Below are 70,964 nucleotides of genomic sequence, written 5' to 3'. Positions count from 1 at the left end.
ATTATGCTGAGAAAAGGTCACAAAATGACATCCCAATATTTTCATCAGCATTTCATGGCTGTCAGTTCCAGCATCCACAACTCACGATCTGACAGGTTGAAGACGCTGTATTGCAGCTGAAGGCCCGGCCCTGTGAGTGACACCTCAGATGTCATGAAGACAGTGGTTGTCGTAGAGAGCAGGAAGAGACGTTCGCTGTAGGGCTGCAGAGCCCTGGTGCCGCACAGTCTGAGAAAGGAGAGGGAGGGTGAAAGTGAAGGGACGTGTCCCTGAAGGCATCACCTCTCCACTTGTACAAGAAACTATTGATCTGTTTCTTCCTGATTAAATAAAGAAAGTAAGGGATTTGTGAGTTTAAAAAACATTTAAAAAAATGTAAATTGCCTATACTGGAATTAAAATGCTTTCAAACATTAGGGGATTTGGTTGGCTTGTGTGGCACAACACTGCCCCCTGTTGTTCAGTAGGGAACAAAATCTTCTCAGGGTCTAAATACTTTTTACTGAGGCTAAGAAGAAGCAGAACTCAGCACCTGTGCATTACACAGAAAGACAAAATCCTTTACACATGACTATTTGCTAAAAAGGGAACTATTTGAAAGCACAACCCGTTATATCAGTTATGATGAGGATTTGTGTTATGTTGGGCTATCTCAAATGTTCTTTTTGTGTGTGTAAACATGTATAATAAGTTCCAGAATAGGCACTAACGTTGCTTTACTGGGCTGAAAAAGGTCTTTGTGGCACAGCTTACTTGCGATTCTGGATGATCCACTGTCCCTGGGTACAGGCCTGGTTGTAGCTGGCTCTGCTTAGCTCATAGCCCTCAAATGTCAAACACAAGCCCATCCCTGCACTGGGCATCTGAAATCACACACAGGACAGTAAATTTATCCATCAAGTTAATTTCTTGACAGGTTCACAGTATTATTTATTAATACGAGTTACCTTTAGTGATTCAAAGTTTGACGTGGATCATTTGATGATAAATAAAATAATCAATCAACGTGTGGATCAATAAAAGATGCACGGCTGAAGGAGAGGCTTACAGTAAAGCTCCAGGTACAGTTGGTGTCAGGAGGGTAGTAGCTGGGATAGAAGGGTGTCTTTAGTGTCCCTTGGACCCCTGATACTGCCTCCAGCTGTATAGTGGAATTACAGTCTAAGAATGATGAAGACACAAAGCAAGAAAGATTGTTCAGTCCACAATATAATCATTTAATGTCAATATATACAGAAAAGAAGAGGGGGAATCATGAATATAGCAGGATCCACACAAGATTGATTTCTACCATGTCTTTCAGAACACAACTTGATTGATTCTTGATTGATTGGTTTTGTAAGACCAAGATAGATTGCCATAAAAATACATGAGGATATTGATATTTGCTGCCCAGAGACTAGATCCCACTCACTCTGGTCATTCCTGTAGCTCTTGCACAACTAACCGGTCAATAATTTCATTTATAGTGTGACATATCTAAACATCTACTGGACAGAATACCAAAACGTTTTCCAGATGATGTAACATAATCACTTGGGTGATGACCTGAAATTTTCTAGTGCCACCAGAAAGTTGACATCGCATGTTAGGATGCTGACTTTTAGTCAAATTATTGTATGATACATTTTTTACCAGAGAGAAGTGCAAAACATTCAGGTAGGCTTACCCTGGTGTTCCCAAGCCTGCACAGACAAAGAAAAGGATTCCTTGTAATTGTATAGACCCTGTTTCCAAACCACTGTCATCCAATCTCCTGATGACAGGACACGGACCACGTGCTCATGTCTGCTGCAGCCATACACACTGGTAGGAAGCAAGGAAAGTTGCACAGAGCCCATAAATGATAGTGATAATAACGTGTTAGTATGAGTTTATATTTTGGACATCTATAACAGGAACTATAGAGGCCTAGATATGTGTAGATCATCCTATTTTAAAAGTCAGGCCAAATATTGATTTCATTTTGTAGTTTTTAAATATTCCTGTCACTTTACATTAATGCCTCACAGTGCTGTGTATCAGTCTAAATATACTTATATTGTTAGGAGAGACTCACGATGTGATGAGATGATTATCAGCAGGGGTGAGCGAGTTGTACACCAGCAGTCTGTCACTGCACTCTGGAAGCAGCCACTCCATATGGAGCTCAAGCTGGGAGCCTGGGGTGGTCTGGAGGTGCCACAGACAGGAGGAACGCTGTGTGTTAGGGCCACGGAGCAGAACGGGGCTGCTGGACACCACCTTCTGATAGCGGTAGCAGTCTTGGGGCAAAAAAGGTAAGAATTAAAGTCAGAACTGAGTCTGTACTTTTGCGCACAGATGATGGGATTTGTAAATGTTAAACTTCAATGGCTTTTGTTTCTATGGTTTAACTTAAGCTGATAGGGATTGATGACATTACACTAAATATAAAGTTTTACTTTGACTTTAGATATGGAGCTATTACGTTAAAAGGAATTGTCTAAAAAGAAATAATTAAAAGATCAAACTAAACTAGAACAATATGCCATATAAAAGTATAACACAAGAGAAAATCAGTTTATAGAGTTTTTGGTGTCTGTGCTAATAAAGCTGCTAACATTAGCATTCGAGCTAGCTAGCATAAAACCTAGAAAATGTTTTGCACTATTTATCTTCCAAAGCACTAGTTAACAGTTTACATTAACATTTACATTCCATTAACATTACTAGAGATTTGGACAGAAAATATCTTATATCTTAGCCATCTGAATCAGAACATTTACTTTTGCAAGTTAAATATTTTGTTAGCATATTTAAATAATTCAGTTGTTAGTTAGTATCCAAGTTCCATTGTTTTTATCTTGTTATTATTATGCCCCTTTCAAAACATTTTAAAGTCATTTCAAAATTAAACATATAGACTACCTGTACTATGATGTAGTTAAACTATGATGTATTAAATGTTGCCAATTAAATAATGATGCATAATCATTAATAGAGGTGGAGTTCAAATGTCAAAATAAGGCTTTAAAATGTTTTGCCTTTCACCCCAAAATCACATTTGTTCAGTGAATTAAGTATACAGTATAATAAATTAAATTATACTGAGAAGCATGCTCAACATAAAATCCTGTTTGCCTTTGTTCCCATGAGTTACTTTATTTCTTGTCAAATGTACAGTGGACTGTGCTACTTGTAATTAAAGTTCCGGTACATGAATTAATTAATACAAAACAAAAAATTATAAACAAACTGAAATAAAATCTGATACCAAATGAGGCTTTCAAAAGTTTTACAACTTTGGGGTCAGTTTCTGTAGGGAGCAGAACAAAAAGAAACAGAAATTAAATTAAATGTACATTAAATTTCAATTTAAATCTTCCTTTAGCTGTTTTTCTGCCCATGTTCTTCCTCTCACCACTGACAGATAGTGTAGGGAGATGGAAAAGGTATCCATCAAAGCTGGCTGTCTCTTCCACCTTTGACCTGCTGTACCCCTTCAGGCCCTCCACCAGGCTCCTTCTGACCTTCTCCAGCGTGACTCCCTCGGCATGGCTGCTGGGTATGTTCAGCAGTATCCAGAAGTGAGCCACAACACTTCCTTCCCTGCAGAGACAAAAAGACAACCAAGACTCGATGAAAGACCAGTCAAAAGTTTGGACACACCTTCTAATTTCATGGTTTTTCTTTATTTTCACGTCTATTCACATTGTACATTCTCACTGAAAGCATCAAAATTATGAATGAGCATATGAAATTATGTAGGAAACAAAAACGTGTGAAATAACTCAAAACACCTTTTATATTTTAGATTGCTTTGTACACTCTTGGCATTCTCTCAATGAACTTCATGAGGTCGTCACCTGAAATAGTTTTCCAATAGTCTTAAACAGTCTTATCCAAAACCATTGCGTTTGGGTTTAGTTTATGTGATTGAGGAGAACAGGCCATCTGGTGCAACACTTTATCACTCTGCTCCTTGGTCAAATAGCCCTTACACAGCCTGGAGGTGTGTTTGGGGTCACTGTCCTGTTGAAAACGAAATTATGGTCAAAATAAAGGTAAACTGGATGGGATGTAATGTCGCTGCAGGCTGCTGTGGTCGCCATTCTGGCTCAGTGTGCCTTCAATTTTGAATAAATCCCCAACAGTGTCAGACAAAGAAGGCAAGAAATTCCACAAATGAACACTGACAAGGCACACCTGTGACATGAAAACCATTTCAGGTGACTACATCATGAAGCGCATTGAGAGAGGGCCAAGGGTTTGCAGCACTGTCAACAAAGCAAAGAGTGGCTACTTTCAGGAATCTAAAATATAAAACCTATTTAGATATATTTACCAACTTTTTTTCTACATAATTCCATATATCTTGCTTCATATGTGATGTCTTCAGCATGTATCTACAAAGGTAGAAAGTAGTAAAAATAAAGAAAAACCATTAAATGAGAAGATGTGTCCAAACTTTTGACTTCTAGTGTTTTACTGTCTTTACTGATTGAAAGTATTTGGTGCCTATGGCTTCATGTTGTCATAAGTATGCTTGTTTGTGCAGGTATTTGGTGAAATACCAAAAATGACAGTTTCTTAAATAGTCACAGTGTTTCACTTGTTTGGGCCCAAAAGCAACTTCCCAGCTAAAATCTGCAAATTTACAGTATAAATAAAAAGAAAAAAGAAATGAAAAATAAAACAACAACATCTGAACAAGGTGAATTCTGAGCTGTACAATCAGTCTATAGTCTGTAGTTTATCATTTTAAGGTTGCCATGTCGAGCTTTTTGTATACAGTCTATAGAAACACGCATGACTGCAATACAGTTGGTACTTTTACCTCATGATCTTGGGTTGATTATAATCGATCATGGCTCAAGAGTTGGGAGTTCGCCTTGTAATCGGAAGGTTGCCGGTTTGAGCCCCAGCTCAGACAGTCTCGGTCGTTGTGTCCTTGGGCAAGACACTTCACCTATCGCCTACTGGTGTTGGCCAGAAGGGCCGATGGCGCGATATGGCAGCCTCGCTTCTGTCAGTCTGCCCCAGGGCAGCTGTGGCTACAACTGTAGCTTGCCTTCACCAGTGTATGAATGGGTGGATGACTGGGTGTGTAAAGCGCTTTGGGGTCCCTAGGACTAGTAAAAGTGCTATACAAATACAGACCATTTACCATAATATACCTAAAACTGTTGGTAAGATAAAGTTGATCATCTTCAGTTTTTGTCAGTTCAGAAAGCGGTAGATTCTGAACTTGTTGAAACACATCAGTATTGTAGCAGTTAGCATAAAACACCAACCACTATAAAGAAACAACTGGTGGCTGCTCCCTTATTCAAAACAGAGTAAAAGCTTACTGTATGTTAAAGCCACAAAGATATTTTTCAGAGGTTAGTTTTAAGAAAAAATGTGGAGAACAGTGTAGATTTTGAATTTTACTCAAAGCTTAACAGTAGAAAATATCCTCTCGTTGACAAAAACTTGAACTGAACTTGGAGTCATGATGGCACAATATTCACTACTTATCAACCTAGTTCAAGGCTCAATTTGTATTTTAGAATCACTGCTGGCACCTAGTCTACCACTAAACTACAATACTGCCCCATTCCTGTTGTTATGACTCTGACTTATGACTATGTGAAGAAAAAATGTAATGTACATACCCAAAGGCAAACACAGTGGTGCAGTTGAAGTATCGAGAAAGAATCGAACCTTTCATAATATTCTCTACCTGAAAGAAAGCAAAACACTATCAGCTGTTCACATTAAATCATTCAGGTGCAGGATGGTAGTATTCCTGTCAGTACACATGCACTATATGTACTTTATACTGCCAAACATAGCCTCCTGAATGCTAATTTATAATGTATTATTTTTGCTGTGCTGTGTGGTTCTGACTAATCTGACTACAGTCTGCTCTTCTTCTGTTCTGGTCTATGGCTTATTAGTGTAATGTACTTTAATGATAACAACTGTTTGTTGTCCAGAATTATTTCATCTACAGTACCTAAACAAACTTGCTAAGCGTTATTTATTTCAGTCCCTTTTTTGTTATTGTTTACTTGTTAAGATTACATTGTGAAAATTAGTGGAAAAACAGAAAGCCTTTGAAACTGACAGGATCACCTATGAAGTGACCTAAATTTTTAGGACATCTGCATCAGAGGAATTCATGGTCCCTGCTCACCATCCTCTCGACGCCCTTGGCTTCTTTCTTGAAAACAGGACTGTTGTGAGAGGACAGATCAGTAGAGAAGTTCCTGTTGAGGATGGATAAGTAGGCAGTGTACTGCTGCTGGACACGAGCCTCTAACACCCAAACCTTGTATTCTGTTACAGAAATGTGGACCAACACAGCATAAATAGACTAGAAATGAAATTACAGAAATTAAAGACATCAAAGAGTAACTGTGATGCTATCATAATACATAATAACAGTATCATAACAGTGATCCAATGTTCTTCATCTGTCGTATGATAATGAGCCATGGGACAGCTCATTTGTGCTAAGAATAGGCATGAAAGGCAAGATAAAAGGAAACTGGAAAATATTTGCTCACTGTATTTCAGTATACGTGTGTGGTACCATTATAAATATAGCATCTCAAACTGACTCTGATTTGCTTTCCCTAGCTGTCTGTGAGTTTCTGCTTCTTTACCACATCCTTGTCAACCTAATTCAAGCCTTACATTTACATTTTAGAATCACAGCTGGTACCTGCTTGACCACTAAACTACAACACAGATAGGACAATATCAACTCTTATTATTTTACACACTAACTCTAAGTTCCATCCATCCATTCGCTTCTGCTTATCCTTTTCAGGGTCACGGGGCTATCATATCCCAGCTCTCATTGGGCGAGAGGTGGGTTACACCCTGGTGGGGTACACCCTGGACATGTCCCCCTTAGTTGCAGGGCTAACACACAGAGACAGACAGCCATTCGCACCCACATTCACACCTATAGGCAATTTAGATCAGTCTATTAACCCAGAGGGGACCCACGCAAACATGGGGAGAACATGCAAACTCAACACAGGCCTGATGGTGGAATTGAACTCAGGACCTGTGTGGCAATAGTGCTAAGCACCATGCCACCGTGCTGCCTAACTAGGTTTGTTTGTAAAATTTCATGATTAGATGTCACTAAATTACAGCTTGTGGTCAACTGAATTCTGTTGCCTTGCTCCTTCCGATAAAAATGCATGACCCTGGCTTCTGTAGTCATTGCAGGACCAACATGTTTTAGTCAGCTGAGAGACAACTAAAATATTACATTTAGATAGTACTCCATAACGGCTGCATGGTCAATAGCGTATGTCAGAAAAATATTATTTGGTATTTAATGTTTGGCAATTGGAAGAGTTGGCCTTGGTTCAGGATGTGATTCCTGTTGGCGTGTTGCAAATTTGATCTGGTTGCAAAGCATTTAAATGTTTCTCCAGTTCCATCATATCCTGAAGTACATATCCTTTGCCAAAACAGCAATTCTACAGGGATCCAAACGTATGGTGTTCTGGTTTGGGTCTTTAAATTATATCCCGATAAGCAGTACAGTTACGGAGCCAGCTTCTCATGCACATGATGACTACTATCCTCAAATAATCCTCATGACTTGACAGTTATTTGAAACTGAGCATGTTGCAAAAGATCATAGGTAAACATGCAAACCACATTTTGTAGATGCTGTATACATGTGGCCACTCACACAGCATTGTCATTGTCAGGAGCACAACTTGAGACTTAAACTTAAAATACTTAAAATATTAACAAAATGAGAGACAATGTTTTGCTCACCCAGGAAATACCAAGCCAAAATTCCTGCTGCAGCTATAATGATGACAATGAGGATGATGAGGAAGGCAAGGACACACTTGCAGGACCGAGACTTCCTAGTGGGCGGAGCCACAGCTTGTGTAGCAGCTCCCACCTGAAAACAAAAGCTTAACATGATCTACAAAGAATCTGACAGAGACAGTCCCAACGCTGTGGCATCCTTTGTTTTAAATAAAAGTCTTTAACTTTGTACGAGATGTTAAATTCCCAATCGAAAGGCCAAATCTACCCGAGAACTTCAGGAGAAGATTACACAAATAGCTCAGAAGCTTCAATAAATGCTTCAGGATCAACATGTTTTCTATATACACCTTTGGGATGTTGCATCTTCAAAAAATAAAAATGAAATGACTGAGCCTCACACAGGCTTATTTCTGCTGCTTGTATCCGTGATCTCGTTCTTTCCATCTTAAAATCAAGCTTATGACCGTAGGTGAAGATAAGGACGCAGCTCAGAGAGTAAATTGAGATCTTTGCTTTTACACTCAGCTCTGTCTTCACTTCAAACTGGGAGTTTAAGATCTTCTGAACCAGGGCCTCTGTCAGATGTCTCCAGCTCAGCTCCTCTCCTCACCTGAAAGTCCAGACCATACAGCTGCAGATCCTCAAGCTGTTTATTGAGGTCAGTATCTCTCAACCCAAGACACTAACTCAGGCTCCCTCCCCAGTGTCCCGAGAGGTGACATTTCATGTCCCACTCATCAGCCACTGATAGCTCTGACCACCGTCCGACAAACAATAATGTCATGAAAGCATATTTTAATAAAGGGCTTTGCAAATATAGCTATTAACTTTTCGACAGTCCCGCCGGGCACACGACCTGGCCACCCGTGTATCCGGCAGGGAAAGTACCTCCAGGACACTCAGGCCCACCCGAGCCCAGGCTTCTCGTTGAGAAGAGGGTGTCAATTGCATTCAGGGAACAGATGATGATCAAATTCATTATTGATGAGATAGCAGAGTAAAGTTACAGCAAATGGAAAGTGCTCTGTACAAAACCTGGAGCTGTACTCAACTACAATACTTTAGACTTTTTTTTCAAAAGGCATCAACAGCACAGACACAGTGGATATCATTCACAGAACAATGTTTTCAACCAGGATGTAAACATTTTTATTTCTGCTGTTAGGTTGTTATAATTGGACATTTTCACATGTTTTAAATGAGACAAAATGTTCACACTTCAAATGTTTTGTTAAATTCAATTGTTTATTTGATTGGTTGATCGTAGTTTTTCATGGGTAAGATGTTATAATACCCTGGTTCACTCAGTGACTACTCCGTCTCCTAAAAATCTTCTTTAATTCAGTTCAATTCAATCCAACAGTATTTACATACAAATGAATTGAATTGAACTGAACTAAAGAAAAAACCCAACAATCCCCTATGAGCAAGCAATTGGCGACAGTGGGGAGGAAAAACTACCTTTCAAAAGGTAGAAACCTCCGGCAGAACCAGGCTCAGGGAGGGGCGGCCATCTGCCGCGACCGGTTGGGGGGGTGGAGCCGATGACAAAATTATACACAACTAAATATTAAAGCAAATATGCTTTAAAATGGGTGTTTTGGCACTGGAAGTGACTGATAATATTTAGTTGTATATTACTGTCATTTTATAGGAGACGGAGTGGAAGTCACTTAAGTGAATAGTCTCGAAAACCAGTTGCGCTTCTTTTTCTTTTTTGGTTTTTCTTCTGGCACTTGGTCATCTCGGGCCGCTGGACTTTCTGGTTTGGTAGCGCTGGTCTCCTCTTTTTCTGCCTGATTCTCCTGGAGTGTGTCGTTTTGGGCTGGAGAATTTTCAGGATTGGCAACGTTGGACTGGTCTTCTTGCTTTTTTATTGTCTCTTGCAGAGACAGCAAAAACTCCTGAAGTGTGATCTTTTCTTCCTCTGCTTGCCCGAGTTGGTTGCAGATTGTTGTGTTCTCCAGGTTTTGCTCCACGATTTCTTGGTGGGAAGCTTTGGTTTTCTCCAGCTCTTCTTTTAAATTTTGCACCTTCAAATCATTTTTTTCACAAAGAGCCTCACTGGTGCTGAGTTTGTCTTTCAGCTCAGCGAGCTCACAGTTGGCTCTTTGTTCCTGATTGTTGCGCTTTGCAACTTCCTCTTCAAGATTCTTTTGAGTTTTGAGGAGCTGCTCACGGAGTTGTTCGATCTCTTCTTGCTGTTTTTTGCACTGGACCTCCAACTCAGCTTCTCGAACAGTTTTTACGTCTGTAGAGTCTGTGTGTGGAGCTTCTGCAGTTTGTGTTGAAGCGTCCACACTCAGCTCTGCAGCTGTGACAGCTGTGTTGCTGTCTTCAACAGGAGCCTCACTTACCTCAGGGGTGAAGTTCTCCTCGGGTGTCTTTCTACGAGCCTCTTCCAGCTGTTTTTGGAGCTCAAGGATGGTTTTTTGAGCGTTTTGTCTGCAGCACTGTAGCTGCAGACGAACCCAATCATTCTGAGTTTTAGCTGCAGCAGCTTTGTGGTTTGCAGCTGTCATTTTATAAAGATTGGTTTTGCACATGTGCTGAGCCTCCTGCAGGTTGAATCTCAGCGCACCCAGTTCATCAGTCTCATTGTATGGACGACTGCCATCATTTGGTGTTAAGTGAGGCTGTGGCTGAGGTGGCCCATCGTTGGTGTTATGGTCAGGATGGGGCTGATGTGGCACAGGCCCTCGTTTTGGCAAAAAGTGTGGATTTTGCCAGTGTTGCCCAGGCCCATTATTGGGTTTAAAGTGGGCATTGGGCTGATGTTGCACAGGCCCTCGTTTTGGCAAAAACCATGGATTTTGCCAGTGCTGCCCAGGCCCATTATTGGGTTTAAAGTGGGCATTGGGCTGATGTTGCACAGGCCCTCGTTTTGGCAAAAACCATGGATTTTGCCAGTGCTGCCCAGGCCCATTATTGGGTTTAAAGTGGGCATTGGGCTGATGTTGCACAGGCCCTTGTTTTGGCAAAAACTGTGGATTTTGCCAGTGTTGCCCAGGCCCATTATTGGGTTTAAAGTGGGCATTGGGCTGATGTTGCACAGGCCCTCGATTGGGTCCAGGGTTTCTGGCTCTGGGGTTTGGGTTTGTATTTTTCTGCATCTTCTTCTTGTTTGCACCCTTTGGTTTGGCAGCATCAGGTGGAGTCCCCTCATTTGGTGCCTTGTTTTTCCCTCTTGGGTTTGGGTTTTGCTGCTTAGGGCTAACAGCGGCCGATGAGGTCCCTTCCTGGGGATCAATGTTTTGCTGCATATGTTGCATTTTTCTTGTCTTTTGTCGAACAATGTCGAATGATATTTTTTCTATTCGATCTGGGTTTGGGTTTGTGTTTTGTTGCATACACTTAACGTGTCAAATCTTTGTCTAAAAGTTGGCTCGTGGTGTGTTCCTATACAGTTGCACAGTTCTGAGACTTAATGACTTTTGAGAGAATGTTATTGCTCAATTTCCCTTTGATCCTTTGATCTGGAGTGTGATGTCAGGGAGTGCAAATGGAGTGTGATGTCATCCACTTAGAATTCAAAATGTGATGTCATCAACTTAGCAGAGAGTCTTGTTTTTCTTTGAAATAGAATTCTACCAAACTTAAATAAAAATGAAAAGGTAGTGAATCATTTAGTTTCACTAGTGAATCATTTAGTTAACATTTAGTTAAGTTATGTTTGGGAAGTAGGTATCAATTTGTTTAAAATGTTATTATATTTATTAGATATCTGCAAATCCCAATCAAACACACCTGATTGTTACAAAGCATATTGACACAGTTTATGGAAACATGTATGTAGGACATGTAGGACAAAGGACATAGATCAGAGTGCATTGCTGCAGTTTTAATGTTTCAGTATTACTGACCCCATTGCTTAGAGAAGCATGTGTGATCCCCTGGTCACAGGATACGGACTTCTTTGACCCGTGGCCAAGTGCCATTGCATCACACCACATTTCTTGGTCCTTGAGAAATCATCTTGACATCCACGAGGGTTCGCTGAGTTCTGAATTTCCAACCAAAAGTCTTTTACCAGCCATCTTTGGTAATCACAGAGCTGCACATGTTGCTCTGACAGACAAAGAGCAGTCCCATTTCTGTTTGCAAGTCCAAAGGTTCAAAAAAAGACAGTCAATATTTCCCAAACCTCATTTGGCTTCAGCGTGTCACTCAGAGTTAGCTGACTTACCTCTATGCATCAGCAAAGCAAGAACTGATGGTTCGATATAACTGGGAGGAGTAAAAGTGAGTCAGGTACACAACCTGGTATCACAAATCATCACCAAGCAACAGCAGTGCACCCAGGCAACTGCCTGCACAGGTAGGACTGCAGGGAATAATAAGTTATTTACAGTCTCTATTCTCCAGAGTTAGTTTTCCCTGCAAACAAGAGTCTACTACACACAGAGGTATGAGTGTCTTTATCTCAGGGACTAAGGAGTTTCTCACTCCACACTGATTTAAATTTTGCCTCTGCAAATCAATTCATTATCAGGAGCACATTTTTTTGAAAATGTTCATGTAAAATCTTTTCTTCGGTTTACATTAAACTTTAAAAATAAAAGGCCCACAAGTTATTTACACTTGTCATTTATTTTATTGTGAAGTTCATCACAGTAAACAACACGTTTTACGACTGACATGACGGTCTATATACAGGGAAACCAAGATCAGAACAATGATGGAAACTATTAGACTATTTGTCATTGACATACTTCCATTCCATTACAGACGTATACATATATATATATATTTTTAAAAGTAAAATTATTTTTATAAAACAAATGCAAGCTCTTATATAGGTCAGTTATGCTATTAATGATCGGTTACATCTAGACATTTCATCTTCAAATATCCTGGTTATGGTTAATATGTGATTATCATGATACCCTCTAAATTACATCAGTTCACACACTCAGCTATCTGGAACTTATTCCTTTACCAACATTTGTTTCAGTACAATAAGCTACATGCCATTTAGATGATCTCACTAAAACCACAATATAAACGCAAACACTTTTGTTATTATAACCACATTATTATTAATTTGAGTTTAGTTTCTCATTAGATAATGCATTTTGTTTTTAACAGTAACAGTTTAAGTGCAAAGTTCAGATATATGAAAAATTATTTTGTTTAAATATAAAAGATAAAGGAAAATACATTTTCCTGAGAACTTATCCGGTCGTTAAGTCTGACGTCACTAGCCGTGTCTGGGCCTAAACTCCGCTGCAGGAGTTGAGCTAGTTGAGCCTGCTGTCTGTTCTCAGCCCTCCTCCTGTTTCACTGGCATATATCCATCACCAGAGGGCTCCACCGACCTGCCTGTTGACATCAGAGCAAACCCCTGTGTCATGTGACCTGGCTGGAGCTGCAACGCTGGACTCAGACGTGGCCCAGGCAAGTTCAGAGGCAGTTGTGGAAAAGAGAGCAGGGAGCATGGTAAAGCACTGGAAGGATGAGGTGGAAACAGGAAGCATGTAGATTCAGTGGACTTATCAGAATCCTCCATGCCCTCATCCTGACTCAGCTGCTCCTCTCCCCCACTGCTAACACCTGAATCCAAGCTGGGAAGCTCCGGGCTGTCAGCCTGCTGTTTCTCCACTCGCTCATAATCAGAACAAACCTGAATAAACTTGCCAAACACACCCCCGCTGCTTCCAAACAGCCTCTGAAAATCTGCCTTTTGTTTATTCCCTCCCTCCTTCTCTTCCTCAGCCTCAGGTTCCTCATCATGGCTATCAGTCATATTGATGCTATCTGCCTCCATGCTCTCTTCACTGACCTCTTCACAACTGCACATGCCTGAATCTAGACTCTGGAGCCTAAATCGATCATTGTCGAGCCTCTCAGTTTTCTCGTAGTCTGAAATCACCTGCACTGGCTCACTGTTACTGCTGCCTTTGAGCAGCAACATTAACGTCTCCTTTTCTTTCTCTCTCGCTTCATCGCTTTCCTGTTCTGCGCTTTTTCCTTCGCCCTGAGCACCAACCGGGCCATAAGGCGTGTCAGCCGCACAGGGCTTCAGATTCCCAGCAGTGAGTGAGGAAATAGGAGGAGGGCTACAAAGCTCAGAGTAACTTGGGTTAGTGAAGGTGGAGCTGGTGGAGTCATAGCTGCCTTTGTTCAACACCATCTTCTCATCTGGCTCGTAGGCCACAGCAGCATCAACAGTTGAGGTTAATTCTACAGTGATCATTTCCACTGATTTCAAGAAGGAGTGAAAGTATTCACTGGGGAACCCACTCTGGAGGAGAGAAAGTCACAGAACAGAAGAGATTAGAAAGATTTGAAATATATAAAATATTCACTTTAATGGAATCAGTTAAATAGGAAAGCATCAGGTGTTTGGGGTGCTTCACTCAAACTTTAGTGAATTTGAATTGCTTGGATCATAAAGGTCATAAGTCTGTGGCTGGATCAGTGAGTCACTTTGTCTGTCTGGTTCCACCTCCCACAGAGTTCACATCTATCTGCAATGCTCTGTCTTTTTATGGTACATGTTGTGTTGGTCTGCTTTTAAAGCTACATTAGCTTATTTTGTTTTGCTTTTAGACTCATTAAACTCTCTGTAGCTCCCTGCTACTTTACAGAGTTTTTTTAAATGAAGATTTTTAGACATGAAAATTAGACCTTGATGCAGTCTACCTCTGTGGTTATACAGTGAGTCTTGTTCCCAGCAGGCAACAGGTTAACAGAGAAAATATTGTGAGGTGACTGTTGTTGTTAAATGGTGCTGCATGAATAAAACTGTACTGAACGAAAATTTAATCATTGTATAATAGACTTTCCCATGAACTTATCCAGCATCTGATATTACTGTGATGAAGCACTCTACTCTTAACCCTACCCTAAAGAAGAGTCACTATTGCACTAAAACTATTGGCTAAAACACAGCTTTGAATATCTGGTAATAATTTAATTTACTCCAAACAAATTCACCACAGTATTTCATAAATGTTATGTTTACTGCCCTGAAGTGGCCACAGTATTATCTAATGCATGGAATAATAACATGTTATAACAGAGGAAATATCTGCGGTTCATATGCTTACCTGGATTTCTCGCAGGAAGGATTTTCCTGGGTCTGGTATGGGTGGACCTTTGAATTTCTTTACTATGTAAACCCTAAAAAATTAAAGATCAATCAGAGTTGTCAGAAAATAACTACATCAAATGAGAAGAAATGATAATAATATTATTTGCTATAGAAACTTGTGTCTGTGTGCACGTACCGGGTGGTTTTGTGAGTGCTTAAGAGCAGGCCTGCCAGCAACACCACCACACCGACTATCGTTACAGGAACAACAAACGTATTACCTGAAAAATACGGGACAGAACAGGTCACAGTGGCTCAGAAACATGAGAAAACTGGGTCATACAGCCAAGTCCATGAGACACAGACAAGTTTTCTCCTGCAGGCCGATACAGTGAATTTAAATAGAGATCAAGATGTGACTGTGATTTATTAATCAAGAGACTAAGGATAAATTTTGCATGAAGTGCATGGAATACAAAAATACAGACATTTTCACTTATGCCCTCGATTTAATTATTATTACTAATCCATGAGTGCAAATCTTTTGTATGTGACTGTCTGAAGTCAGAAACCTTCAAAATGCCATTTCTTCCCTTTACTGCAGCCTCCTTCAGTTGCTGTTTGTTTCTGGATCTTTCTTCTTTTGTCTTCACTAAGTGAAAAGTACGCTATGTTGGGCTGGGGTCATGTGACCGTTTTGTCCTTTTATGAACATCTCTGTTCCTTTTGCTGCATGTTTCGGGTCATTACAGGCCCATCCTGTGAGTTTGTAATATTTGACTGAATCAGAAAAGAAAGTATTGTTGTTGCTGTAGCTGCTCTGTAAGCATTCATCAGTAAAGACCAGCTAACTATTTCCATCAGCAGCTTCATGCCAGTGCCATGAAGCTGCTGAGTTGTTGATATGACAACCCTTTAATTGTTGTAGGACCTGTATGATAAGTCTCTTTTGGTTTTTAGCCCATTCAAGGCTTTGCACTGGTGCCCCATATGGACTGCATATTTTATGTTCCCATGAAAAACTACCGAATGGAAACTAAACACTTTGATCAACTCAAGGAAACAGTCCAGATGTGGACATTGATGTTTTGAATCTGAGAATTAATGTAGTTGTAATATTGGTAGTATGTGTTATTGTTGTCTGCCGTTTATCTTCTTCTTTGGTAGCTAACGAGTGTTTGTTGTAGACAGACCACTCCTAGATCAGTCCTATTGACTTTGAATTGAGAGCCAGCCCTCTCTCTCTCTCTCCCCTCTCCCTTAGTGGCTGAGTGGCAGTTACCACTCCTTCACTTTTCCCTTGTATGTTGAAGGTTGTGAGTTAAATTACAGCATCAGACATTTTTCACAATGACTTCTTCCCCTCTATGTTGTGTATTACACACCAACACACTTCAAACTTTAACCCTTTAAGACCTACCATAGAACCAAGTCCGCCAGAGCTTATATTATATTTTTACATGCTGTAGAGCCATTTTTGGGAGCATTTCAAGTTGCTACACATCAATACAACCATTATAGCCCAAATTTTAATAATATGTATGCATTAAGTGCATAGTAATTACATAAATTGCAACAAAGTGCAATAAACTACAAAAAAATTGAAAATCGTTTTTTTTTTTTTTACATATATTTCTAGGTAGAGAAATTTAAGAGGCTTATCTCTCAAAACTGTAAATACAAAAAAGTTGCACAAAATAGTTTCCCACCACAGGAAATTTATTTTGAGTGCCTTCATAGTTTTGAAATACACCAATTTTTATATACTGCAGGAAAAACAAAAATAAATATTATAGTGCAAATTTGCAAAAAAACAGCATCAAAATAAACTATTTCCAGCGTTTCAATTTGACTTCTAATTATCCCAGAAACGACACAGAAAGTCATAAAGTCAAACATAACTTTTAAAAACACCACTATAGGCTTACAAGGCACTGATGGTAAAAAACTACATTTCTGCGAAAATGACGTCACTTCCGGTTTCAGGCAAGTCATGGCGGACATGCGATAGTTCGTGCTGACGTCTATTCCAACATAGGAAGTGTTATGAACAGCTGATCGGTTTGGCAAAGCCTGTTTCTGGAATATTATGTTTTTGTTGCTGCAAGTGCTTTTTATGCAATTTTTGCAAAGCAATATGTGGAAGGAAGCCGGGACCTAGGACAAGCTGATGGCATACCATGCAAGTACAACTCCTCTGGTTTCATATGCAAAAAAAATGATTGCGCTAGCTTACGTGGTTGCAGTGCTACCGGGATTTAAAAATAGTTAGGGAAAACGGAGCGTGCCCGCTCCGACCGGCTTTAAAGGGTTCAACCTTTTCACATATACATAATTATTCCATACTGCAGTAATCATGCTCAGCATGAATGAATTGGAAAGGTTTTGACATTGGTATGTTATGTTAAACAAAACATGTTGAGATAAATGTACCTGATGGTGGTTTTATTTTCCCTACTGGTGACTCCCATGATGCAGTGGGGCTCCAGTCACTCCAGGCTCCCTCGCGTTGCTGAAAAATAGATCGCACACGAACTCGTGCCTCGTATCTCTCGCCTTGTATCAGCAAATCTGGCTTCAGCTCTGCCTTGCACTCCTGCTCGCACTGAATGTCAGGTTTTTGCACAGCGGGATCCTGACACAGAAACCAGTGCGGGGTTCACAATCTCAACTTAAACTTGTTCACATTGTGTCATAAAATCTAAACTTACACTCCATGACTGATCCTGCTTCTTCCACTGCAATTCACTTCTGTATGAACTGATCCTTTCATGTTCAGGGACTTGGGACAACCAGGAAACAGACGTGAAGTTGACTTTTGGCTCTGCAGGAGGATTCACCTTTACTGCAAGATCACACACACAGTTGTTTTAATTCACCATGAATAGCTCGCACTGTAAATCACAAAGAGCCAGTATTTATACTGTAGATTACACTCACTGTGACAGGATGGCTTGAAAGAAGTGATTAAACTCTTCATTTGGTTGCAGCTCAGATTAAGGGACAACACATGGAAAGACTGAAACTGAAAAACAATGTAAAAATATTTACTGTTTATGACAGCAGTAAATTAATTTTATTCATAAAAAATAAATTAAATGAAAACTTAATTTATTTATATAAGTTTCTGTTTGGCAAACTTCAATTTTTACTTTAAATTCAAAATCGGAGTCACAAATATCCAATCAGATAATAGACTTGGTATAAACAGAGAGCAGCATAAAGAGAAGAGATGAAGCTTCTTTTAGACAGAGGATGACCTGAGTGCATCAGGTAGCAGGTAAAATGAAATATTAGCCTTTTGATTTTGTCAAACTATTGTGAAGGATGCAATGACTGCCATGAGGCCATCTGCAGAATATTAGCGCTGACCCATAATTCAACTAAAATATAGGACATAATTGTATCCCAGGGTGTTGAAAACAACTAGATTTTTCCACACACTCACAGTGTATGTATCTTTAAAGATCAGGGAGCACTTCTTTAGGGCTGGTCTGGAGACATCAACAGACCTTAGGTCACAGGAAGCGCTGTAAGAACTGAGAAAAACAGTATTAATCTCTTTTTGGTGCACATGATGACAGGTGTGATTTATGTATTCTGAGTATTATGTGTTGAGGATTTCTCTTTGTGATTGAGCTCCTTACATGTAGCTGGATTTATATTGAGCATGTATGGTGCATGCAGTGTCATCAGACACGTATCTGCTGTTCCACAAACAGGTGATGTTTCTATTGTAGTCTGTGTAGCAAGTGAGATCTGTGAGAATTAAAACTGGAGAGATTAAATGAAAATGAGTAAATATGTCAAACAACAGATCTTAAAATCAGTTAAACATGAATAAAGAGGAATAAAGACTAACTCTCTGGAAGCCTGGGACACTCATCACTTCTGCAGAGCAGCAGCACAGGCAGCAGAATAAACAGGGAAAGGCTTTTCTTATTTCTCTCCATTAAGTCGACAGTTGTCTTTCTTAGAGGCTGCTGGTATGGTGACTCGTGACTGTGACTGGAAGACTTGAAGGACTGTAGTTGCTTTAGGTATTGACTGACTGCTTTCTGATTCTTGTCATCCTGCAAAGGTAAACACATAAAATAAAATGTTACCATGTTAGCAACATGATTAGAGACGACACAGTTTTATTTCTCCAAACAGTCAATACATATATAATACAAAGTGCTGTTCAGCAACTGTTATTGTGGTTTGGAGACATCTACATAAAATGAAATTGAAATGAAATCATAATTTAAATGAAGCGCTTCAAAAATTAATGTTTCCATTGGTGTTGAATTTGTGGTCTTTTCTTTCAGACATGCATCTCTACCACAACCTCACAGACTGTTGGCTGCTCGGTTTGTGTTCACTTGGTTTGATCTGCTCCACCATGTCAAATCAAATAAAACTGATACATAAATAACAACAACCTGATCTCATGGATGTTTTCTTACACAAAAGAAATTTGCACTTAATCTTAAACTGAACAACATTCAGTAAAACATTTTTAATGTTGTAATTGTAATAATACAATTATTTTATAAAAATAATAATAGCTGTATATTAAAGCACAGACGCTGTCCATTAAAAGACTTCAGTCAGTGACACTTACCTGCTGGCTGAGCTGCAACTGATCTGCTTCCAACTGCTGACTTAATTTCACCTGATATCCTGTCAAAGAGCATCACATGAGGGTGTTACTTTGTTTACGTATCAAATGTAACCAACTAAACTGACAAGACAAAAAAGGCAGGTGAATTCTGTGAGGTCACTGCCAGAACTACAGCCACAAATCTAGATCATCTCTCGATCACAACCCACAGAGCTCTTCTGACGAACATTTGAGAGTTTCACTTGAAGCCTTGTAACCCTTTAGTTTCATCTAATTCTTCAACTTATAAATGGTTGTATATAACAGTACCTTCAGTGCTCCTGTCTGTATAACTCTGAGCTGATAACTTCAAACATGCAGTATCAGGTGGAAACTGGCTGTTCTGGGTTGTTGCTTCAGTTTTTCATCTTCCTTGACTTTAGTACAGCCTGTCAATTCCCCCACCCTGTTGTATTTCTGACCACACACACACACACACACACACACACACACACACACACACACACACACACACACACACACACACACACACTGCACTATTTCTAAGTATTAGCAGTAGCTCCCTTTGCATGTGGACCACACTGACATTTAAACTGTGTGTTTGTGTGGATTTGTGCTTTTTGTGGTTTTGCAGCCAAGAGCAAGCTGACCCACAAACACCCACATCCTCACCTAATGTGTTCACATTATGCATTAACTGACTTTAAGCATTTTATCTTTGCAAGAACACATTTCAAACAAACTTTTCTTTTCATAGTGCTCAATACAAACATATTAAGTTTAAACAGCATAGTACTGAAGTCGGTTTAGATTCTCATTCACATAATCAATATCACGTCACATTAGATACTCCAGCTTTGCCCCAAACATAGAGCCAGACTCATAAAGAAGATCTTCAGATCACATCTTCTATAGAACAAAAACTGTGGATCTTTCTGAGAACTCAAATGTTCCATTAATCTGACAGGTTCACTTCCTGCTCAAAGCTTTTCAAGTTGATATAAAAGGTGTGAAAGAGGAAATTATGCTGACTGATCCTCTTAAAATGAGCTTTCAAAGCTTTCAGTTGTGTGCTGCAACTCACAAAAATGTTTCAAAGCAGTTCATGGTTTCTGTAACAGGTGCACTTCCTTCCTGATCTACTGTTATAAATATCGAACTTTCATGCAAACTGGGAGGCTCTGTAGTGAGCGCTCATGGGTGCTCAAGGTGACAACGTGGCATTCAGTACTTTAACAAGATAAAAGCTCTGAAACTGTACAGAATAAGAAAAAAACAAGAGATAAAAAACAGAAGAGACCCAATCAAGCCAAGATAAATTTCATGAAGGAAGAAACTTATTGTGGTACATTATGTTGTGAGTCTGATTATATTTGCTTTGTTATCTGGTCTATGCACATGCAAATGTTCTGACCACCTGATCTGCTCCTCAGTGTTGGTAGAGAAGCTGAACTTTTACTCTGCCAAATCTACCCAATGGTTGAAACATGTCACATAGTGTTTGATGTGAAGCAGCTCTTTGTTTATTCCTGTACTGAAATCCTCTGCATTCAAACCTTTCAGACAGATTCCAATTTTTTCATAGAACTTAAACACAAAAAGTTCATCATGGGGTTTCACGAGGTTCTGTGCTGACACTCATCTTTATTCATGCTTAACTTCAACAATATCACTAAAGTACTGCATATGCATTTTCATTGCTGTGATGTCAGAGCCCAGCTATAGTTATCTTTGAGGCCAGACAAAATGTTCATTTAGTCCAATTTAAGCGTGTCTTAAAGTCAGTAGCGGTTTTAGATACGGGCGACACGGGCGGTTGCCCAGGGCGGCATCGTGGTGGGGGGCGGCATCACGGGCATCGGCAAAAAAAAATGCTCGTACTCGTGCTGCCCCGACGTCATGCCAGCGCATACTGGGAATGGCATAAGCACCGATCGGTTTTCTATCGCCCATTTGCTGGGAGCAAGGGCGCCCTTCGTTTGCGAGGTGCACCTGCTGCTTGCGGCGCAGAGAGGAGAGGGCGGGGATTTTCTGACCGGCTGTAGCAGCATCTAATAACCAACTCGCAAAGTTAAACAAAATAAAAACAAACCAACAAACACGAAAACACCAGACATTATAATACAGACTTATAATTTGCACCGATGTTTTTTCGAAATTCTGTACACGAAAAGTGAGCCTTCGGTGCGCCTGCTCGCTGCTGAAGTCAAAGTAAACTTTATTGTCATCTCCGCTACAGTCCAGTAGAGAGACGAGACGACGAGGCTCCAGTTACAATAGTGCAAGTAAACAAACAATAAATATAAGAAGAGTAAGAAAATAAATATACACTTTAGGACTCGGGGTAAAGGGATCAATAACAATTTAAAATTTACAGTTTGATGATTTAAAGTCTCACACACAAGCCGTCGAAAGGGGAGGGGGTCCAGTTGCTTCTGTTAGGGATAAGAGAAATATTTTTAATGTGTGTCTGCTCATTATATTGTTTTATGTACTTTAATAAAGGCTTGTAGAACAAGGCCACTTTTAACTCACAAACTAAGTGCTCAGCCAGACTGAAAAACAGGAAGTTTTAGTGCACAGGCATATTAATAGATAAGACACTGAAATGAGGAACTTGCCATATAAGCAATGTTTGAGACTGTGTGAGGTGTAAAGTACCAAAATAACACCTATATGAGCCACAGTTTATGATTCTAATGTTAGAGAGCTCTTGCAACTGGCGTTTGAGCTGTGCAGAGGTCTCTCTCTTCCGGAAGATGAATGAATAAAAGAAATATCCATATTTTAACACACTATGAGTCGGTTTTCTCTGTTCTGTCATGGGGACAAAAGAATCGGGGTTTAATACTTCCAAATAGAGCACATTTGATTTATAATGTTGTAAATCCAAGTCCATTATGTATTCATGATTTGAATCCTGGGTTGTTTGAAACCTCAGAAATGCACCCTAGACAAAGTGAATCTGTGAACTAAGGTGTAGGTGTGTTAGATTATGTTGTGGTGATCCTCGGGTTGGGGGATGGGTGTTCATACTGGAGTGCAAAATTAAAACCAATGGAAGATGGACAAGAAAAGTTCAAAGCCATCAGGTCCTCAGTTTAGAAAAAAGAGAAAAGAAGAGGAGGAGAAACGAGCAAAAGATGCAGGTAAGCAGATGTGTGATTGGATAATGGCCGGTCATCCTGAAACAATCAGAATCAGAATACTTTATTAATCACTAAGGAAATTATGTGGATTACAGCTGCTCCAAGAAGAAATGGTAAAAATAGCAACAGTAACAGACTAAACTCCAAACAATACATTATGTTACAGATTTTAATATTAATTAGTCACTGTCAATTGTTGATTTGTCCTGTTCTCAATGTATGACGAATTATGATGGCTGTTTGGCAGCCGTTTGCATACTCTCTTTCTCTTCATGTGTGTGTGTGTATACAACAGTTTTATGTTAATGTACAATCCTTAATATGTTTTGTTTGTGTGTGTGTGTGTGTGGGGGGGGGGGGGGGGGTGCCAGAGGGAGTGTTCGCCCAGGGCGCCAAACAGGCTAGGACCGCCACTGCTTAAAGTCATAATTGTCTAAATATTTCAGACAATACTGAGCTTCTTGAATCGATACTATGTAAAGACAATAGATCAATATAAATCTAGATTTATATAGCTCTAAATTTAGTATAACCTCTGCCTCAAGTACTCTCATTGTGATTACCCTCGGACAATCTTATTTATTTTTAATATCCTCAGATCAAGTCTTTGGCACTGCCATCTTCCACTTCACGTTCCTTCCGCTCTCCTTTCTTTCTCCTCCCATGCATTTCTGTGATCCCATCTGTGATCATTGTGTGGCTTCTCTTTCCTGTAGTCTGGCCTCTTCCTCACTCTGTACCTGTTTGTAAGTGTCTCCAGCTCCAGAAACATGTTTCTGATTACTGTCACACCAACCTTCCCACTGTTTGTTGTTTGTGGTTTCTCACTGCTTGTCTTTTCATTCTTTAGTCTACATCAGATGATTGATGCAGATGAGTTGGCCAGGTAAGTGTGTGACCTTTAAAGTGCCTGCAGATTACTAATAACATGGTGCATTAAGTATAAATGCAAGAAAACCACAGCTGAAGCAAATTTCATTAGCCCAGCAGTGTCATGATGATTGACCATGACATTTTTAAAAAATTGTATCTTTGTGTTCTAACTGGTTCTTATCATTTTCACAGAGCTGTGAAGCATATGTTCTCTTTATTTATATCGTCTTCTGACTTTTGGACTTCCCCTAACGCATTACAAGAAAAAAGTGAGAAAGATGACACTCTCTTATCGCTTTCTTTTTGCCTCACTGAGTCAGAAGCAAGATAACCACAAATACACACTAAAGGCTCAAACCACATCCTAACCCCCTTCTCTTCACAGAAAACAATTTTCTTTCCACTGATAAAAAAACACACAAAACGTCATTCACTACCCAGAAAGTCTGCTTTCCCTTCCTTCCTTTCTTATTAGGTGTTTTTTCTTTACACGAGTGGTTGAAAGGCATCTGAGGCCACAGCTTCAAACAGGTGGTAAAGGATCTAGAGAGAGTTAGTGAATCAGTAAGTGCAGATGATTAGTACGGAGGAAATGGCTGATCACATTGTTAAACACAATCCTGGACAATGAGAGGATGTCTGAGGTCATTTTCAAGTATGACAGTGTTGTCTAAAGCAGTAGCAACTACAGAAGGATAAAGCTGATGATCCATACCATGAAGTTATGGGAAAGAGCTTATCAGTGAGGAGCAGTGAGCCTCCTGCTGAAAAACAGCTCAACAGATGTCAGACAGAGGACTGCAAGTCAGTAGAAGCAAAACAGAATAAATGCATGTGAATGAGAGAGAGACATGTGCAAGGAGTGGAGATAGTGAAGGTGGATGAGTTTAAATATTTGGGATCAGGCAGGGTGGAGACAAGTGTCAGGAAGGATTTGTGACAGACGTATAACTAGAGTGAAAGGCAAGCTTTACAAGTTGGTTTGTATGGTTTATGTGTGTATGTAAATGGTAAATGGCCTGTATTTATATAGCGCTTTACTAGTCCCTAAGGACCCCAAAGCACTTTACATATCCAGTCATCCACCCATTCACACACACATTCACACACTGGTGATGGCAAGCTACATTGTAGCCACAGCCACCCAGAGGCGCACTGACAGAGGCGAGGCTGCCGGACACTGGCGCCACCGGGCCCTCTGACCACCACCAGTAGGCAACGGGTGAAGTGTCTTGCCCAAGGACACAACGACCGAGACTGTCCAAGCCGGGGCTCGAACCGGCAACCTTCCGATTACAAGGCGAACTCCCCAACTCTTGAGCCACAATCGCCCCGTGTGTTTGGAGATGTGTTTGGAGATGGTAGCACTAACAAGTAGCAGAGTTGAAGATCTTAAGGTTTCACTGTGAGTGACCAGAATAATGAGACTCGACATGAGAACATCAGAGGGACAGCTCAGCTTAAGCAGTTTGAAGACAAAGGCTGAGATGGTTTGCACATGTGCAGAGGAGGGATATTTGAGAGTAGATGTTAAAGATGGAGCTGCAAGGCAGAAAAACAAGAAGATAGGAAGAAAAGAGTCCTAACATCCAGACAGTCTGGATGCTCGGGGCAGGGTGAAATGGAGGCCAATGATCCACTGTGATCATTTCTAAACCAAGCAGCTGAAAGAAGGAGAAGACGACTCTAGGAGAAACCAAGATGGACCAGAAGGATGACGAGACAAACGTATGCAGAAGGGAAGATACAGCTCATGAGCTCAGGGCCACTGTGAAGATGCCACTGCTGATAGATATAGCAAGGACAAATTCTGAAGTGTACAGGTTTATACTCTCAGCTCAGAATCAGCCAAATGCTGCAGAATTGGCTGGCCAGCACTTCATAATGCAAATAGATAATGGATGTAAAAGCATAACAACCCAAGAGTTTCTCAAATAAAGAAAGGATATTCTCCAAGGACTGCATACAGCATGCTTTTAAGTTACTGAAGATAAAACTGACGACAAAGAGACCCACAAACAGTAAAGGCCTAGCAGAGCATCTCAGTGGAGGACACACAGCATTGGGTGATGTATAGAAATGTCTTTAATACCAGATAATAAACAGATACAAAACTTTTGCTTTGATTTTTGAAATAAAGCTGAAAGTCTGCACTCCAAGCACATATTGATTGTGTGATGTGCAGAGGTGAAATTATAATCAATACTTTTGATAATGAGCTGTAATTCATTATTATCAAGTAGTCTTAACAACTTCCTAAAACACCAACAGTGAAGGAGAGAGGATATTTTCCCCATATTGGTTCTTTTATTGCCTCCCTGTTAAATCTAGAATATAATTTAAATTCTCCTCACATACAAAGTCATTAATAATCAGGCCCCAGCTTATCTTTAAGACCTCTGTTTCATCCCAATAGAGCAGTTTGCTCTTAGACTGCCTGCCTATTAAACTAAAATATAATAAAATAAAAATAAGTGACATTAAGAACCTACCAGTCCGGGTGTGTTCAGTGTTCTGTCATTTCCATGTCTGTAAGATAATTCAGGCTTTACCTTTGCCCTATATAACACTTCTTTATATCTTTCGTATCTAGTGTGACATTTGAAAGAGAGTTCAAAGAAAAGAAGAAGCTACGCACATTGGTTGTTTTTTTTTTACTGATGGCAGTAACTTAGTGATATGGTTGGTCACATATTTTGACATTTCATATCTGAGAATGAAACAGCCACTATGAGTATGTGAGTTTTTCAATCCCCTTTGTACTCTTTATCAAGTTACTTAACATGTGAGCCACCAACGGCAGGTACAACAGCACCTTGTAGACTTGTTAAAGTGAAACTCTTTATGTGTTAAAAATGTTTCATGGTTACTATGACTGTGAAATAAGTGAAGTGAAAGTAGTACGATTTCAAAAGCAGTGCTTAAACAGTTTAAACAGCCACACAAACCTTAATTTCATGTCTTTGTTTTTTCTTGACTTTTCAAACTTAAATAATAAGTTCTGTTTTATTAAGGCTATTTTTAAAGAGTCCTTGGGAAATATGTCTTCTTGCTGGGAGAAGCTTGAGATCTCATTACTAATTTCTACTAAAAATTACTATTGGATTAGATACTTATTTGCAACAGTGTCAGTACCAACACACCTGCTGACACACAACTTTACACAGCAGTGCTACAGACAGGCAGACGTCGCCTCCCCTCACTAATAGCTGAAGTAGAGGATGTTTACACTGAACAACACTTTGGGAGGAGTGATGCAACAACTACTTTTACAAGTGTTAACCTGGCTGGCACATACGTTACTGTCAGTTGTTTTATTATTAGCAATTAGCAGGGGCGATCGTGGCTCAAGAGTTGGCAGTTTGTCTTGTCATCAGAAGGTTGCCGGTTCGAGCACCGGCTCCGACAGTCTCGGTCGTTGTGTCCTTGAGCAAGACACATCACCCGTTGCCTACTGATTACCTACTGGTGGTGGTCAGAGGGCCCGGTGGCGCCAGTGTCCGGCAGCCTCGCCTCTGTCAGTGCACCCTAGGGCAGCTGTGGCTGCAATGTAGCTTGCCATCACCAGTGGGTGAATGACTGAATGTACTGTAAAGCGCTTTGGGGTCATTAGGGACTAAGTAAAGCACTATACAAATACAGGCCATTTACCATTTTACCATTTTACCCAGTGGGTCACCAGGAAACTTTAGAGGGATGCGTAAGGGGGTGCATCTGGGACTATATCTTTGCCAAATCAAGCACAAGAATCCATCTACTGAGGAAACCCTATGGAAATAAGGGTAGCAGCGTAAAATAACATTATGTGAAGGCACATTGGCCATCTGTTCAGCCATTATTAAGGTAGTGGCTAGTGGCTTTAGCTAATAATAGTAATAAGGATAATGTGGGAACTAGGCACCAAATGCAGTCTTGCCCGTATTTTGCCTTTGATGTCAAGTATCAAAGATTTTCTTGGTTGACTTTGATGATTTTTATTGACTTTGACATTCGTGTCATGACGTGACAGTATCGTGGTTTCTCACAAGATGTCATGATTACATTGCTGACGAGCCGTCTACTATAGTGAATTCGATACAGTCACCAGCTGCTAGGGAGGAATGTGTAATCCCCACAGGGCTGGACTGGTAATCTGTCATACCGTCATACCATCATTTTTCTAGTGGGGTGACGGGTCAATTGAAGGGCCCTAGAAGTTCTAATTCTTGTTAACAGAACTGAATGTTGCAGTTGCTTTTCACACTGTTGATGGCGACTGTATGCTATTTTCTTTGTACCAGGTAGGCGCTGTTAAGTACAAGTTTTAGTTGATGCTGTTGTATAAAAAAATGATGAAGAATGATTTAGTTTTATAAGAGAAAAGCTCTTTTTATATGTTATTGTTGTTGTTGGTTAGGAAAAAGGAGATATAATGTCTCTCATCTCTTAGTTACCATAGGGAGAAACATAAATAAATAATACTGCCACTTTATGATCACAGGTTTGGTTTCAGCTTGAACTTTTAAAGAAAGACTTTATCGATGTTGTGGTGGAAAAATATATATTAGTCTTTTGTTAAGTGTTATGTTTGGGAAAAAAAGGAAAATACTCCCAAGCTGGTGAACTGAATGTTGCAGTTGCTTTTCACACTGTTGATGACGACTGTGTGCTGTTTTCTTTGTACCAGTTGCCAGAATAAAGAGGGAGCCCAGAGTACGGGCAAGTCGTCACAGTGCCGTCCTTTCTACATGGACATATCACACCACATGCACCATAGACTCACAGAACAGCAACAGCTACACTTGCTTCTGCGTTTGCTGCTGTGAATGAAGGATAATGAAAGAACCTGGCATCTTGGTGCAAGAAGGGATGAGATGAGATTAGATTAGATGAGATTAGATTAGATTAGATTAGATGACACTTCATTAATCCCTCGGGTGGGTTCCTCCAGGAAATTCAGTTTCCAGTAGCACAGCACCGACAGAAGCTGCATGTTACAGAGTTGGAATACCAAATAAAAGGGAATGAGAGTAACGGTATGAGCATAAATATACACATATATAAATACAGAATATATAATAGGGATAAATAGGAATACCAGTGGATTGCACATTTGAGTGAGTCTATTGCAAATTGATTATTGCACAGTCGAATATAAAAAATATTACAAATATTGCACAGTAAAAAAAAGCACTACAGCTCAGTTGTTCCCGCCCTCCTTTGTCCCCCTGTTTCCCCTCCAACAAGGAGTTAAAGAGTTTGATGGTGTGTGGGACAAAGACGTTTCTTGACTTTGGGAGAAGCACCCTGTCACCTAATAGGCTCCTCTGGTTATTTATGGCCATGTGCAGAGGATGCCCAGCAGTTTCTTTAATGTCATCTTCTCTGTGTCAGACGTGACGTCCTTCAGCCTGACGTACTGTGGTCTATCAGTGAGGTAGTCGGAGATCCAAGCATCCAGGCAGGGGTCCACCTGCATCCTGTTCAGTTTCTCCTGGAGCAGAGAAAGCCAGATTGTAGTAAAGGCACTGGAAAAGTTAAGAAACAGGATCCTGTCCGTGCCTTTTCCCTTGTCCAGATGTGGGTGGACTCTGTGTAGGAGGTACAGGATGGCATCCTCCACTCTGACATCCGCCTTGTAGGCGAACTGTAGTGGATCCTGGGAATGTTGTACCTGTGGTTGGAGGAGGTTGAGGAAGAGCCGTTCTAGAGTCTTCATAAGATGTGACGTCAGTGCCACCGGTCGGAAGTCATTCAGCTCTCATTGGGCCGGTTCTTTTTGGGGACCGGGGTGATGCAGGAGGTCTTCCAGAGGGCAGGTACTCTCCCCAGTGGCAGGCTGAGGCTGAAGATTTGTTGTAGCGGCTCCCCGAGTTCAGCAGCACACGCCTTCAGTATCCTCGACTGGATTTAGCGGAGATAAGACGACTGGATGGATCGACATAACAGATCGTATGTCAGGTGGCGAAAAAACTGCTAGGAAGTTTCCCGGGATGGCCATCAGCATTCGGTCTCTCGGAAGTGCTGCCATGACGTTCAGTGTGTTTCTTGGATTGGGGAGGAAAACAACAAATGCAGAGCTAAGTAGTTCTTCGTCTAATGCGTCGACAGACGAAAGGGTGATTGTAAACGACTGGAAAGGTGAGTAAAATTATGTTACTCCTGAGTGATAAGCTGTGTTAAGGTATTCGCCGAGAACGGACCCTGTTTGCACGTAAACGAGAATGAACAGCTTGAACTGGGGGAAAATATATAAAAAAGAACCGGAAGGAGCATGTTTGGAGGTGTGGTCCTACTCCTGAAATTCCGATACTTTATCTCCAATAAAGCTGTGGAGGAATTTTGACTTTAAATGGTAAATGGCCTGCATTTGTATGGTGCTTTACTTAGTCCCTAAGGACCCCAAAGCGCTTTACACTACATTCAGTCATTCACGCATTCACACACTGGGGATGGCAGGCTACATTGTAGCCACAGCTGCCCTGGGGTGCACTGACAGAGGCAAGGCTGCCGGACACTGGCGCCACCGGGCCCTCTGACCACCACCAGTAGGCAAACATGGGGTTAGTATCTTGCCCAAGGATATTTGGCATGCAGCCAGGAGGCAGCCAGGGATCGAACCACCGACCTTCTGATTAGTGGCTGACCTGCTCTGCCACCACAGCGCAGGTGGCAGAGCAGTGTATTTAAGCCCAAACAGAGGGCTTAAATACACAGAGGGAGCAATCAGTGAATGAGAGACAGAAGGGAACCACAGCTGGGGCAAATCAGGGCTAACAAGACAGGGAAAGCAAAACCATAACCTGAGACACGGACTTCAAAGTACAACAGGAAACATAACACAGAGACGCAGACTTGACAAGGGGATATAGCAGACAGGGGAGACAGAGAAACAAAGGAACACAGACAGAAAGCAGAACACTAAAAAAAAACCCAAAATACTAGAAATAATAAATAAAGGCAAAATAAAAGTACAATAATAATCAAAACCCAAAACTCTGGGTGGACGACCCAGGTTTCCTAACAAAAATAGTTTATGCTGTTACAGTGGGGCAAAAAAGTATTTAGTCAGCCACCGATTGTGCAAGTTCCCCCACTTAAAATGATGACAGAGGTCAGTAATTTGCACCAGAGGTACACTTCAACTGTGAGAGACAGAATGTGAAAAAAAAAATCTATGAATTCACATGGTAGGATTTGTAAAGAATTTATCCATGAATTCACATGGTAGGATTTGTAAAGAATTTATTCGTAAATCAGGGTGGAAAATAAGTATTTGGTCAATAACAAAAATACAACTCAATACTTTGTAACATAACCTTTGTTGGCAATAACAGAGGTCAAACGTTTACTATAGGTCTTTACCAGGTTTGCACACACAGTAGCTGGTATTTTGGCCCATTCCTCCATGCAGATCTTCTCAAGAGCAGTGATGTTTTGGGGCTGTCGCCGAGCAACACGGACTTTCAACTCCCGCCACAGATTTTCTATGGGGTTGAGGTCTGGAGACTGGCTAGGCCACTCCAGGACTTTCAAATGCTTCTTACGGAGCCACTCCTTTGTTGCCCGGGCGGTGTGTTTTGGATCATTGTCATGTTGGAAGACCCAGCCTCGTTTCATCTTCAAAGTTCTCACTGATGGAAGGAGGTTTTGGCTCAAAATCTCACGATACTTGGCCCCATTCATTCTGTCCTTAACACGGATCAGTCGTCCTGTCCCCTTGGCAGAAAAACAGCCCCATAGCATGATGTTTCCACCCCCATGCTTCACAGTAGGTATGGTGTTCTTGGGATGCAACTCAGTATTCTTCTTCCTCCAAACACGACGAGTTGAGTTTATACCAAAAAGTTCTACTTTGGTTTCATCTGACCACATGACATTCTCCCAATCCTCTGCTGTATCATCCATGTGCTCTCTGGCAAACTTCAGACGGGCCTGGACATGCACTGGCTTCAGCAGCGGAACACGTCTGGCACTGCGGGATTTGATTCCCTGCCGTTGTAGTGTGTTACTGATGGTGACCTTTGTTACTTTGGTCCCAGCTCTCTGCAGGTCATTCACCAGGTCCCCCCGTGTGGTTCTGGGATCTTTGCTCACTGTTCTCATGATCATTTTGACCCCACGGGATGAGATCTTGCGTGGAGCCCCAGATCGAGGGAGATTATCAGTGGTCTTGTATGTCTTCCATTTTCTGATGATTGCTCCCACAGTTGATTTTTTCACACCAAGCTGCTTGCCTATTGTAGATTCACTCTTCCCAGTCTGGTGCAGGTCTACAATTCTTTTCCTGGTGTCCTTCGAAAGCTCTTTGGTCTTGGCCATGGCGGAGTTTGGAGTCTGACTGGTTGAGGCTGTGGACAGGTGTCTTTTATACAGATGATGAGGTCAAACAGGTGCCATTCATACAGGTAACGAGTGGGGGACAGAAAAGCTTCTTACAGAAGACGTTACAGGTCTGTGAGAGCCAGGGATTTTCCTTGTTTGAGGTGACCAAATACTTATTTTCCACCCTGATTTACGAATAAATTCTTTACAAATCCTACCATGTGAATTCATGGATTTTCTTTTTCACATTCTGTCTCTCACAGTTGAAGTGTACCTCTGGTGCAAATTACTGACCTCTGTCATCATTTTAAGTGGGGGAACTTGCACAATCGGTGGCTGACTAAATACTTTTTTGCCCCACTGTAAGTGCCAGGAGGATTGCCATGGTTTATACATCGGGTAAAAAAAAAAGGGGGCAGCGAGTCGTACTTGAAACCGGACCGACCGCTCTCAGCCACATGATATATGACTACATGCTCATCCAACCGAGCTAAACCTGCGCCCGACTGCATTAAATCACCAAAATTGGAGAATGCATAGAGAGGGGATTGCCTAAGATATTAAACGGGCAATCATGTGTATTTTATTTATTTCATCAAAGTAACTGTATTCTGATTACCACCTATTAAAACAGTACCTGTAACAGAATACAGTGGGGGTGTCCAAATTCATAGGCTGCATCCTCCTTAGGCCGCATTTGTAGGCAGATTACGTCACAGCGACGTGACGAAGGCTGTCCAAATTCGCAGACTCCTCCGAATGCAGCCGACAAATGTGTCCTCCTTTTCCCCAGATTTGAAGGATGGGTCGGGTGTGTCGTTCGTAGCCCACCATATCCCAGAATTCATAGCATGGCCCAGCCAATTCCAGTTTCCAATAATGGCGGAAACTGTAAATCTACTTAGATTTAATATTACTCTTATTATTCTTTCCGGGTCACAAAATAAACTTTTAACATATTTTCAGGAGAGAATGTAGCTGTGTAAACTTCAAATATCTGCTCGGTTTATCAAGACTTTCACATATTTGCAAAAGTGCTCCGACGTTTTCAGAGATGTCCGTTAGCCACCAGCTCGATAGCTAGCCGGGGCAAGAACAGCGAAATCCCGGCACATCGTTTTCAAACCCCTCACGGTCTTTCGCTACTCAGGTTAAACATGCTATATAAGTCAATTGGATAACTTAAAAATGTTCTTGTTTGGCTTTTTTCAGTGTTTTATTAGTTCGTGAGTAAATCGGTTTGGCTGACATTAAAGTGATAGTTTTCACACAGTTGAATCAATGTCAAACAGAAAACTGATTAAACAGAAATGTGAGATGGTTTGAGAATTTAGGCCAATGTCCTGTTATGTTTTACATAGCAAGAAACAAATGGTTGAGTTTATTAAACTCCACCGAGACAGCTGCTAATGCAAAACTGAAGGCTAGACAATCCAGATTCACAACAGCTCACTTCCCGTCTACCCGCCCTTCGGAGAATCCGGCCCACATCCTCAGGAGGATGCAGCCTATGAATTTGGACACCACCAGTTACTCATATTTTGTATCTTAAATACGTAACGTATTTGTATTCCGTTACTCCCCAACACTATCTGCCTGCATGGTTTCGGCTCCCACATACAACGAGCCATTAATAATTGAGATTATCTCATGGGCCAGATATAATTGTATAAAACACCCCTGGTTTTGACCCTGTTTCTATCCAATAAGCCATTACACAGACCCACTGTATGCTTCACATATGTCTCAGTTTATCTATGTGCCATTACCTAGAGGATCAGAGAGTATCTCCTCTTCCTTGAAACTTGTTTCACTCTGTCTTCATCGCTGCGCTCTGGACACTTGTTGCTCACCCCATCGTGTAAATGCTCTAAGTTTGGTGCTTTTGACTAGAATTCCTAGGATAGACACACAAGATTAATACATTATTGACTGTATAAACAGTAGAGACCATAATACATATGTTCTCAAAATCTTTAATAAATTGCCTCCCTCACTGCTAACTTTCAGGAATGGAGAATTATATTTTGGTGCGGTTCTGGACCCATGAACAGTGATGGCTAGCTTTCCTCACTGTCTCTTGTGCAGTGCTGCACTGATCCCTTCCTCAGAGCTATCACAATGCAAACACAACGAGTTATTCAAAGTCATGAGTTTTTTGATGTGTTTTCAATATTTCCTTTAACTAAGGGAGAGTCGGGTCACATTTTATCTTGAATGACTGAATTGGTCACAAGCTAAATGACTTCAAATGCACGGTTTGCTTCACTCAGAGTCCTACTGGCTTGTTTTCCTACTCTGACCACAGATCTTGAAATCTTACTGTCACTTCTTGAATCCTTTTTGCCGCTGTAGGAAACACATTTTGCGGAGTTGTCAGCTGACTTGACGATGTTCTGTCCACTCTTTTACTCACCCTCCTAATTTCATTTTGTAGAGCTCCACTACTTCTCTGGAGATGTTTCTTTCAGCTAAACACTTCACTCTTGACAGTGCTACCTATTGTTGGATCCACAGTTTAACATTTTCCTAAAATAATGCATTGAAGCATCCTGTACTTTATCATTAGTAAGATTTTCCATGGATTCTGTGAATAGTTTGATTAATCATCGGGGTGCAGTGACAATTCCACCTGCAGATTTTGGCTTCAACACACATCTTTGAGTTGGTGTCAATGGAAAATCCACAATCTTTCAGATTTTTCCATTGTACTAATCCCCCCCGAGCGCTCCCGTGTATCTTCATCAAAGTTAAGACATCTCCGTTATGGTGATGTTGCCCACGACATTAATCACCTCAGAAATGCCGCCAACGTTTCACTTAGACGCAAAGGCACTTTGAGTTGTGTATAACTTTGAAATAACTTATTTTATTTACTCCTTGGTGCAACAAACACACAAACACGAGTGTGAGAGTTCAGTGCGGCTGCACTCTGCAGGCTGTCCATGCACTAAAGCACTCTGGTTAACGAACTATCCATTCACACTGACAATGACACATCTGGTAGCCGACAGGTGCTTACGCTTTTTATGTCCTCGGTAACATTCGCTAGTTGGAGCATTTTGACACGACAGGTTCATGTACACAATTTAAACCGCAACACGGTTGTCTCATGACAGTGACGTAAGCGAGTGCGATGTTCGTGACAACAGCTGTGTGCAGATCAACAATGGATAACATATCGAGTGCAGGAGCGAGTATGAGAATGCAGCGTTTAAAGCGTGGAAGTACTGACCTTACTTTGAGTTTGATTCCATAAAAAGTGACAAAAACATTAGAGTCCGTTGTGCGTGGGAAGAAAACTTCTTTTTACAGTGAAAAAACCCCTAAACTTACAAGCAAGCACCAAATGCGCTATGACGTAATGGGAAATTCACAGAGAAACTCGCGGATTCTTCCACTGACCGCTGCAGCACACCTGCAGCAGAATAAACCTCCGCCTGCCCCACTTCTGCTTTACAGGTAAAAATAGAGCAAAAGGACCGCTAGTCTTTGACTTTATTTATTTTCTGCTGTGTTTTACTTGCATCTATTTGAAAGACTGAGTGTAAACACAAAAAAATATTTTATGTGCTGGAATGTGCAGAAAATAGGTTTAAATGTTAAACTAATTTCTTCCAGTCACAGAATGTTGCATATAATTAAATTTTAGCTTGATGCATAAAGTTAAAAGATTAAAACTAATAAAACAAGTTTTAAAAAGAGACTTTTCCATTTGATTACATTTTGTATGATGGATTATGCAGAAAAAGTATAATTGGGCTGAAAGATCTATTGTTTTATCACCTATTCAGGTTGTAAATCGTGTTTTTAAAAAGTAACTAAGTAACTAAGTAATTAATTACTTTTGAAAATAAGTAATCAGTAAAGTAACGGGATTACTTTTGGGGGGAAGTAATCAGTAATTAGTTACTGATTACTTTTTTCAAGTAACTTGACCAACACTGCTCAGAAGTTATAATGCTGTATTTACCTTCATCCGGTTGCTTGAAAGTAGTGACGGTGAAAATCGCTAGGCTTCAAAATGACACATCAGAAACCAGCTGATGATGTCACCGTATTTACGTCCTGTTTTGGGAGTGTTGTGGGAGTTAATGTCTTATTAAACATGGAAGGAATTGTTTATAACTACTGCTGTGAATAAAATATTTAGTCTCAAGTATGTTTGTTGAAAGGGTTCGTATACATTTCACATTTTCTTCTCCAAGAAAAAATGAAATCTTTCATCACTTCTTCTCAAACAGACGTCAGAGCGAGAACCACGTACTGACATGACTGCCGCAAAAAACAGCGGCAGCAGTGACGCTGGTCAATCCTCGGATTCCCAAGATTCATCATATGTGCCAGTGTCAGCGCGGAGCCTTGTCCCCTCGCCCCCACAACCCTGGACAAACGACAGGGACGAGGAAGAGGCGGGTCTCCCGACATCGATGCATCAGAGTGGGCATGGCCACAGAAAACACAGGAACAACTTTGTGTTAAAGATGTTGAGTATGTATATTTATTTAAAAAATAGTAAAATTCTTTAAAACAAAAAACAAATGCAAACTCTTATATAGATCAGTAATGTTAAGAAGTAAACTTTATGTTAGCTGCTGTTCAAATGTAAGTTAGAAATGTTAATGTTTATTTGACACGGGACAGATGATGGCGACAGACACAGCTGTTATTATTCTGCTGTTGTCCTTGGGGCTGGCACAATATCAAATTTTTCACAAGACATATCTATACCAGTCTATATCTAGGCATTTGATTTTCAAATATCGTGGTTATAGTTAATATGTGATTATCATGATACCCTCTAAATGACATCAGTTCACACACTCAGCTATCTGGAACTTATTCCTTTACCAACATTTGTTTCAGTACAATAAGCTACATGCCATTTAGATGATCTCACTAAAACCACAATATAAACGCAAACACTTTTATTATTATAACCACATTATTATTAATTTGAGTTTAGTTTCTCATTAGATAATGCATTTCGTTTTTAACAGTAACAGTTTAAGTGCAAAGTTCAGATATATGAAAAATTATTTTGTTTAAATATAAAAGATAAAGGAAAATACATTTATGAATATCACCACCAGTGCTGCTGAACAGCGTGAAGTGGATAAAGTTTTATGTGATGTTACATTTTCCTGAGAACTGACTGACTGTGATGACTCCTCCATGTGCTACATCCTATTTTGTCCTGCTAGTTGAGCCTGCTGTCTGTTCTCAGCCCTCCTCCTGTTTCACTGGCATATATCCATCACCAGAGGGCTCCACCGACCTGCCTGCTGACATCAGAGCAAACCCCTGTGTCATGTGACCTGGCTGGAGGTGCAAAGCTGGACTCAGACGTGGCCCAGGCAAGTTCAGAGGCAGTTGTGGAAAAGAGAGCAGGGAGCATGGTAAAGCACTGGAAGGATGAGGTGGAAACAGGAAGCGTGTAGATTCAGTGGACTTATCAACATCCTCCATGCCCTCATCCTGACTCAGCTGCTCCTCTCCCCCACTGCTAACACCTGAATCCAAGCTGGGAAGCTCCGGGCTGTCAGCCTGCTGTTTCTCCACTCGCTCATAATCAGAACAAACCTGAATAAACTTGCCAAACACGCCTCCGCTGCTTCCAAACAGCCTCTGAAAATCAGCTTTTTGTTCATTCCCTCCCTCCTTCTCTTCCTCAGCCTCAGGTTCCTCATCATGGCTATCAGTCATATTGATGCTATCTGCCTCCATGCTCTCTTCACTGACCTCTTCACAACTGCACATGCCTGAATCTAGACTCTGGAGCCTAAATCGATCATTGTCGAGCCTCTCAGTTTTCTCGTAGTCTGAAATCACCTGCACTGGCTCACTGTTACTGCTGCCTTTGAGCAGCAACATTAACGTCTCCTTTTCTTTCTCTCTCGCTTCATCGCTTTCCTGTTCTGTGCTTTTTCCTTCGCCCTGAGCACCAACAGGACCATAAGGCGTGTCAGCCGCACAGGGCTTCAGATTCCCAGCAGTCAGTGAGGAAATAGGAGGAGGGCTACAAAGCTCAGAGTAACTTGGGTTAGTGAAGGTGGAGTTGGTGGAGTCATAGCTGCCTTTGTTCAACACCATCTTCTCATCTGGCTTGTAGGCCACAGCAGCATCAACAGGTGAGGTTAATTCTACAGTGATCATTTCCACTGATTTCAAGAAGGAGTGAAAGTATTCACTGGGGAACCCACTCTGGAGGAGAGAAAGTCACAGAACAGAAGAGATTAGAAAGATTGGGCAAGATACTAACCCCATGTTTGCCTACTGGTGGTGGTCAGAGGGCCCGGTGGCGCCTGTGTCCGGCAGCCTCGCCTCTGTCAGTGCGCCCCAGGGCAGCTGTGGCTACAATGTAGCTTGCCATCACCAGTGTGTGAATGTGAGTGTGAATGGGTGAATGACTGAATGTAGTGTAAAGCGCTTTGGGGTCCTTAAGGACTAGAAAAGCGCTATACAAATGCAGGCCATTTACCATTTTAGACTCATTAAACTCTCTGTAGCTCCCTGCTAATATATAATAATTTGATTTACTGCAAACAAATTCACCACAGTATTTCATAAATGTTATGTTTACTACCCTGAAGTGGCCACAGTATTATCTAATGCATGGAATAATAACATGTTATAACAATGGAAATATCTGCGGTTCATACGCTTACCTGGATTTCTCGCAGGAAGGATTTTCCTGGGTCTGGTATGGGTGGACCTTTGAATTTCTTTACTATGTAAACCCTAAAAAATTAAAGATCAATCAGAGTTGTCAGAAAATAACTACATCAAATGAGAAGAAATGATAATAATATTATTTGCTATAGAAACTTGTGTCTGTGTGCACGTACCGGGTGGTTTTGTGAGTGCTTAAGAGCAGGCCTGCCAGCAACACCACCACACCGACTATCGTTACAGGAACAACAAACGTATTACCTGAAAAATACGGGACAGAACAGGTCACAGTGGCTCAGAAACATGAGAAAACTGGGTCATACAGCCAAGTCCATGAGACACAGACAAGTTTGCTCCTGCAGGCCGATACAGTGAATTTAAATAGAGATCAAGATGTGACTGTGATTTATTAATCAAGAGACTAAGGATAAATTTTGCATGAAGTGCATGGGATACAAAAATACAGACATTTTCACTTATGCCCTCGATTTAATTATTATTACTAATCCATGAGTGCAAATCTTTTGTATGTGACTGTTTGAAGTCAGAAACCTTCAAAATGCCATTTCTTCCCTTTACTGCAGCCTCCTTCAGTTGCTGTTTGTTTCTGGATCTTTCTTCTTTTGTCTTCACTAAGTGAAAAGTACGCCATGTTGGGCTGGGGTCATGTGACCGTTTTGTCCTTTTATGAACATCTCTGTTCCTTTTGCTGCATGTTTCGGGTCATTACAGGCCCATCCTGTGAGTTTGTAATATTTGACTGAATCAGAAAAGAAAGTATTGTTGTTGCTGTAGCTGCTCTGTAAGCATTCATCAGTAAAGACCAGCTAACTATTTCCATCAGCAGCTTCATGCCAGTGCCATGAAGCTGCTGAGTTGTTGATGTGACAACCCTCTAATTGTTGTAGGACCTCTATGATAAGTCTCTTTTGGTTTTTAGCCCATTCAAGGCTTTGCACTGGTGCCCCATATGGACTGCATATTTTATGTCCCCATGAAAAACTACCGAATGGAAACTAAACACTTTGATCAACTCAAGGAAACAGTCCAGATGTGGACATTGATGCTTTGAATCTGAGAATTAATGTAGTTGTAATATTGGTAGTATGTGTTATTGTTGTCTGCCGTTTTTCTTCTTCTCGGCAGTTAACTAGTCTCACTCTGTTTGCAGTGGACTGATCGCTCCTACCTCATAACGACCGGCTATTATTTCTTCGTTTCTGAAGTATTCCACTTTTTTTGGTGACAAAGTCCTATTGACTTTGAATTGAGAACCAGCCCTCTCTCTCTCACCACTCTGGTGAGTTAAAGGCTGTGAGTTAAATTACAGCATCAGACATTTTTCACAATGACTTCTTCCCCTCTATGCTGTGTATTACACACCAACACACTTTAAACTTTTTCCCATATACATAATTATTCCATACTGCAGTAATCATGCTCAGCATGAATGAAATGGAAAAGTTTTGCCATTAATATGTTATGTTAAACAAAACATTTTGAGATAAATGTACCTGATGGTGGTTCTTTTTTCCCTACTGGTGACTCCCATGATGCAGTGGGGCTCCAGTCACTCCAGGCTCCCTCAAGTTGAGGTTCAACAGACCGCACACGAACTCGTGCCTCGTACCTCTCGCCTTGTATCAGCAAATCTTGCTCCAGCTCTGCCTTGCATCCCAGCTTGCACTCCACCTCTTCATTGCACTGAATGCCAAGTTTTTTGCACACAGCAGGATCCTGACACAAAAAAAGCAGTGTGGAGTTGTGGATGAATATTGCTTGGATTTCATACGGCCACAAGGTTGTCATTTAAACGTGCACTTTTAAGATCACTCAGCTCAACTTAACTCACTTAAACTTGTTCACATTGTGTCACAAAATCTAAACTTACACTCCATGACTGATCCTGCTTCTTCCACTGCAATTCACTTCTGTATGAACTGATCATTTCATGTTCAGGGACTTGGGACAACCAGGAAACAGAGGTGAAGTTGACTTTTGGCTCTGGAGGAGGATTCACCTTTACTGCAAGATCACACACACAGTTGTTTTAATTCACCATGAATAGCTCGCACTGTAAATCACAAAGAGCCAGTATTTATACTGTAGATTACACTCACTGTGACAGGATGGCTTGAAGGAAGTGATTAAACTCTGCTTCATTTGGTTGCAGCTCAGATTAAGGGACAACTCATGGAAAGACCGAAACTGAAAAACAATGTTTTAAAATATTTACTGTTAGAAAACATTTATTACGGAAGTTTCTGTCTGGCAAACTTCAAATGGGGCTTAACAAAAGCTTAATTTTTTCCAACGACAGAAAAACTATTTGGAAGGAGTCAATGACTGCCCCGAGAACATTACTTTCTACTTTCTGCAGAATATTAGTTCTGACTTCTAAACTACAAACTGAGATATAGGATATATGATTTTATCTCGGTGGCGCTACAATAACTTGATTTGTTCACACACTCACAGTGTATTCCATTTCAAAGATCAGGGAGCACTTCTTTAGCGCTGGTCTGGAGACATCAACAGACCTTAGGTCACAGGAAGCGCTGTAAGAACTGAGAAACAGTATTAATCTCTTTTTGGTGCACATGATGACATCTGTGATTTATGTTATGCGAGTTTTATGTGTTGAGGATTTCTCTTTGTGATTGAGCTCCTTACATGTAGCGAGATTTATATTGAGCATGTATGGTGCATGCAGTGTCATCAGACACGTATTTGCTGTTCCACAAACATGTGATGTTTCTATTGTAGTCAGTGTAGCAAGTGAGATCTGTGAGAATTAAAACAGGAGAGACATTTTCACTTTCCTATCTTGGAGCTGCATGTTATTTACATAAACAGAGAATAACAATGGTACTGACTGTACTGACTATGACTTCATCAGGTAAAACAAATACAGATTTTCTGTGGGCTTTAGTTGCTCTTATAAAATGTGTGTCCTTGTTGTACTGAAACAGAAGACAGAGCCGATCACGTTAGCTTAGAAAAATGAGAGAAGGCAGGACTGAGAACTCTGCAGAGTTTCTTAAACTAAACTATTTGGCTTTGGAGCCATTTGGGAAAAAAAAGTACCTGATGGTGGTTTTCTTTTTCCTACTGGTGACTCCCATGATGCAGTGGGGCTCCAGTCACTCCAGGCTCCCTGTTTAAGTTCAAGTTCAATAGACCGCACACGAACTCGTACCTCGTACTTCTCGCCTTGTATCAGTTTGTCTGGCTCCAGCTCTGCCCTGCACTCATACTCGCACTGAATTTTTTTTTTCTGCACGGTGGGATCCTGACAGACAGAAAGATTTTTATATCACTTTATTTACTCTTGCTATGAATTCACACAAACACAGGGCAAGGATCATGTGTACACACTATTTAAACGTGCACTTTCAGGATCTCGACTTCATACCCAAACTCATTCACATTGTGATACAAAATCTAAACTTACACTCCATGACTGATTCTGCTGCTTCCACTGCACTTCACTTTCGTATGAACTGATCATTTCATGTTTGGGGTCTTGGGACAACCAGGAAACAGAGGTGGCGTTGACTTCTGGCTTCGAAGGAGGATTCACCTTTACTGTAAGAGTGTGCACATGAACACACACACACACGAATCACACAAATATGTTCCATGGGCTCCGTAAATAGGTCATATTGTAAGTAACAATGAGGTAGTATATTATAGGTTACACTCACTGTGACAGGATGGCATGTAGGAAGTGATTAGACTCTGCTTCATATGAGCACAGGTCAGATTCATGGACAACACATGGAAAGACAGAAACTGAAAGAAATTGTTTTGAAAAATTCAATAAAATGATCCAAAACTAGTGAAGATCTAAATCAATTGGTAAATTTAAAATGTTTTGATTTAAATCTACAGATAATAGTTTCGATGTAAATCTAGAAGTGATGTATATATGCTTGAGGCTTGAGGTTTTCCTTGGTGTCACAGAGTGAAATTCAGATTGTGATCACAAGGGTGGGACCAGTTATGCTTCTTCTTCATTTTTGACATATTATTATTTCATATGTGCAGGTATACCCGCACATATTAGAAAAAAGGGGTCCAGAATGCTCTCTCAGTTTAGCTTCTACGTTTTGAGAAATTAGCATTTTCACTTTCTTGTCAGGAATACTGATAGTCTGTGTCTGCACAGAGGCCATAATTAGCTTTAATTTCACTTCATGTGCAGAAAAGTAAAAATAAAAAAGAAGCCTGATCCTGTCTGGGTTATACTTCCTGAAATTCTTACATAGATACATATAAAATGGAAAGCAGTGTGCTTTAAATGTCCTGCTGGCCATATGCTCATCACAGGATTCTTCACATCTGTCTATACCTTAAAAAGCAGATGATTCTTTTTTTCTCTCTTGTACAGATTTTAAACATATTTTTAATAAACAGGGTATCCACCAACAATGCTAGTTGTTCACACACTCACAGTGTATTCCATTTCAAAGATGAGGGAGCACTCCTTTAGGTCTGGTCTGGACATGTCAACAGACTTTAGGTCACAGGAAGCGCTGTAAGAGCTGAGAAGAAGAATATTCATTTGATTTTGCTGTAGATGATGTTACTGATGACATTTGTGACTCGTGTATTGTAGGTATTATGCATCTAGGTTTTCTTTGTGTGACTGAGATCCTTACAAGTAGCGAGATTTATATTGAGCATGTATGGTGCATGCAGTGTCATCAGACATGTATCTGCTGTTCCACAAACATGTGATGTTTCTATTGTAGTCTGTGTAGCAAGTGAGATCTGTGAGAATTAAAACAGGAGAGATTAAATGAAAATGAGTAAATATGTCAAACAACAGATCTTAAAATCAGTTAAACATGAATAAAGAGGAATAAAGACTAACTCTCTGGAAGCCTGGGACACTCATCACTTCTGCAGAGCAGCAGCACAGGCAGCAGAATAAACAGGGAAAGGCTTTTCTTATTTCTCTCCATTAAGTCGCCAGTTTTCTTTCTTAGAGGCTGCTGGGATGGTGACTCGTGACTGTGACTGGAAGACTTGAAGGACTGTAGTTGGTTTAGGTATTGACTGACTGCTTTCTGATTCTTCACATAAAATAAAATGTTACCATGTTAGCATCATGATTAGAGACGACACAGTTTTATTTCTCCAAACAGTCAGACATCAACCCACATAGAAGAAAAACAGTTGGCTACAAATAAACACAGAATAAACAGAGGACGGAACAACAGGAATACAAGTGTTTCAGATCCTGCCTCAGTTTGTAAAACTAAAAGCAGTGATGATGTAATCCAGACTCCTACTGTGTATACTAAGGAGCACTTAAACTTACTGTGTTTTAATTTACTTTCATCCATTTTCTCCTACTTATCCGATCTAGCATCGCAGCGATGAAAGCTAGAGTCTATCTCAGCTTGCACGGGTCGAGGGGTAAGGTGCACCCTGGACAAATCACTTTACTATATAATACAAAGTGCTGTTCAGCAACTGTTATTGTGGTTTGGAGACATCTACATAAAATGAAATTGAATTGAAATCATAATTTAAATGAAGCGCTTCAAAAATTAATGTTTCCATTGGTGTTGAATTTTTGGTCTTTTCTTTCAGACATGCATCTCTACCACAGCCTCACAAACTGTTGGCTGCTCGGTTTGTGTTCACTTGGTTTGATCTGCTCCACCATGTCAAATCAAATAAAACTGATACATAAATAACAACAACCTGATCTCCTGGATGTTTTCTTACACAAAAGAAATTTGCACTTAATCTTAAACTGAACAACATTCAGTAAAACATTTTTAATGTTGTAATTGTAATAATACAATTATTTTATAAAAATAATAATAGCTGTATATTAAAGCACACACGCTGTCCATTGAAAGACTTCAGTCAGTGACACTTACCTGCTGGCTGAGCTGCTTCCAACTGCTGACTTAATTTCACCTGATATCCTGTCAAAGAGCATCACATGAGGGTGTTACTTTGTTTACGTATCAAATGTAACCAACTAAACTGACAAGACAAAAAAGGCAGGTGAATTCTGTGAGGTCACTGCCAGAACTACAACACACACACACACACACACACACACACACACACACACACACACACACTGCACTATTTCTAAGTATTAGCAGTAGCTCCCTTTGCATGTGGACCACATTGACATTTAAACTGTGTGTTTGTGTGGATTTGTGCTTTTTGTGGTTTTGCAGCCAAGTACAAGCTAACCAGCAAACACCCACATCCTCACCTAATGTGTTCACAATATGCATTAACTGACTTTAAGCATGTTACCTTTGCAAGAACACATTTATGTTCAAGCAAACCTTTTTTTTCATAGTGATCAATACAAACATATTAAGTTTAAACAGCATAGTACTGAAGTTGGTTTAGATTCTCATTCACATAATAAATATCACGTCACATTAGATACTCCAGCTTTGCCCCAAACATAGAGCCAGACTCATAAAGAAGATCTTCAGATCACATCTTCTATAGAACAAAAACTGTGGATCTTCTGAGAACTCAAATGTTCTAAAAGCTTTTCAAGTTGATATAAAAGATGTGATGGGGGACATTATGCTGATTGATCCTCTCAAAATGAGCTTTCAGAGCTTTCAGTTGTGTGCTGCAGCTCACAAAAATAGTTCAAATCAGGCAGTTGTTTATGGTTTCTGTAACAGGTGCACTTCCTTACTGATCTACTGTTATAAATATTGAAGTTTCATGCAAACTGGGAGGCTCTGTAGTGAGCGCTCATGGGTGCTCAAGGTGACAACGTGGCATTCAGTACTTTAACAAGATAAAAGCTCTGAAACTGTACAGAATAAGAAAAAAACAAGAGATAAAAAACAGAAGAGACCCAATCAAGCCAAGATAAATTTCATGAAGGAAGAAACTTATTGTGGTACATTATGTTGTGAATCTGCTTTGTTGTCTGGTTGTTATCTGGTCTATGCACATTGCAATTGTTCTGACCACATAAACCTAACTGACAGCATTAATGCACTGCTGCTCCTCAGTGTTGGTATAGAAGCTGAACTTTTACTCTGCCAAATCTTCCCAATGGTTGAAACATATCACATAGTGTTTGATGTGAAGCAGCTCTTTGTTTATTCCTGTACTGAAATCCTCTGCATTCAAACCTTTCAGACAGATTCCAGTTGTTTCATAGAACTTAAACACAAAAAGTTCATCATGGGGTTTCACGAGGTTCTGTGCTGACACTCATATGGCATCGGTTTATGGATCCACAACAGTGAAAGTCAGTGATCACATATCCTCTGGTGTCGGGTCACAAATTTTGAAGCCAATATGATAACCTCCCACCAACGCTGTGGAGGCCAAACTTTGCACATCCAATTAAAATCAAATCACTGATGATGATTCTCTGGAAAAGGCATAGAATTCGTAGAACAGGGTTTATTAAACATTGTCATATGAACAGCATAACAGTACATTTAAAAGCAGAAATATCACATAGAAAGCAAGCAAACAAAAAGCGAAGCAACCCCGGGGTGTAGAGCCTTAAAGCACAAACAGAAAACACACACAAAGACAGACAGGAAAGAAGCAGCAGGAAAAAAAGAGAGAGCCCCAGTGCATATCAGAGTCATCTTATACAGGGACAGTGATCCCCCCTCCTGTCGTTGGGTATCCTTTCATCCATTGTGTTTTCTTTTCATCTACCACTTATGATATACACGACCCTACACCATAACTTGCAAACCAGTCTCTCATCTATCATTGCACTGGGTCCCTTTGACAGTTTCATGGCCAAAGTGAGTCTGAAAGTCTGCAGAAATGCAGTTAATCGGTTAATCCATTCAACAATATTGTTGGGCTTGCATGCCAGACGTAAACTGCTATCCATGCTGAGTGAGGGTTTACTTGTTTGCCTTCTGGTGTTTGAGGGAAGAACCAGAATCCCAGGTACATGCCCTGTAAAGGCCAGGTTTTTTGTCTTACATAGATATTAAAAGGGCTGTACACTTCGGCTTTACAATCATTAATGCTTTTGTGTTACAGCCATTTAAGGGGCTGTATGCTTTTATCTTACAGCCCCAGAAAGGGCTGCAGGCCTTTGCTTTACAGCCATCTTTTGTACAGCCATTTAAAGGGCAGCACACGCAATGAAGCAATCATGTTAAACACCGCTGCATGCTTCTGCTGCACAGTTAAATGCAGCTGCATGCTGAGAAGGGTCCTATGCACATCCTTTAGCAGTGCCAAGCTGAATTAACCCTTTGTTGGACTAGTCACAGTTGGCCATTCATATTAATCAACATGTGCTCATACAACAAGTGGCACAACTTTTTCAATAATATAGTGGGAGATATATATGACCTAAATATATGGGTCATGTGATTTGAACATACAGGAAATGTTTAACAAAGTGCCTCCACTCTATAAACACTTCGCTGTAAATATGCATAGTCTATATGAGTATATATGATTACACACAATTTATGAAAGCAACTATGATTACATGTCTAGTGTATACAGGTATATATGTCATAATAAAATCCACAACACTGAGTCTCAGCACTGGTGTACCCCAGGGCTGTGCTGAGTCCACTTCTCTACTCTTTTTATAGATATGATTGCAGCCCTGTCCATCCAAGCAACAATTTTGTGAAATATGCTGATGACACCCACACACACGGACCATTACCTCCTCTTTGACTCCCACCACCCTCTGCAACACAAACTTGGAGTAATAAGGACCCGGGCAGAGAATGTTCCCTCTAAGCCTGAAGGGAAAAAGAAGGAACACACACATGTAAAGGAAGCACTTAAAACATGCAGTTATCCTAGATGGGCTTTCATCAAGTCAGCAAAGATGCACAGAAAAGAAGATCAGACACCAAGTAGGGAGGATAAGAAAGACAAACACAACAACATTGTCATCCCCTATGTAGCCGGTGTATCAGAAAAACTCAGGAGAATCTTCTCCAAGCACGACATCCCGGTGTATTTCAGACCCAGCAACACACTCAGACAGAAACTGGTTCATCCCAAAGACAAAACTCCTAAACACAAACTTAACAATGTGGTGTATGCTGTACAGTGCAGCGAGGAATGCCCAGACCTCTACATCGGAGAGACCAAACAGCCACTTCATAAACGCATGGCACAACATAGAAGAGCCACCTCCACAGGACAAGACTCAGCTGTCCATCTGCATCTTAAGGACAAAAGTCACTCTTTCGAGGATGCCAATGTTCACATTTTGGACAGAGAGGACAGATGATTTGAAAGAGGAGTAAAAGAAGCCATTTATGTCCACTGTGAGCGACCATCTTTGAACAGAGGCGGTGGTTTACGACACCAACTGTCTGCCATCTATAATCCAGAGTGGAGAAGGCCATTTTCCCCGGGACTCTGCAGACAAGGGGATCTGCCAGTAGCCCTTGGTTAAATGCAGTGCCGTGAAAAAGTGAGCAGTGCCCAACTGGTCTAGGTGCTCATCAACCTGGGTCATTGGGTACCCATCAAACTGTGACACCTCATTCACCTTGTGATAGTCGACACAGAACCACATAGAACCTTCTTTCTTCACCATGAGAACTATGGGACTACACCAGGCGCTGTGCAACTCTTCTATTACTCCAATTTTCAGCATGTCGGCCATGTCCTTCTGAACAATTTGTCTTTTATGTTCAGGAAGCCTTTAGGGCCATGAACGCACCGTCATGCCAGGATGCATTTCAATACGATGCTCAATGGGAGACGTTTGGCTGGGCAGGGGGGAGAACGCGCCTGCAAAGCTCTGTTGTAAAGCAGCAACATCCGCTCTCTGCACTTGTCTATATTTTTTCCCCTGCGCCTCAGAGCAAAAGAGAAAATGGATTCAAATTTTATATTTCTCAGTATCTGTAAACAGCTGTCCCTCGTTTATCGCGGGTGTTATGTTCTAAAAATTAACCAGCCATAGGTGAAATCAAGTAGGCAAGTAACCGATCGATCTAAACTCTTTAAACATCAAAATTGATCATTCGATTTTTTTATGACACAACAGTGGTGAGTGTTCCCACCTTCTGCTCTTTGTAACTTAACGCGATCTTTCCGTTTTCGAGGTTTGGACATGATTTTGGAGTATATCTTCACAGTAGCGATTGACCGCAAAGTAAAGCTACCGGAAAAGTACAACCCCACATCCGGTCTCAAACCAGGAAGTTAGCATTTTCTCGTGCACAGGGTCTATTGCCTCCCTGTTAAATCCAGAATATAATTTAAAATTCCTCTCCTCACATACACGGTCTTATGTTAAAGACCTCCAACCTAACAGAGCACTTTGCTCTTAGCCTGTCTGTTTTGCCTGCCTATTAAACTAAAATATAATTTAAAAAAACATAAAGTGACATTAAGAACCTACCAGTCCGGGTGTGTTCAGTGTTCTGTCATTTCAATGTCTGTAAGATAATTCAAGCTTTACCTTTGTCCTATATAACACTTCTTTACATCTAGTGTGACTTATGAAAGAGAGTTCAAAGAAAAGAACAGAAGAAGCTACGAACTGTGGGTTTTTTTCTGACGACAGTAACTTAGTCATATGATTGGTCGCATATTTTGAAACTTCATATGAAGAACTGTGAAACACCACAACAGCCACTATGAGTATGTGATTTTTTTTCAATTCCCTTTGTACTCTTTATCAAGTTACTTAACACGTCAGCCACCAACGGCACCTTGTAGACTTGTTAAAGTGAAACTCTTTATTTGTTAAAATTGTTTCATGGTTACTATGACTGTGAAAGCAGTGAAGTGAAAGTATTATGATTTCAAAACTAGTTCTTAAACCGTTTAAACATCTCATCTCTTTGTTTTTGTTTTGTTTTTTTTTTACTTTTGAAACTTAAATATAAGTTCTGATATGAAGATTGTGATCTCTTACCTCTGTATAATATAGGGTTTATTACTCATTGCTACTGAAAGTTTCTGTTACCTAGCAACCGCGCCATAAGCAGCTACAGCTGTGGTGGACAGCTCATGTTTGACATATCATTTGTTTGACTTTAAACAGAGAAAATTGTATTGTTTGATGCTTCTGGGAGAACACCACAACCATGCACTGAGTCCCTTTAGCCAACAATTATGCTAAGTCTAGCTAGTAAACTAGTTTGCTAGTGTAGCTCTTGAAACGAGTCTCATTTCATTGTGATGTTACAAATGTAATAGGATTTACATTATTGAGATTTTACTATATATACAAAAAAATTTGAAACAAAAAAATGCAGTTGTCTCAAATATTGTATTTCAGTTAAAATTCAAGGTATACATTTCTGTTTTGTATCATTTATACCTGTGTGACTGTCTGACAGAGAAATATTCATACACACTGTCTGAAAGCTTTAGTTATATTTAAGGACAATATCCCATATCCCTAAAATAAACTAAAAAGATTTGATCCTTGTATGTTTCACATAAAACTGAAGACAAACTGATGAAGTAAATATTCTTTTATTGGATGAGAAATCTGCAGTACAATTTACGTAAGACATTGAAGATATCAGAGCACCAAACAGACTGAAGTTTGGGTAAGAGGCTCAAACAGGACAGATATGATACAGAAACATGACATCCTTATAAAATACTGACACACTTTATTAATTTACGACCTTTCACAGCTCTTTGAACTTTTTATTTAAATAGACTTCATACTTTTCCCACTGAAACCAGCACAATCCCACTTTGATGAAAACAACAGTTTAACTAAATATATTCTGGATAAATCAAAGAATTATCAAACTTGTCCGTGGTTCACTGTATTTTTCCTTCTTTCTCTGTCAAATCCTGTCCTGCAACATAAACATCAGTGAATGGTTCCCTTTATGCAGCTGTTATAGTTTGGGTTGGAGATACTTCTGCAAATACAGGAAGCAAATTTTTAGAAACTGTTTTAAATGTTTTCACCAGTTCCTCAACTACAGAGAACAGCTGTCTATTCTCCCCTTGTTCTCCTCTGCATCTCTTAGCAGCTGCTGGCTCCCCTTTCTCCCCCTCTTCTTCACACACTGTTGAATCAGTCCTGGTGTATCACCAGGGTCCCATCACCTCTCACCTCCTCAGTCTCTCCTGAGTATGGACATTTGCAAAAGGAAATCAACCATGGCATTTAAGAACAAAAGCAGAAGAAGCTTATCAAATATCGATTAACTTGCAGAATGAAAACAGTTTTCTAATAGAATCACATGGACACACTTTATGTATTCTAATCAGAGAAAAAAAATTAAGGGGAAACGGGGCATACAATCCTGCAGAAATATTGGAGGACTTCTCCATTTACTGTCTGTCTCAATATTAGTGGTTTATACAGGACAAGAGCTCTTTTAACTACAAACTTCAGCACAGCATGGTTGAGTCCGTGTTCTCACCACAGTTCACGGGCCAGACGTTTGGTAACATCTGCTCGGTTTATGCTAAAACATTTAAGTCAAAGGAGCTTGCAAAGAAAAGCGTCTGGACTTCTTTAAGTTACTTGAAGACGTTTCACCTCTCATCCGAGAAGCTTCTTCAGTTCTAAGGTCAAATGGTGGGGAGTCCCAGATTTAAACCTAGTGGGAGTGTCCCCCCACAGAGGGACAAAAGGACACCCTGATGATCCTCTAATCGCCTGAGCCAAGGTGTGAAACTGGGTGTGGGTCCCAATCAGCCAGAGTTTCGGGTGAGCTCATTGTGAAACCTGGCCCCACCTTATCATGCGAATTCCTGAGGTCAGATGGCCCAGGATGTGAGTGGGCGTTAAGGCGTCTGGGAAGGGAACTCAAAACTGGATTATAGATGGCAGAGAGTTGGTGTCGTAAACCACCGCCTCTGTTCAAAGATGGTCGCTCACAGTGGACATAGATGGCTTCTTTCACTCCTCTTTCAAACCATCTGTCCTCTCTGTCCAAAATGTGAACATTGGCATCCTCGAAAGAGTGTCCTTTATCCTGCTGAGTCTTGTCCTGTCCTTGCCACGTCTTCAAGTAACTTAAAGAAGTCCAGACGCTTTTCTTTGCAAGCTCCTTTGACTACGATGACCTGGATGACTGAGAACCTTCACAGACCTAAAACATTTAAGTACGCTTGGCTTCACACTGACAAAGAGACCCAGCTTTGGCAGAAAACTGAACTAACTAACTAACCAGAGCTCATATGACCCAAAATTGCACTTCTTTATCTCATATTCATTGGGGTTAAATGCGTATTTAAACATCTTTACACCAAAAGAAAGGGCACTTTCACTGGTTTAGCCTACTAGATCAAAGTGAACTGTGCATGGCCCTAAATTGAGTTTGACATCGCTGAAGTAGGTTATACCATGGCTGGAAACTACAGCTGCACCTGATACTACATCAATAAAACTAGCAAAGTATTGTGGGAGTTAGTATTTCATTAAACATGGAAGACGTTGTTAACAACTACTGCTGTGCTGCTGAATGTTTGCTAAGTAATCAAAACAAACTTAATACAACTCGTCCCCAAAAATGCAATTTTACTCAGTACTGCTGTTCCCAGACACGGAAAGCGTGAATGAACAGACGTGTCCAACTGATTGATAAGTGACAGGATATGATGTATGTATGCTGATGTATGTATGCTGATGAAGCTAGAGTTTAGAACTTGTGATTGATCATTTTTAGTGATTAAATCAACTGAAGGCGTTTTTAGGAAAGACTGATTATAATAAATTACAATAGAAGTAATTTAAATATTAAGTAATAAATGCACAAATAAGCTTTTCAATATAACTCTGAGGCAGGATCTTTCTATTTTCACTATACAAACGTAAGAATAACAGTTTGGGGATGTGCAAAGGAAGAAAATGAAACTTTATTTAGTGTCAGATCCATGATGCATACACATATTAATGAAGGAACTGTTAATGTCAGTAAACCATATTGTGACATTCGGGCATTAATCTGACAGACTTTTTAGATCTTTCTGAGTTTTATTAATTAAATTCATTTTGATGACATTTCAGTATGTTGGTAACAGATCTGTGTCATGGTTCTCGGTCATTTGACCCAGCGTTTTGAGTTTCTTGTGTTTTGGTGTCTATTATGTATCATGGTGTAGTTTAGGTTCATTTAGTAGTCTTGAGTTTATTCTATGTTTCGAGTTCTTGTATTCACTGTTTTGTTCCTTGGCCATTAGCTCCCCCTTGTGTCTCTGTGTCGCTCTCTGTGTTTTCATGTTTATGTGCATCCCTCTCTTCTCCTCTCTCTCGTGTCCCCCCGCTCCCTCTCTCGTCTACCTTTCCTCCACTCCTGTGTCAAGCTCGTGTCTCGGTCCACGTCTCACAGTTTCCTGTTTTATTTGGACAGTCTTGCATTCCATGCTCAGTGTTTCTTGTTGTGTCTAATTTGTCTCAGCTGTGTTTCCCGTTCCCTCATCATTCCTTGTGTATTCTAACCCTCTGTTTCCCTTTGTCTGTTGTTGTTTCTCCCTCATTCCCTGCTGTTTGGTTTCTCTGTTGCCAAACTGCCTTTTGAGTTCAGTTTGTGTCTTTGAGTCTGCGCTTGGGTCCATTCCTCCCTGTTTCACACAGCTATTCATGACAATCTGTCAGTGCAAGTTAAAAAAAACATCACTCTGTGTGTGTAAGTTGTGGCTGAAAGTTATTCACTATGAAAACCAGTCGGGCTGCCTGTAACAACCAGTACAAGGAGCATATTTGGATGTGTCTTGTATCACAATTCTCCATGTCCACACCTTTTGATCACAAAGCTGGCATAGCTCCACTTTGGTAGATACCAACAGGCTTTTTATACTGACACAGTTATTAATCTGGGCATATTTAGTTAAAGAAAATACTGATATTTAATTCTATTTATTTATTTATTGTTAGTTAATAGTTTTTTGTTATTGTTAAAAGACTTTTGTGTCTTTTGTGTACAGTGAAATCCAGCAACTATTGACCAGTAGATGGCAGTAGCAGCAAAGATAAGTGAGTGACTGGCACAGTAACTTTCTATTACAGTTTTTCTCCATTGGTTTGGCTCATTTCTTGAAACAGAAATTACATTCTCAAAATAACATGGACAAACCTCCAAACCTCTTGGCAAATGTTCACAACAGAATGGCATTTCTCATTCATTTTATCAAATGGCAAATGCCTTAGTACATGTCTCAATTGTCTCAGTGCATCTTTGCAAATGATTAAGTACAAGTAGCCTACAGTTATACAGTTAGCCCACATTTAGCACATTTTCCAAATGAATAGATCTTGTAGATCTAAACTGATTAGTTGATTCTCAGTCTAATGATCATTCTCTCCAAAACATGTCAGCATGATTTCATTGTATAAGTACTCGCATGCACAACCGTCTGTTCAATTGTCAAAATTGGTCAAGAACATAATACCATGAATACCAAATATGAATTTCTTTGAATATTTGATAAACTGATGACAGTCATTGACAGTCAGGTGAAACTAGGTGTCACACACAGGTGTGTTCCATGATTGTGTGCTGCCAAACACAGATATATAGAGCTTGACCAGAGCCAGTCCGATCTCTGAACATGGATAGACAAGGCCAAGCAAACGGACAAGGGGAAGTTCTTCCTCAAGGAAGAGGAGGAAGAAGAAGAAGAAGAGGAGGACTGAGAATGCGTGGTGGAGGAATAGGGGGAAGAGGAGGCCGAGGAGCACGAAGACACTGTGCTGTCCCGAATGAAATTCGGGCCACAATTATAGACCATGTCATAAACCATGGCCTCACAATGTCAGAGGCAGGTTGTCGAGTGCAGCCTAATGTACCTCGCTCTACAGTCTCCTCCATTATCCAAACCTTTCGCAGGGAAAACAGGTATGTACTCTATGTAATCTATAATGGAATTATATGTTATATAGGACAGGGCACTATGCGTGAGGCAAAAAATGTATAACTTACTGTAGAGATTTTGTGTGCATCTGCCTACAGTGGTAGGTCTATACTAGCAGGTGGAGAGGACTAGTGGAATGTTTTGATACTAAATATGACAAGAAATATATTGAACAAATTACTGTAAACTATGGAATTACCTAATTCATACAGTTTAGAGAAGTATTCCAGTCACTGTGCAGCGGGAGAATGAGTACAGCAACCACTGAATAAGTCCTTGTTTTTTGATTTTGTGTTCATACAATTTACTACTGTAATGTACATTTTCTTTTTACATATGTATGAAACTTTCTTTGCGTGTGAATAAAAAATGGTTATAATTTCCTTGGTAGTGTGAGTGCAATCTGTGATGTCAAACCTTGGAGGCTACTCTTTTCTGTTGTATATTGTTGGTCCTCTGCCATAGTGACAAAACATCTAAACATTTTGTATGGCAGTACTCACACAATGCCAAAGGGATGATGCATTTTGGGGGCACTGACTATTCAGATTAGAAAGAAATGTAGTTTTGACACATGAGTGAACTGTTTTAGGGGAGATATGAGCTTTTGCAGGTGGACCATGTTGTTGTGATCAACCATCCAGGTTTATTTTGACAAAAGCACCAAGAATGATGAGAATGTCCGATCTGTGTCGAGAAATGAGCCAAAGCTATTGAGAAGGATCTTTGCCATTTTGGAGACACTGACTGTTTAAATGAGAAAGAGATTTAGATTGAAGCCTGAGTGAACAGTTTTGGAAGAGATATGAGCTTTTGCAGGTGAGCTATAGTGTTGTGCTAAACTGTAAGAGTGTTTTGCCAAATGATCTTAGAGTTTTGAGAATGTAATTTCTGTTTCAAGAAATGAGCCAAACCAATGGAGAAAAACTGTAAATGCCACTGCAAAGGCTCACCCTATCCTGCACACAGACATACAGAGTTCTAGATTTTTTGTTTTATTAATTTCCTATATTCCCTATCCCTATCTTATTGCTTGTTTGTTTTAATCCAAACAAAATATATTTAAAAAACAAGCATTTAATCACTTTAATTTTCATGTTAAAGTAGTTAACATGACATCATCTAAAACAAGTTAATGTAGTCAGTAAATGCCTTCACTTGTATGGCCTTGAAACAGCTGCTACAAAAGTATAAATGAAATCAAAATCATATGTCATTATGGACCTTTTATTTTACAGCTATAAACACAAGGTGATGTGGTTTTAGCTGAATATGGCAGAGAATGGAAACAAGAGCAGGAATCCAGTGATATCAGTTGCCTTTAGAAGTCACCTAACTAGATAATCGAGTTCACCAGTGTGAAATTTAGTCTTATTATAAATACACCTGACAGCTTTAGTAGGTTGTTACAGAACATTGAGGAGAAGCAGCCCAGAAACGTTCCCAGCAGCACACATCGTTGTGTGCCTCAACTTTCGGTCTTTTACCCAGGCTAATCTGCCATTTTTTGGGGAGATTAGAGATCTGATCTAGGTTGTCGTATTAAGATTTGGGACACATCGTCAGTAGTGGACCTTGGATTCATCGGGTGTTTCGGCCATTATCATTAGACACCCTCATCCAAGGAGGACCTGCCAGGGTTGATCAGGCCCCGGAGTGTGTCACTGGTTTATGTTAAATTGTTATTTCTCTTATTCTTTCTTCTCTTTAGTCTTCTACGGTTTATTTTCTCCTATCTATTCACTGTAACTGAGAAATACTACTCACCTCTTTAGCATTTATGGAGCCTCACTTCATCAAAGGGACAGAAAAGATGATGGAGAGAAGTGAGACAAAAGGGACAAGATAGGAGAGAGCAGAGAGGAGAGACTGAAGGGGAGCGCCCGATCTGGCTTCCCACACCTCCCCGCCTCTGATCCAAGGCCACTTGCATCTGCCAGTCCCTGGCAACCTTAATATCCCAAGCTTTGAACATCTCAAGGAGCACCTTTCAAGTTCTTATGGACATACGTGCTCCAGTCCAGAATTTTGTATGTGATATTGGACTTAGGTGGTAAACTGCTTTCAGACCCTGAATTAATTATCCTCTGTTGTTATAGATATTGTTTCAGTTACTCTTTGGTAAGCTGGTGTATTGGTTACATAATCATATTGTTTATCAGAGGGGAAGTGTGAGTTTTAGAATAAGGGTAAGGGTAGGTCGCATAATATTCAACCATAATATTAGCTTGTAACTAGCTGTTGTTGGTTAGCCAGTGTTGTGCCAAAAAGTAATGTCTGCCATAAAGATACTTGGAAAAAACAGGTAATTTCTAAATTGTATATATAAATCCTTTGAAAATCATGTTCACTATATTCTATTTACCAATACAAGTAAAGACATTACACAGAAAAGCACATGGAAACATTGGAAATCAGTTTTTGGCAGACGATCTCTTTTTGGCACAACACTGGAGGTAAAGCAGGTATGACCCTTTATATCTTGAGTCTGAAGGTCCAGACACAAATTCAGATATCCCTGAGTTGTTTAAGAGTTTAGAATTTCTCTGGTTCATTATCTTTAGTCAGTTTAGTCAGTAATCACTCAAGATTAGTTCCCAAGTACTTCTGAATTAAAAGAAATATTCAGGCTGTTCGGTGCTGTTTTCTCCCACAGGTGAACTCAGGTGAAATGAAAGTATGAATGCCCTCCTCCTGGAACAATGACGACTCAGAAAAGCTCCTTGGAGTAAGGAGATCAGGTTCAGAAGTGGTTCTTTCTAAGGATGTATATCTGTATTTATAAATTCCAAACTAAGGATGAATAATGCTTAAAGAATGAGAAAGTAAACAGTGACCAATGCCGTGTTTAACAATGTGTCATTGTTATCCACTGTTCTATGTATGTTTATGACTACATGATCCTTTTTTTCTATCAAATAACCTAAAAAATGACTGACTGCACCTTTTAATAATACTAACTTTAAATAAATAAATAAATAAACAAAGATAATCCAGCAGTCCATAGGAAATAATGTGTGCACTATGTCACTAAAGTCATTTTAATTGCACATTTAAAAGTAAATATAAATTAACAAAAGAGTGACATGACTTTGAAGACAGATGTAATCAGGTGGAAAGTGCAGAATAAGATAAGATAAACCTTTATTAGTTCCACATGTGGTACATTTTTTGGTCCCAACAGAAAGTACAAGTTTAAGAGCAGTAAAAGTTAAAAAAAAAAACCACAATAGAATATGATATATACAACAAAAATACAATACTATATACAATAGAATAAAGTACAATACAAAATAGAATAACATGCTTTGTTATAGTAGGAAAAATAGCACTTGGTAATATTGCACAACAGGGAGACGGCTACAATTGTGTTTGGGATGTGTGTGTCTGTCTGTCTGCACATGTGTGGTCATCTGCAGTGACTTTGTTGTAGAGTCGGACAGCAGTTTGAAGGAAAGACCTGCGAAATCTCTCCGTCCCACATCGTGGGTGCCGCAGCTGGCACTGAAGGAGCTGCTCAGTGCTGTCAGAGTCTCCTGCAGGGGGTGGGAGATGTTGTCCAACATGGACGACAGCTTAGCCACCATTCCTGACTGGTGGAATCATGAATACTGACTGGTATTTTCTTTGATAACCATTTAGCTCTTATGGCATGAAATTGCTTATTTGCTTTTCTACATTCTGATATTTGTTTGATAATTGATTGATACAGTGTATAAAATAAGTTGATAAATGAGATGTTAAAAAACCAAACATTATAGATTTGGAGGGAAGCATGTTGACTGCGTTCTAATCAGAACAGGAGGCGAGAGCAGAGAACGAGAGTGCAGCAGTTTGGTGAAAGGAAAGGTGAAGAAGAGGTGAGCATCCAAAAGACGAACAAGAGGACAGTTTAAAGGGAGACATTAAGGCACAATAAAAGCACAAGCTGTAAGACCAGAGATTCATTCATATTTTTGCTATTTTTTTCTTTAGGTTTTACTCCAACTGCTTACACCAAATAAAATATATATAACAAACAAGGAGAACTCAAATTGCATTGATTGTTTATTTCAGTATCTTTTTGCAACTTCAACCTTTAGGTAATGTATAATGTTTTACATTTTATATAAATTTTACTATAAAATATAGTAAATAATTTTAAATTGGTGCTGTTATTGAGTGAAATTCAAAAGATTTCAGGTCTTTATTTAGCCCCAGTGTTTTAAGATCCTAGTAACGCGCATGTTTATGGCCGCATTATTAAAAGATACAAGGTTTCTCGTATCCTTTAATAATGATTAGTTTGGTTTAATAATGATTCGTTTGCTGCATCACGGGGACCTCTTTAGTTAATTGAAGTTTTATTGTGATTTTAGTTTAAGACATTAAACTGGCCACGTTTTGAATAACATTTATAAAAACAGAGTTACGCTGGACATAAGCAACTGGGTTAATGTGACGCCCTGCATATTTTAAGGATTACGATAAACTTCATGATCAAAATGCATCTTTTTAAATCAGTTGTGTTGTTAAATTAGTTTTGTGTCACTGTGCACAGTGAAAAACTCACCTGATGTAGTGGTAATTTTGCAAAATTTTGCACTGAAAAGCCTGAGTGGGAATTTTTGTTTACATAGAAAGTTAAAAAAAAATGTTTTGAGGTCTTTCCAGTGTTTTCAAAACTGTGGTGCAATAAGTTTTTCGGATACACATCAAACACACACACAGAACAACAAAATATGTAAAATTACATACACTTTTTTCTCATTTTTTGAGAATTTCACCACTTTTAGTTTTCATGGAAAATAGCTTGTGTTATTCATGACATGACATCATTTAAAATAACTTTCTAAAGCCAGTAAATAGCTGCCACTTCAAGTATAAATCTAAATCATACAAATCATTTTGTATTATACAAAAAAAAGCAAAAACAGTTGCGCTGTTTTTTCATAATAAATGGGTGGGGGTGCAGTAAAAGTCACCAAGGCTCTGCACAGCTCCAAACTTCCTCTGCCAATGACATAAGTTTAAAAAATGTGCGTTGGAGCTTTACGGTATGGATTTCTATAGCCAAGCAACTCAATATGTATGTGGCCAAGAACTTTAGTGCATGTAGGGAATCTTACCACAGTTTACTTGTGTCAGTTAGGTGGCAGAGAGGGCAGCCTTTACATTATAGAAAGAGTCACGTTATTTTTTTGCCTATGAGTTTCTAATCAAGCATAAATATTGACAGGGTTTCCGTAGTGTAGTGGTTATCACGTTCGCCTAACACGCGAAAGGTCCCCGGTTCGAAACCGGGCGGAAACATGCTTTTTTTATTTTTTTTACTTCAAGATGGCAGCGCGAGCAAACGCAGCGGCCCGGCGCGCTCCACAACTTAGCAGCTTTCTTTTTCTGTGTTATTGTGTAAATACTTACGCTGTTGTGTACTTCACACACATGGAGAAATGCCAAACTGCCTTTCATTGTTTTTGTAACAATGACAATAAAGACCAATTCTGTTCTATGTTTACGTGATGTTACATTTTCCTGAGAACTGACAGACTGCGATGACAAAATAGTGCTACATGCTATTTTGTCCTGCTAGTTGAGCCTGCTGTCTGTTCTCAGCCCTCCTCCTGTTTTACTGGCATATATCCATCACCAGAGGGCTCCACCGACCTGCCTGTTGACATCAGAGCAAATCCCTGTGTCATGTGACCTGGCTGGAGCTGCAAAGCTGGACTCAGACGTGGCCCAGGCAAGTTCAGAGGCAGTTGTGGAAAAGAGAGCAGGGAGCATGGTAAAGCACTGGGAGGATGAGGTGGAAACAGGAAGTGTGTAGATTCAGTGGACTTATCAACATCCTCCATGCCCTCATCCTGACTCAGCTGCTCCTCTCCCCCACTGCTAACACCTGAATCCATGCTGGGAAGCTCCGGGCTGTCAGCCTGCTGTTTCTCCACTCGCTCATAGTCAGAACAAACCTGGATAAACTTGCCAAACACGCCTCCGCTGCTTCCAAACAGCCTCTGAAAATCAGCTTTTTGTTCATTCCCTCCCTCCTTCTCTTCCTCAGCCTCAGGTTCCTCATCATGGCTATCAGTCATATTGATGCTATCTGCCTCCATGCTCTCTTCACTGACCTCTGCACAACTGCACATGCCTGAATCTAGACTCTGGAGCCTAAATCGATCATTGTCGAGCCTCTCAGTTTTCTCGTAGTCTGAAATCACCTGCACTGGCTCACTGTTACTGCTGCCTTTGAACAGCAACATTAACTTCTCATGTTCTTTCTCTCTCGCTTCAGTGCTGTCTTTACTTTACTTTATTTAGTTTACATATTTACCCTTCATTTAATTACTATTATTATTAATGTCTGCATTCAAATCTTTTGCATAAGACTGCCCCCTTCCTTTACTGCAGCATCATTCAGTTACTGTTTGTTTGGAGGTCTTTCTTCTGTTTTGTCTTCACTTAATAAGAAGCATGCGTTGTGTGACTATAAAAATGTATTCTTTTGATTCTTTTATTATGAACGTACTGTGGTGGAGAACAAACCCTCCTCGCAAAAAAAATAAAATAAAGAAAATTTTTAAAAAATCATGTCACAGTTAAAAAACTTGGTAGAACTTTATAATAATATTACACTTTTAAGCATTATTGCGGTAATAAGTGTTGATGGGATTTATTTTTATCTTTAAGGCTAACACTTGATGTTTGGCAACACACATTTGTTTATCCTTTACTGCACACAATGTATTGAAGAATAGTCTGGATTCACTCTGATGCTGGCAGATAAACAGGGCGAAGACCCTTCACAGGAATGTGGATGGAGGTTGTGATAGCTACAAGACAACCTCCTTCTTGAACTCTACAGGCCAAGCTGGAGAACGACAGGTGGTTGCCATGGTAATGGGAGTGTTGCCTGCGAAAGGGTCATCTCCATATAAGGCTGATATCCAGAGAGGTGCAGAAGAAGAAAGGTGCACCAGTATTAGACCGAAGGCCACCCTCAACTGATTCCACCAATCATGTTAACATTCTGTTTCAGTGACCCACCATAAAAGTCTATACTATTTGGGTGTGCTGCTCTTTGCAGCCATTTTTTAACTTGAGCCTTCAAATGCTTAATACATTTAAGACAACACACTTTGAGCATGTTTGTCTTCTCTCTCTCAAAAATGAACCTAACAGTGTGTACTCCATGTTTTATATATAATTACTCCTCCCCAGTATGTCATTTTTAAATACACATATATTTATACATCTGTTACTGCTACACCATGTACAGCTATCACTGATAGTAACTCACCGTTAGTATGAATTAAACACTTGCTAATACCTTACTAAAACATTAATAATTCTTAACATTGTGACATTATTATTAAGTGCTACCAAAAACCTAAGTTTTATATACATCCCGTACATCTGTGATTTTAAATATCTGGGTACAGGTTGCAATGTGTGCTGTGAAAGTTTATAGCAATTACACATGTTAAGTTTTTTTCTTTCTTCCTGCTGGTGACTCCCACGATGCAGTGGGGCTCCAGTCACTCCAGGCTCCCTTGCGGTGCTGAAAAATAGACCGCACACGAACGCGTGCCTCGTACCTCTCGCCTTGTATCAGCAAATCTGGCTCCAGCTCTGCCTTGCACTCCTGCCCACATTGAATGCCACATTTTTTGTACACACCAGGATCCTGACACAAAAAAAGCAGTGTGGAGTTGAGAATGAATATTGCTTGGATTTCACACGGCCACAGGGTTGTTATTTAAACGTGCACTTTTAAGATCACTTTACACTTAAACTTGTTCACATTGTGTCACAAAATCTAAACTTACACTCCATGACTGATCCTGCTTCTTCCACTCGACTTCACTTCTGTATGAACTGATCCTTTCATGTTCAGGGACTTGGGACAACCAGGAAACAGACGTGAAGTTGACTTTTGGCTCTGCAGGAGGATTCACCTTTACTGCAAGATGACACACACAGTTGTTTTAGGTCACCATGAATAGCTTGCACTGTAAATCACAAAGAGCCAGTATTTATACTGTAGATTACACTCACTGTGACAGGATGGCTTGAAGGAAGTGATTACACTCTTCATTTGGTTGCAGCTCAGATTAAGGGACAACTCATGGAAAGACAGAAACTGAAAAAAAAAATGTTTAAATCAAATTTGAAGTTTGCCAAAGTCAAAGATTGGAGTCACAAATAGCCAATCAGACAACAGAGTTGGTATAAACAGAGAGCAGCCATAAAGAAAGAAGAGATTAAGCTTCTTTTAGACAGATAACGAGTACATGTATCACCACTCAGTACAAGACTAAAGCGGTGCAGTTTGAACTGTTCAACAGGCAAAAGTCTAGTAAAATAGAAATTAAAATATCAGAAGTGGAAAATGAGAAATAATAGATTCACTTAAAAGGATTTTCTGTACTTTCAGATTTCATTGCAATTTCACTTTCATGCCATTAAAAAGAAGCAGGACAAAAGCTATAATTACCTAAACTTCACTTCAAATACAGAACATTCAAAGAGCAAGTCAAAGAGCATGATTCTGGCAAAAAACAATTTTTAAAGATCGCTGCTCATTGACCCCTCTCTCTTTAACTGCAGTATATGCTTGATAAATTTGGCTAACTAGTTTTTTAAATTAATCCAACATCGATCACGACTTAGACTACAAACTGACATATAGGACATATGATTGTATATCTGGGGCTTGAAAACAATTAGATTTTTCCACACACTCACAGTGTATTCAATTCCAAAGATCAGGGAGCACTTCTCTGGTCTGGAGACATCAAAAGGCTTTAGGTGACAGGAAGCGCTGTAAGAACTGAAACCAGTATTAATCTCTTTTTGGTGCACATGATGACAGGTGTGATTTATGTATTGTGAGTATTTGTTGAGGATTTTTCTTTGTGACCGAGGTCCTTACAGGTAGCGAGATTTATAGTGAGCATGTATGGTGCATGCAGTGTCATCAGACACGTATTTGCTGTTCCACAAACAGGTGATGTTTCTATTGTAGTCACTGTAGCAAGTGAGATCTGTGAGAATTAAAACAGGAGAGATGGGATGAAAATGAGTAAATATCAAAAAACAGATCTTAAAGTTTGTTATATGATATAAATCAAGAGGGGAGAAAAGAAGACGACTAACTCTTTGGAAGGCTGGGACACTCCTCACTTTTGCAGACCAGTAGCAGTAGCAGCAGAATAAACAGTGAAAGGGTTTTTTTGTTTCTGTCCATTCTTCAGGTAGTCAGTTTTCTTACTTAGAGACCGTAAAAAATAAAGTAAAAAATCATGGGGCTGACAAGATACAGATGATTCTGATTCCTCACTCTTTTTTTGTGCATGCAGTAACACACAAACATATAGAAATACATTAATACAAATACAACAAGAATAAGTTCTATAAACAGGTGATAAAACAGAAAATCCTGCCTCATTTTGTCCTCTGTGCTTCCACTTACACAGACTAAGAAAACAGTCAACGACTTCAGTCAGTGACTTACCTGCTGGTTGACCTGCGACTGATCTGCTCTCAACTGCTGATTTGATTCCACCTGATATACTGTCAAAGAGCATCATGGGACGTCTTTGCGTATCACCTGAACCACCCGAAAAAACCCCAAAAACAAACAACAACAAAAAAAGTTAAGTCACTGTAAACGTCACTGCCAGAAGTCGAGACGAGTTCTTGAATACACAAAACTCTTCTGACAAACATGAACTCCTGAAAGTTGATCTTCCTTTCTAAATGTTTAACGTTAAGGTTTTACTTTCCTCTAATCCAGTTATTCAGCTGATTAATAAGGGTGGAAACCACCTCCTCCTGGGTTTTTCCTTCAGTTTTATCTGTGTTTATTCATTCTTTTTCTTCTTTGACTTAAGTACAGAGTCATTTCCTCCAGGATGTAGCATTTTTGAGTGTGCACAGCAACACACACAAAAACACAGCGTGTTATCTATATTAATGCATTAGCAGTAGCTGCATTTGCATGTGAACCACACTGACATTTAAACTGTATTAAAAACAGGATGAAAAATTAAATGTTTGTTCAGATTTAGTGTTTTGCATCCATGTGCAAGCTAACCTAGAAAACATTTTATCATGATCATACAAACATGTTAAGTTTAAATGGTCCGTGCTGAAGTTTTAGGTTCTCTATGTGTTTAGATTCTCATTCGCATTATATACATATTGTATTCGGACTATATGGCCAGAGTCTGGAAATGATTTTTGGCTAAAATCTATTTCACAATTTAAAGCAGTTGATTTTAACAATAACTTGTTCTACCAGATCTATAAATGCCGAACTGCAGTAACAATGATCTGTAGCAGATGGCTAAAACATGTCAAAGGAATTATAATTTGGGTGTTGTGATTTATATATAGCCAGTCATAGTCAGATTCATGTTAAGTGGCTTAAATTAAACTTTCTCTTAGACTTTTTCAGGTAACACTGGTAATACTTTTCTACATCAGCTATTATGACTGCTGGAGTTCCACAGGGTTCTACCTTGTCTTTTTTTCTTTGTACATGCCCCCTCTAGGTCAAATTATTTGCCAACATAACAGCCTTTTTAATTGCAATGCATTAGGTTTACACTTTGAATTTTGGAAATCACAATTTCATATGGATTCATGTCAAAAAATGGATGGCCTGCATTTTACTATAAAGGAGTCTAAAACAGAGGTCTATTAATTATTAACTGAGAAGCTGAAGAATTACCTGGGAGTTTTATAACTCCTTAAAACACAGGCTAGGAACCTTGGGATAATCTCTGACACATATCTGAAATTTTACAGACAAATAAATGCGGCAGTCAACAGCACTTTGTTTTTGCTTAAACAAAGTGCTGTTTAAGAATTATTAAAAACACTGCATTACTACGATGTCAGAGCCCAGCCATATTTATCTATGAGGCCAAATGAAACTGTTCACTTAGTCAAATATAAGTATATCTTAAAGACATAAAGGTCTGGATGAGTCAGTCAAACTTACAAACTTATTGTAATGACAATTTGTACAAAATACAGACTTTCTAAGTGGAGTATAATTACTTTGAATAATGACTTTTTTTCTTTTTTTGCCCCTCTGATATTGATGTTTTAGCCCCTCTCACCATTTTCACAGAGGCACCTTCCATCTTCTGACTTTTGGACTTCCCCTAACTCAGTACATGGGCAAAAAAACCAAAAAAACAAAACAAAACACCTCTTCTCTTTCCTTCTTTGCAAGAAAATGACTACAATCTGCAAAAATACACACAAAATGTCAAACCACATCCGAACTCAAAAATAAGTGTTTCTATTAAGAAAAACAGCCATTTGGTATTCAGAATAATCTGTCCTTCCTTTTTCACCTTTCATCCTTTTTTCTTCACATTAGTATTTGAGGAGGATCTGAGGTTACATCTTCTAACAGGTGGTAAAGAAGCTAGTCTCAGCCCTGTTAACATTTTATACTAAAACTCGTTCTGGTACGAGTCATGAACATTAATGCTAATATTTCTTAATAACCACATTGATTGCTGACTGAAACCCATATTTGATAACTGTTTACTGGAACTCTTCATATGAAAGATCCTAATGCAAATGGAGGAGCCCAACATTAAGATGACCAAGCAAAATTAAACTACCACATAGATATATTTACTGATTTTGTCATGCTAATTACTTGGCATGAAAGACCACTGACAACTAAAGTACTGGAGGAGGAGGAGTGGCCTTGTATGTGGATAAATCCTTGAAATTTAATGTGGTGGATAAGATGACGATGGTGACTGATAATGTACTGGAAAGCATTACAGTTGAAATTTGTAAAGAAAAGTAAAAATGTAATAATTAGCTGTATATACCAGGTAGTAGTATTGAGACATTTAAAGACTGGATAGAAGAAACATTTATTCATTTGTGGAGATCTCAATATTGATTTGGTAAACCCAAATAAACATAAAACCACTGACGAATTTATAAACGCAATGTACTTTATAAACCTATTCTCTAAAATTACTAGACCCACCAGGATCACATCACATTGTGCAGCTCTCATAGACAACATTTTTACAAATGAAGTTGAAAATAAGTGGACTCCTGATTAACGACATGAGTGACCATCTTCCAATTCTCTTTACAATCGATGATAGGAATTACAAGATCAATAAAATGGACAGTTTAAAAAAAAATGTACAGGCGAGTAAGAATAGAAGAAAGATGAATGCATTTAAAAAAGATTTATTGAAACAGAACTGGGGTGAAGTATATCAGGAACATGACGTTAATAGTGCGTATAATGAATTCCTTAGAATATTTACATTAGTGTACAATACCAGCTGTCCAATAAAGCAATATAGTAGGAATCATAAATATATGAACTGTCCATGGATAACAAAAGGTCTGCAAAATGCATGCATAAGGAAAAATGCTCTACACTTAAGAAAGAGAACTAAAAATGCAGAAATCAGATACAAAAGATATAAAAATAGGTTAACTATTATACTTAGATATAGATAAAGGATATGAAGGATATGAAGCAATTAAATATAACTAGAAATAATATTAAAAGATGGGAAATACTGAACAGTGTTATAAAACGTGGGGCTGGACAAAAGAACTAGTATTTCATTTGTAATGACCATGAAGAATGCAATATGGATGTTGTGGCAAATAGTCTCAATGAATTCTTTGTAACTGCTGGACCAAATTTAGCAAGAACAATCACTGATCCTGGGGAAGCACGGGAAAAACCAGATACACTGATAGACAGTCTTTTTACTACCTCAATTCTCAAAAATTCTTGAAAAACTGTTAAACAACCGACTGGAAAAATTTATAGATGGTAAATGGCCTGTATTTGTATAGCGCTTTACTAGTCCCTAAGGACCCCAAAGCGCTTTACACATCCAGTCATCCACCCATTCACGCACTGGTGATGGCAAGCTACATTGTAGCCACAGCCACCCTGGGGCGCACTGACAGAGGCGAGGCTGCTGGACACTGGCGCCACCGGGCCCTCTGATCACCACCAGTAGGCAACGGGTGAAGTGGCTCGCCTAAGGACAAAACGACCGAGACTGTCCAGGCCGGGGGTCGAACCGGCAACCTTCTGATTACAAGGCGAACTCACAACACTTGAACCACGATCGCCCCAAAAAAAACATAAACTACTCACCGAGAGTCAGTACGGATTCAGATCAACATCATTGGCACTATTAGATTCAATAGAATACGTCACAAAGTCCATAGAAAAAAAGCAATATGTGGCTGGGTTATTCATAGACTTGACAAAGGCATTTGACACTATAGGTCATGATATATTTTAATAAGAAAACTGGAACGTTGTGGTGTCAGAGGGGGAGTTTTAGATTGGGTCTGGAGATTTTAATAGACAGGAAGCAGTTTGTGAAATTAAATGGTGGTTGCTCCTTATGTATGGACATTGCTTGTGGTGTACCCCAAGGATCAGTTTTGGGTCCAAAATTCTTCAAATATACATTAACAACATCTGTAAAGTGTCCAAAGTATTAAAAATGGTTCTCTTTGCTGACAATACAAACTTTTTTTGCTCTAGTGATGATCTGCAGAATTTATTGGAGGATATGACTAATGAAATAAGTAAAGTAAAGTTCTGGCTTGATAAAAACAAATTATCATTAAATTTGAATAAATCTAAACTTATGTTATTTGAAAATAGTAGTTTAAATACAAATGCAAAGATTCAAATAAATGGTGTTGATATTGAAAGAGTCAGTGAAAATAAATTTGTGGGGGTAATAACAGAAGAAAAACTTAACTGGAGAGCTCACGTAACATATATTCATTCTAAAGTATCACGAAGCATTGCAATACTAAACAAGGCAAAGCAGGTATTCGACAGAACATCATTTTATGTTCTATACTGTTCTATACTACTTCACCATACTTAAGCTATTGTGCAGAGGTCTGGGGCAACAACTTTAAAATGACATTACATTCACTTTTTACTCTTCAAAAAAAAAAAAAAAAAGCCGTTCGAATCATCCACAATGCAGGTTATAGGGAACCCACAAACTCACTATTTTTGCAGTCTGAACCAGGTAATATTCAGAATATGTTTTTTGTTTTTCTGTAAAGAAAGAAGTTATAATTTGAGGGTTTTTTTTGTAACTTTAAAACAGGGAAGGTACGTACCACAAGAAAAAGCTCTTGTGTTTCTGTGCATGGAGTGAAACTGTGGAACAGTTTGAATATGGAATTAAAGCAACGTCCAAACATAAAACAGTTCAAAAAGAGTTGTAAAAATATGATCTTCTCAAACTATAAAGAAAGGGAAATTACTGAAATTAAGTGAATGTCTCTATTTAAATAATGATGTGATATTATAGTATATATATCAGAAATCTGTTCACTATTTTTATTACAGATTATATCAGTAAGGAAGCTGACTAAATATTAACTGATAACGTATGGCAAAGGGGTGGGATTAAATAAGTGTGTACTTCTTCCCTTTCAACATGTAAATGAATCTGAACAGTAGCAATATTGAAATGTATTGACTTTTGTATAGTATTTTCCCCCTCTTATATTCTTTACTAAATGTACCTGTATATTGTTTACATGTTTGAAATAAATTAACAATAACAATACTTTATGATAGAATTGCATGGTGAAAAACAGAAGAAAAAAAACTATTCACATAATGGTAAATGGACTGATTCTTATATAGCGCTATTCTACTCTCCCAGAGTACTCAAAGCGCTGTATGCAACATGCCTCCTTCACCCATTCACACCCACTCATGCAAGTACTTCTAAACACAAGTGCAAACTTAATCTACATTCACACTCTGATGAATGCATCGGAATTTGCCCTCTAAATTGCCCTCTGATGCATTCATCGGAGATTGCTGAAAGTAGCCACCCATTGCTTTGTTGAAAGCGCTGCAAACCCCTGGCCTTCTCTTAATAAGCTTCATGATTTAGTCACCTCACACCTGTTTCACTTTACAGGTGTGCCTTGTCAGGCCAGGTTGGTACCCTGCTGACAGCCCGATTTCACAACTGTTAGAATTCATATTATGGCAAGAACCAATCAGCTAAGTAAAAAAAACTGACAGTCCATCATTACATTAAAAAGGTCCTGTCTTTATTCATTCATCCATTTTGTGCCACTTATCCGGGTTTGTGTTGTGGTCTGTCAGTTGGTTTGTGTACTAACTCTGTTTTACTGAATTCCTTTCCTCCCAGTCTTCATCAGATTATCTGCCAGTTTTGTATGGTAAACAGACTAAACCAAGTTAATTTTGTGAAATTTACCTTTTGTGTTCTAGCAGTCCTTTTCCTCCTCTTCCAGTATCTCCTCATTGACTGCAGGAGTACTCCTCCTTTTCCATCTCATCACATGGACCCTTCAATGATTACCTACCGCTTCACCTGCCGACCTACGCTCCAACAACTCCTCAGAAAGTCACCACCCTGCAGACCCAAACCCCTTCTAATAAATCAATAATAAATTTGGAAGTTTTGGGATTAACTCATCCTGTGTCCTTCTCCCTAGACAACTCACCTCTGGGACCTGTACATTTTCCCAGAGCTTTGTGAAAGCCATATTTGTCGAAAACAAGTCCTGGGTCTGCCTGGGTACCTCTTCCTGTTCAGACTTCTGGTGTTTATGATAGGATATTAGAAAAGAAGTAAACTATTCATTCAAATATAGAAATCTGCTGGTTGCACTTTTCTATATTACTTAACAACTGATTTGTTGTAAGCTTCAATGGCATATCCTCGGTTTTAGCAAGTGCTACATGCTGGTATATACAGATATATATGATATGACTTCTAATTGCGATATTAACTAAATAGTCTGACTAAAGTCTCAGGCGAAATCCTTATAAAGAAAATATGACTAATAAACATGTTTAAGACATTTACAGGCTCATCATTTGGAGAACTAGTTTCATGACTTTAGTCAGAGAAATAACTGCTGACTGCATGTATCCGCATAATTTCTGGTAAGTTTCGAAACAGATACTGATTAAATGTGAACGTCTGCGGTTTGTTCTGAATGGACAGATTTTAGTCATAATAATACACGTAACAGAAAAAAGAAAATATGAGGAGGGTTGGAAAATGGCTTCAGTGGTTTGCGTCACTATTTCATACTGTATGAGGTGGTAACTGTACTTAAATCTATACTTGGCTATTTGTTTTTCTCTTTACTTTTACTACCTACATTTTTTTTTCAATATATTTTTTATTGATTTTATAATTGAGCAGCATACAACAATCACCTTCAAAAGAACACAATAGAAGGTGGACGGCACGTCAACAAGGTGGTAATACAGCATACAAAAATTGTAAGACAGAGTACATTTCACTTAAGTTTATCCATCAGGCTAATGACTGGTTGCCAAATCTTATAAAACACACTCTCTCGGTTAGACAAGGTAAACCTGATTTTCTCCAGATGGAGTACATTTCCAAATTGTCTCAACCACATTTCGAAGGTAGGAGGTTTATCAGACTTCCAGCTGAGAAGTATCAACTTTCTAGCCACAAGAGTAGTCATTGACACAACCTGCGTCTCTGTCTTGTCCCTTGCCCATCCCGGTTCAGACACCCCGAATAATGCTGCAAAGGGGGTACATGGGACCTCCCTGCCAATGGCTTTGGTCAGAAAATCAAACAAATGATTCCAAAAAAGCTGTAGTTTTTGGCATTGACAGAAAAGGTGAGATAAAGTTCCTCGACCACTTGAACACTTAACACAGAGGGCTGAAACGTTCTTA

The 70,964-nt window shown here is 39.7% G+C and overlaps 4 protein-coding genes and 1 non-coding gene across 10 annotated transcripts in view; 1 reads left to right on the top strand and 4 right to left on the bottom strand.

Moving 5' to 3' along the window:
- Window positions 1–11,846, bottom strand: part of tmprss6 (transmembrane serine protease 6) — a 20,019-nt gene extending 8,173 nt beyond the window's left edge. The window contains exons 1-11 of the mRNA XM_085162647.1: window positions 11,622–11,846; window positions 7,756–7,888; window positions 6,143–6,285; window positions 5,619–5,686; window positions 3,383–3,570; window positions 3,236–3,277; window positions 2,060–2,264; window positions 1,670–1,806; window positions 1,049–1,161; window positions 754–863; window positions 86–228 (exon numbers count right to left, since the gene is read on the bottom strand). Of these exons, the coding sequence (XP_085018773.1) occupies window positions 86–228; window positions 754–863; window positions 1,049–1,161; window positions 1,670–1,806; window positions 2,060–2,264; window positions 3,236–3,277; window positions 3,383–3,570; window positions 5,619–5,686; window positions 6,143–6,285; window positions 7,756–7,888; window positions 11,622–11,711 (1,372 nt within the window). The 5' untranslated portion in view covers window positions 11,712–11,846. The remainder of the gene's footprint in view (window positions 1–85; window positions 229–753; window positions 864–1,048; window positions 1,162–1,669; window positions 1,807–2,059; window positions 2,265–3,235; window positions 3,278–3,382; window positions 3,571–5,618; window positions 5,687–6,142; window positions 6,286–7,755; window positions 7,889–11,621) is intronic.
- Window positions 11,847–12,138: 292 nt separating this feature from the next.
- LOC146517421 (uncharacterized) lies at window positions 12,139–26,062 on the bottom strand. Of its 4 annotated transcripts, none has more exons than XM_085162652.1 (11): window positions 25,915–26,062; window positions 19,401–19,459; window positions 18,657–18,867; window positions 18,442–18,553; window positions 18,243–18,333; window positions 17,735–17,819; window positions 17,506–17,639; window positions 17,228–17,429; window positions 14,991–15,075; window positions 14,811–14,883; window positions 12,139–14,002 (listed from the first exon to the last, which is right to left on the bottom strand). In XM_085162652.1, the coding sequence occupies exons 3-11, from the start codon at window positions 18,745–18,747 to the stop codon at window positions 13,022–13,024; spliced, it is 1,854 nt and encodes a 617-aa protein (XP_085018778.1). In that variant the 5' UTR covers window positions 18,748–18,867; window positions 19,401–19,459; window positions 25,915–26,062; the 3' UTR covers window positions 12,139–13,021. The 4 variants fall into 4 exon arrangements, with proteins under 4 accessions (XP_085018778.1, XP_085018776.1, XP_085018775.1 ...); XM_085162650.1 differs by lacking the exon at window positions 25,915–26,062 and adding an exon at window positions 19,710–21,162; XM_085162649.1 differs by lacking the exon at window positions 25,915–26,062 and adding an exon at window positions 19,915–21,162 and having other exon boundaries at window positions 19,401–19,591.
- Window positions 26,063–36,211: 10,149 nt separating this feature from the next.
- On the bottom strand, window positions 36,212–51,959 carry LOC146517420 (cytokine receptor common subunit beta-like). Of its 3 annotated transcripts, XM_085162645.1 has the most exons (18): window positions 49,474–51,958; window positions 48,777–49,414; window positions 47,073–47,151; window positions 44,299–44,346; window positions 43,278–43,479; window positions 43,063–43,174; window positions 42,855–42,945; window positions 42,106–42,193; window positions 41,853–41,986; window positions 41,486–41,690; window positions 41,072–41,183; window positions 40,875–40,965; window positions 40,519–40,606; window positions 40,290–40,423; window positions 39,913–40,135; window positions 38,575–38,659; window positions 38,395–38,467; window positions 36,212–37,930 (listed from the first exon to the last, which is right to left on the bottom strand). In XM_085162645.1, the coding sequence occupies exons 5-18, from the start codon at window positions 43,366–43,368 to the stop codon at window positions 36,950–36,952; spliced, it is 2,508 nt and encodes an 835-aa protein (XP_085018771.1). In that variant the 5' UTR covers window positions 43,369–43,479; window positions 44,299–44,346; window positions 47,073–47,151; window positions 48,777–49,414; window positions 49,474–51,958; the 3' UTR covers window positions 36,212–36,949. The 3 variants fall into 3 exon arrangements, with proteins under 3 accessions (XP_085018771.1, XP_085018770.1, XP_085018772.1); XM_085162644.1 differs by having other exon boundaries at window positions 47,073–49,414; XM_085162646.1 differs by lacking the exons at window positions 41,486–41,690; window positions 41,853–41,986; window positions 42,106–42,193; window positions 42,855–42,945; window positions 43,063–43,174 and having other exon boundaries at window positions 43,278–49,414; window positions 49,474–51,959.
- A 6,413-nt stretch (window positions 51,960–58,372) lies between these two features.
- On the bottom strand, window positions 58,373–66,678 carry LOC146517418 (uncharacterized). Its single transcript, XM_085163839.1, has 8 exons — window positions 63,708–66,678; window positions 63,350–63,463; window positions 63,126–63,237; window positions 62,939–63,023; window positions 62,249–62,333; window positions 62,020–62,153; window positions 61,681–61,877; window positions 58,373–60,496 (listed from the first exon to the last, which is right to left on the bottom strand). The coding sequence occupies exons 2-8, from the start codon at window positions 63,438–63,440 to the stop codon at window positions 59,803–59,805; spliced, it is 1,398 nt and encodes a 465-aa protein (XP_085019965.1). The 5' UTR covers window positions 63,441–63,463; window positions 63,708–66,678; the 3' UTR covers window positions 58,373–59,802.
- Window positions 59,431–59,503, top strand: trnav-aac (transfer RNA valine (anticodon AAC)). Its single transcript has one exon. It is a non-coding gene; the product is annotated as a tRNA-Val (tRNA).
- Window positions 66,679–70,964: the final 4,286 nt, after the last annotated feature.

This window comes from Neolamprologus multifasciatus, chromosome 6 (genome assembly GCF_963576455.1).
Source record: "Neolamprologus multifasciatus chromosome 6, fNeoMul1.2, whole genome shotgun sequence".
In the NCBI taxonomy this organism is placed as follows: domain Eukaryota; kingdom Metazoa; phylum Chordata; class Actinopteri; order Cichliformes; family Cichlidae; genus Neolamprologus; species Neolamprologus multifasciatus.
Note: the sequence above shows the minus strand (reverse complement) of the source record. Positions and strands in the feature narration are given on the sequence as shown.

Excerpts from the sequence above, each read along its gene's own strand:
- LOC146517420 (XM_085162644.1), bottom strand. The coding sequence starts at position 43,368 with ATGGAGAGAAATAAGAAAAGCCTTTCCCTGTTTATTCTGCTGCCTGTG. Across the intron at positions 43,175-43,277 it reads GTGTCCCAGGCTTCCAGAGA|ATCTCACTTGCTACACAGAC; the intron begins GTTAGTCTTTAT and ends TAATTCTCACAG. Across the intron at positions 38,660-39,912 it reads GAAAAAAGAACCACCATCAG|GTAATACGTTTGTTGTTCCT; the intron begins GTACATTTATCT and ends CGTATTTTTCAG.
- LOC146517418 (XM_085163839.1), bottom strand. The coding sequence starts at position 63,440 with ATGGACAGAAACAAAAAAACCCTTTCACTGTTTATTCTGCTGCTACTG. Across the intron at positions 63,238-63,349 it reads GTGTCCCAGCCTTCCAAAGA|ATCTCACTTGCTACAGTGAC; the intron begins GTTAGTCGTCTT and ends TAATTCTCACAG. Across the intron at positions 61,878-62,019 it reads AGCAGGATCAGTCATGGAGT|GATCCTGGTGTGTACAAAAA; the intron begins GTAAGTTTAGAT and ends TTTTTGTGTCAG.
- LOC146517421 (XM_085162648.1), bottom strand. The coding sequence starts at position 18,903 with ATGGTAACATTTTATTTTATGTGTTTACCTTTGCAGGATGACAAGAAT. Across the intron at positions 18,334-18,441 it reads CAATATAAATCCAGCTACAT|TTCTTACAGCGCTTCCTGTG; the intron begins GTAAGGAGCTCA and ends TGTTTTTCTCAG. Across the intron at positions 14,884-14,990 it reads AGCACTCACAAAACCACCCG|GGTTTACATAGTAAAGAAAT; the intron begins GTACGTGCACAC and ends TTAATTTTTTAG.